Source organism: Diabrotica undecimpunctata, chromosome 5 (genome assembly GCF_040954645.1).
Source record: "Diabrotica undecimpunctata isolate CICGRU chromosome 5, icDiaUnde3, whole genome shotgun sequence".
Taxonomy (NCBI): Eukaryota; Metazoa; Arthropoda; class Insecta; order Coleoptera; family Chrysomelidae; genus Diabrotica; species Diabrotica undecimpunctata.
Genome location: NC_092807.1, coordinates 64823693 through 64895781, shown reverse-complemented (window position 1 = coordinate 64895781; position 72089 = coordinate 64823693).

Here is a 72089-nt window from a genome sequence, read left to right as displayed (position 1 = left end):
ATCATACACAATAAACTATTAGTAATGGTTTCCTTGTTTAAAAAATATACTTTTACACGGAAACTGACCTTGTTAACAAATTAAAAACATCCTTACTTTAATATATAAATTTTCTTTCAACATAAAAATGAAAGCAAACTCCCCGACGAGAACAGTCAATTTTTGACCTACCTATGCTAAAAAATAATTTTTTCCAATATTTTTTCGAAATCTATCGTAATGACAACCACAATCGTTTGTCTCCTTCAAACCAAATCATAAAATTCTCGAGCCACGTTAAAAAAAGGAAAGCAAATAACTTACAGTGTATCTCGGGTTTGGCTATCTTCACTTATATTCAGCACTTGTACGCACAACTCTTTGTTTGTAAAATTTTAAATTAACTTTTGCAAAAATTTACTGCTTCTAAACTTTGACAATTAAGTTCTTCAAACATTCATTCTAAGATGCTGTCCTTTCTTGGTTTTCTGATTTCTTTTTTGGCATCTCATCTTTAAAAATACTTCCTAACCAATTTGCTTCTTCAATTCTCTTTCCGTCAGACTTTTTTATCATACCAAAATTGAAAACAAAACCACCTCTTCATAATCATGCGTTACTCTGTCTTCCAAAAAATTTCCATGTAAGAAAGTTATAGAAACTCAACAAATGCGCTTCTAAGATATTATGGGAAAAACCATTGGTGATGTTCATTTTACAAACGAATTTAAAATTCCCAATTTGTTATTACAACACCTATTTACATCTATTCTAAACCAAAAATTTTGATTTTGTTTTCGCCCTTCGCTGTTATCTTTAATTTAGACATAACCAAAATATGACTTATAAAATAACAACCGGTGAAGCGATGAAAAAAAGGTTTTTGTGTTCTCTAGTGTAAGCCAATAAATTAATTTTTTTAACCCCTTAACAAACTATCCCGAGATAATTCGTCTTGCACTTGTATCTAAAACAACCAACCCGAGATATCTCGTTTTGAGCTATTTAGTGGGAATTTGAGAGATTTATTTTGTTCTGTTGAGTTAGGCTTTTGAAATTTGAACGAACTTAGACGAAGAAGTTGTTACAAGTACTGGCTGCGTAATATTAGACAATGGACAGGTTGAACGGTCGAGAATGTGTTTGATATAGCTGCCGACCGAGAAACACTTTATCACCTCAAGGTTGTATAGCGTCAATAAAACGATGGCAGGAGGAAGAGGGCTTGTACACGACCTCAGTGTGTAAACAACTCCAGCTGTGTCCGGTTGGATATACGTAAAGACATTTTATGAAATTGAGTCGTTATTTAGTCAATATGAATTCTAGCCAGGGTAGTAGAGATTTAGATAACAGTTTTGAGCTAGATGTATACGGGACATCAGAAAGCCCGGCTCCACCTAGGTTTCCTTTTACTGGGAAATCGAAGTGTCATTTCGATATACAGGATGTTGAAAATAATATTGATTTTTTCAATATGTTCTTCGATGATGGACTAGTGGACAAAATTATTTAAAAAACAAATCGTTTTGCGAATCAGAAAAGGCGATTAGGCTTTCGCAAAGTTATAAAAGAGAACAAATGGACAGAGATAGGGATGAAATGCACCAACGGATAGGGATGAAATGCGAATATTTTTTGCAATTATATTACTGCTGGTCTTTGCAAAGAAACCAGTGGACTGGTTTTATTGGTCCAAAAAACCAATAATGAAAACGCCTTTTTTCTTTAATATTATGAAATATAAAGTGGTTCTTCAAAATAAAGCTATACCTGTATTTCTCTAATAATGAATCTTTCAGCAAAGTCCGAAACTGTGTAAGATCTGGAAATTTATGAATACCTAAATGCTAAGTACAAATCTCTGCATGATTTAAAAAAAGATGTATGTAACAATTGACGAGAGCTTACTTCTCTATAAAGGCAGACTCGGATAGATTTAATACATTCCAAACAAAAGGGCACAATTTGGTATAAATAACTACATGCTGTGTGAATCGTCCTCCGGATATATTTTGGCATAAAATAATTTATACGGGAAAGGATACAAAGTTTGACAAACAATATCTTCCAGAGTCAACACGTAATGTTATGACGCTAATGAAACCTCTACTGTCGAAAGGTCACTGTTTGACTAAAGACAATTCGCACAGATACGTACGGTACTATTAGAATGCGAAAAAAGGGGTCTACTACAACAAATGAAAAACAAACTTAAAAAAAATTAAGGTATCGCGTTTCAAATTGGAAAGGTAATAGTAATGAAGTAGATGGACAAACGGGCGGTTTGTGAGCTGTTATTGCCAACGCTGCATATTGCCAAAATGATTACTAAAGACGGGCAAGTAACAGAGATAAAAACCTAAAATTATTCAAAACTACAACAATATTATTGACAGAGTAGACCAACATCTTGCTGATTACCCTGTAACCAGGAAGCGTGGAAAAAAGTATTACAAAAGAATATTCTTATTAAGTTATTATATATAATTTTCTTTATATTATTCTTAATAAGTTGTCGAACATGCTGAGTGGAATGCTTTTGTGCTGTACACGAAAAGCGAAGGGCTAGCAACGCATCTAGAATTTCGAATGCGTTTGATAACGCAACTGATAGAGGTTTGCTACAAAGATAGAGGTGTGTCAAGAGGAAGACCTTTAACGCTTCCAAACCCACTTAAACTTATCGGTCGACATTTCCCAGAAGTTGTTCCTATCACAGGGAAAAAAGTTCATCCAACTAGAGTGTGTGTTGTGTGCAGTAAGGCAAAGAATGTATCCGGGAAAAAGTTGAGGCGCGTATCAAGGTACTACTGTCCTGATGGGACTTTGTGTGACACCCTAGTTTAAAGACGTATCATACGGTAACTAACTTTTAGTTTCTCTTGTTTGTGTTCATTATTATAAAAAAATATAAATACATATATGTATGTCTTGTTCTTTATGCTACACAGCAACTGTAAGCTCTTCTCAATAAATACTTTTTGATCATCATCCACAGCGTGCATAAAAACTTTTGTTGTCTAGTTTACTGGGAATGGCTTTTAGATAAAAAAACAAACATACAATGCTCTAGGCATGCTAGACAAAAAAACCTTTTTTTTTCTCAGGTTTTATTTATTCAACCAAAAACCCGTCAACGAGATATCTTGGTATAGTTATTATACATATCTTTAACCGTTAAAAAAAATAAAAAAACAAAGCCAAAAACAACATTGTATATGTATAACAATTTTAAATTCTGCAAGAAGTGAAAAATCAAGTGCATAATAAAAAAATTGGTTTTTTGAGACTGTTTTTGGAAAAATAAATGGTTCGTTAAGGGGTTAACTAAGGCCAAAAAAAGAGAAACAGAAAATCGAGCTTGTTTGCTTGGTATTTTTTGACCATTCAAAGGGTAGCAATAATATTTTTGACACAACATGGTCTTCCCATTCTATAAGCATAAAAAGAAAGATTGTGAGGAAAAATTTTTACATGCCAAATTCAAACAAAAAAAAAAAACAATACAAAAACCAAAATTTCTCATTTCAATCACATACGAGCAAATAAGTACCATTCAATTAGTTTATAACTTTATTTTAGCCAACACCAGCTGTTGCTCTATGTAGGTCAATTAAAAAACATTATGAAGTATTCTGAAGTAGTGCCAGATAGGAAAACGCCCCTTTCATTATCTATAAACAAAATAAACGCAATTAAAGTAATGTCCGTTAAAAAATTGGGTTTATTCATGGGCGTATTTACCGTGAATGGCGGAGGTGCCGTTGCACCGACACGTGGTCCAGAAGGGGCGCTGAAGTAAGGTAAAGGGTGTTTTTTAGAGGTATAGAACTTGAAAATGGAATAAAATATACATAAATAATTTTTATAAATTGACATGCAATTGACTTTATTCGGAAGATAATCTTTTGGCAATATAATTTAAATATGATTTCTGGCATTTGGCTGTCATGGTTGGTTTTGACGTAGTCTAATCTGGAGGTACAATTTTCAAACACTTTTCCCAATATTTGTAGCCCTATATCGGCAATAATCCTCGAATGTTGTCATTCAAGTGGTCAATCGTTTCATGCTTATACTGGCACATTCACATATCCCTACATAAAATAGTCTAGCAGTATTAAATCGCACAATTTTGTAGGCCAATTCACGGTTCGAAATGTGAAACTTCATCATCTTGGTGCTACAGCCCTTAGAGGGCCTCGACCTTCTCAAGCTTTCTACGCCATTTTATTCTGTCCCTCTCTTGCATTTTCCAGTTGCCCCGTCCATCCACCTCAGCTTTGGTCTACCCCGTCTTCTCATTCCCACGGGTTGCGCTGTTAGAATCTTTTTTATCATGTTTGACTCAGGGTCCCGGGCTACAGGTCCTGCCCACTGCAGGCGGTTTCGCTTAATTATAGTGGTAATATCTTTACCACCAAACGTATGCTTGTAAATATTCTGCAGTTCAAAGTTATATCTACGCCTCCATATTCCGTTCTCACAGACCGCTCCAAATATCTTGCGTAGCACCTTTCTTTCAAAAATGGATACAGCGGATTCATCTGTTTTCGTTAGCGTCCATGCCTCTGATCCATATGTGAGAACGGGGACTATCGGTGTTCTATACAGCCTTATACGAGTTTTTTGAGACAGACGTTTGTTAGCTAAGTACTTTGATAGACGAAATGTGAAACTATGGGGTTAAAAAACATTGTGTCACAAACTCCTGCAGATCATGGTTGGTTGTTTAATTGGGGAATGAAAAATCAGTAATCATGGCTCTATATTGTTCACCATTGACTGTACCATTCTGGCCAGCATCATTTTTGTAAAAGTATGGTTCATTAATTCCACCAGACCATAAAGCCCACCAAACAGTCAGTTTTTCTGAATGTAATGGTTTCTCAACATAATTTTGAGGATCATCCTAACTTTAAAGAGGGCAGTTTTGTTTGTTGACGAAGCCATTTAACCAAAAATGAACTTTATCGCTAAACAAAATTATCGGAATCAACAGCAATTTCGTTTTGGACTCACTCACCGAATCTACGATTCTACGCCTTGCTAAGTGATGATGTATCTAAAACTCTTACATGAGTTGGATTTTGTAAGCAAGCTAAACGAGATTTTTTCACAAAATCTTCCATAAAGTAGATAGACACGTATCCATCTGCTGTATACAATGGCAGATAGACTGATTCGGGTCTTCCTGTACGCTACGCTCTACAGCAGTAACAACTTCTTCTGTACGCACTGTACGACGTGTCTGTGGATGCATATTATCATTTAAAGTAAACATGGTAGAAAAACGTTCCATATTTAATCGAATTACTTGCTCTGATGGACTATTATGTTGACGATATAAAGGACGTAATGCGCGATACGTATTTCTATAACAGAACCACAAATTTAAATTTACCACCACAAAATAAATTTGTACAATTTGGAAGCGTTGTTCAGGCGTCAAGTCCATTCATGCTAAAATGTCAAACACACCTTAACATAAATCACTTGACAGCTGTTAAAATGACTAACACCTAAAAGTGTTACTTACTTAAATTTCTATACCTCTAAAAATATCACCCTTTATTAGGTACTAAAAATATCAAAAATAATCGACTAAATTACTTCCCATGAACGGTTACTTCACAAGTCTCACTCACAATAGTCTAGTCGGTATCTCTTTTTAGTTTGCTGTGAAGCATACAAAGGCAGTTTTTTGCACAAATCGCTCTAAAATATCACTATAAATCATAATTTTACATGCGTGAGTTGTAAAATATGGACTTATCTTTTTATTAAACAAAATATGAAAAAAATTTGATATTTTTCCTTGTTTTTTCGCATATGTCTTAAGCACTTAGTTTAAAAAGAAATGTAAAAAAAGTTTTGTAAGTTAATTTTGCATAAGATAATGATAGTTTCAAATCTTAAAAGTTAATATATTTATTGAAAAAATAATACTTAAAAACAAAGAAAACTTATTTCCCATATTAACTCAAACATAGGATCTTTATATTTAAAACAAAAACCAGATTATAGGAAATGTGTAAAAGGTTCAATCAGCAAAAGCTGCTATCGCTTTGCTGAATTAAATGGTCAAATATATGGCCTAGGAGGATAAATTCGTTAAACTTCCCGTGCTCGAATCGGTATCAATAGAGTGTTATGACGCATTTCAGCATATCCCTGCCTCATCAAACAGACATCAGAGGACAGAAAACGATATTATTAAATCGTTTTCCTTCATGACCACCAAAACAGGTGGCACCTCTGCACGCTAACCGCTGCAGTGGTCAAGTTTTAGGAGACATTCCGAGTTTAAATTTTTATCAGTCCGAGTGTATGATCAGCCAGGAATATGCTGAAATGAGTCATAACACTCTATTGATACCAATTCGGGCACGAGAAGTTTAACGAATTTGTCCTCCATATATTTGGCCATTTAATATATATACTTATATGAAGGGTAAGGTGTAAAAACAAACGATGTCCACTTTATAAGAATTTCAAGTAATGAACTTATTATGTTGACAATATCCGGTCCCAAAGACGTGCTAAATTGTACGGAAATAACACCAACGATGTCCAAATAACAAAGCATTAGAAAATACCCATACTGGTTAAAAACAAACATTTTCCACGCGGTACTGGCAAACAACCGATGTAGTTCAACTAGTTGCCTAGCAACGACGGTTAAAGGGCGTGACAATCTTCCATGTTTGGTTTTTTTCGCAGCAGTTTATTTTAAGTTGAGTTCGAGTCAAGAGTATTTGTGTGACGATCTGTTAAAAAAAACCACAAAACGAAAGAAATTTGGCCGAACTGTAGATGTAATGAAAAAGTTGTGGTTGCAGTCTCACCAGTTAGGAGATGATTGTAAGTGTAGAAGATTGAAGTGTTTTTAAAACACTACTACGTAAGAGAGGCAAAACATACTTAACGCATTTAATCAACTAGGATCAATAGATGTTCAAAACATTTATTTAGCTGGCTGGATTGTTGTATTGCCAGATGTAAGACGAAGATCACGACAGATCGATGGAGAACAACATCATGATGCTACCTATCGCTACAGAGTACGAGTACTTCCGAAACTACTCCTGTCGATAAAAGAAGAACGCATTCTTCGATACATCCTCAATTAACTTCTGATTTAAGTACCCAGATTTAGCAATATATTGCTTCATTTCGGGGTAGGTTGAGTTTTTCTAGCTTTCATGAATACAAAAAATTGTATTTAAGTAATAGAGTGGAATAATATGAAAATGTTTTAAGTTTCCTACTGCATACGTTTCATATGACAACTACCGAAATATTTTTAATAGCAAGTTTAACATTTCATTTGGATACCCTAAGGCAGATACCTATAGCAAGTGTGATGAATTTAATGCAAAAACCAAGACTCTTTATTCTGTTGACGATGCAGCACAGATAAAAGCTCTATTTATGAAAAATAAATTGCACAAAATTCGTGACCAGGTTTTTTATGATATAAAACGAGCTACACATGGACTACCAGAAAAACTTACCAGCTAGCTACCCAACATCAGCACTAACGAGGTTTATTATAGAAGACAACTTTCTATGTTTTCGTTTAACATTTACGTACTGTACATATTTTTTTACATATCCTGAATATGTGTCAAGGAAAGGATCGGACAAGGTACCATCGTTTCTGTTCATCTTTATTTTCAATGAACTACCAACAGAAGTCCGTCATCTTCACATTTTATGCGACTCAGCTGGCGAAGAAAATAAAAATTGTACGGTTGTTCGGCTACTTCATTCCATTTTGCACGATATAAAGCATCTAGAACTATTCATCAGAGGACATTCGTATCTAGAATGTGATAAAAACATGGGTTTAATAAATTTGAAGACTAGAATGGAACTACCCGTAGATTGGATAAATGTGTTACAAGATGCAAGAAAAATGCCGAAACCGTTTAAAGTTATAGACGTGGACCAGAAATTAACGAACCAGTGGACTACTTTTCTGCAAGAAAAATTTATTTCTAAGTGTCTATTAATAATTTAGCGTAATAGCTCTGCAGCAAGTAAGAAAATTTCGAGTGATGAAAGAAAAACGCAGATAGGAATTTCTGAAAAAAAGCATAATGATTTAAAAAAGTATTAAAACTTTTGTCTTCTAAATGCTAAAGAATTGTATGCAACATTGCTTTACAAATGAAAAATCTCTATGTAAGCTTATGTCGAAAATGAATATCGTTGGTTTTTAACAAGTTATTTGCGACGTTAACGTGTTTTTATTTTTTATCAACTAGAATCTAATAATCTTAAGTTCAAATTCTTTTGTTTAGATATTAACAAAATAGTAACAAGATCGTAACAAGCGGTTTGGTAACATTAATTAACATTTCTCTGTAAGTTACTTTTGTGACATCGTTTTATTTTTTCTCCTTATCCTTCATAGATATATATATATATATATATATATATATATATATATATATATATATATATATATATATATATATATAAGAATAAGAAAAAAGAAGTACTTGTGACTCGTTTGGAACAAATATATAACTCTTTTGGATGGGTTGGAGTCAATAAAAGGGCTATTGGTTAACTATTTTTTTAATCTCGAGCTTTCAATTGTGTTTACAATTATTATCAAGAGATAAAAAAGACAAAATATCTTACAAGGTTAAACTAGAAAGAAAAAACAATTTTTGTTAACTTACCAAATAAAAATTAGTTTAGTAAGTAAAAATTGCTGCTAATACATCTTAAAAATAATTAATACAAAAATGTCTTAATCTAATGAATGCTTCTCTGAAAAATTTTTATAATTTTGAAAACATTTTTTTAATACAAAAATAATTGAATTTATAAATAAGTTAAAATAGCAACCAATTACAAATAAGCCTCAATGTCATAAATGCCAACATAAAATTTTTATTTTTGACAATTATATTGCCAAAAGTAAAATTTCGTTTAAACATTCTTTTTTGTTTAGTAACAAAAAAGAAGAAGATTTATTCACCGTTGACAGATGTCTGAAAAAATGTAACAGATATATGCAGAATTAAATATGACATTTTACAAGTTTTATATATAAATCATAAAGAAAGAATATAATTAGAAATTTTGCTTAGATTTTGAATTTCTGATCTTTTGTTTAAATTATTATCACTTTTGCTAATACAAACCATTTCCAAAAAAGTCCTTTTAAATTTGTTACTTTCACTACATAAAATTTTAATGTTATCAAAATCCATAATATGGTCTTTATCGATTACATGCTCTGCCAAAGCACAAGATGGTTTTTTAATTCTGCAATCACTTTTGTCAGAAATAATGCGATTTGAAAGATATCTTCCGGTCTCACCAACATATTCAACCTTACACTGAACATATATACAACATTAGTTGTACTCAGTGTGAGGCTGAATATGTTGGTGAGACCGGAAGAAATCTTTCAAATCGCATTATTTCTCACAAAATGATTGCAGAATTAAAAAACCATCTTGTGCTTTGGCAGAGCATGTAATCGATAAAGACCATATTATGGATTTAAACATGGAACATTAAAATTTTATGTAGTGAAAGTAATAAATTTAAAAGGACTTTTTTAGAAATGGTTTGTATTAGCAAAAGTGATAATAATTTAAACAAAAGATCAGAAATTCAAAATCTAAGCAAAATTTATAATTATATTCTTTCTTTATGATTTATATATAAAACTTGTAAAATGTCATATTTAATTCTCCATATATCTGTTACATTTTTTCAGACATCTGTCAACGGTGAATAAATCTTCTTCTTTTTTGTTACTAAACAAAAAAGAATGTTTAAACGAAATTTTACTTTTGGCAATATAATTGTCAAAAATAAAAATTTTATGTTGGCATTTATGACATTGAGGCTTATTTGTAATTGGTTGCTATTTTAACTTATTTATAAATTCAATTATTTTTGTATTAAAAAAATGTTTTCAAAATTATAAAAAATTTTCAGAGAAGCATTCATTAGATTAAGACATGTTTGTATTAATTATTTTTAAGATGTATTAGCAGCAATTTTTACTTACTAAACTAATTTTTATTTGGTAAGTTAACAAAAATTGTTTTTTCTTTCTAGTTCAACCTTGTAAGATATTTTGTCTTTTTTAGCTCTTGATAATAATTGTAAACACAATTGAAAGTTCGAGATTAAAAAAATAGTTAACCAATAGCCCTTTTATTGACTCCAACCCATCCAAAAGAGTTATATATTTATATATATATATATATATATATATATATATATATATATATATATATATATATATATATATATATTATTGAGATATTTAAAGTCTTGGTGCGCCAAGCAATAATTAGCTAATTAATTTTTTTGATTAATTAAAATTATTTAAATGATATGATTATGACTCTATCACAATTCTTTAATTCTTTTATCTCAGGGTTAAATTCGTGCTTCAATATCTATGCTATTACATGTGAAAGGTAAGGTCCAAAGAATACCGGAATAATAAAAAACACATATGATCTAACACTATATATTGAAATAAAATAATGAAATAATTCACACTCAAAAGTTTTCAATAAACAAATCTCATATAATGATTCTCAAAATTTTGTTCTACGTACGTGAACAATCAAATTTAATGGTACAAACAATATTAATTAAAATCTCAAAATCCCAAACTATTCTAACTCTCCTAATCAAAATATTTATATCCTTTCTAAATTAAGTGTAAAAATTGTGTTATCAATAAAAGAAAAAACTGCAGAAAACAAAAATAGCTCTCTCTGATGATGAGTGGTCCAAATCCTTGTTCCTTGTAGACTATATTATCTCCTCTCAACCGCTCCCTATGTAATCAGCAATCGTACAACAGATTGTTGCAAGTATATCGTCCTTAATGATCTCTTTCAAAAGCACAAATCATTCAAATTATGATAGCCTTTCTCCTCTCGATAAACTGAATCTCTCGTTGGCCCGAGTTAAAAATGACTCTTGGAATATCTTCTCTTTACGATATACTGAATCTCTCGTTGGCCTGAACAGTGACTCTTGGAATATAGGTAGAAAAATATGACTTACAATATTTTGCTGCTTCAGCTTCTGTCAGATACACTAACTCCACAAAAACTCACTAACATTCAACACTACTGCTTGCTACATCTCGGGAACCGCCAGAGAACAATCACTGTTCGTCTTACAGACTTGGAAAACCAACTGATTATCTTTTCTCCCTCCTAAATCTAGCTAAACTTTCATTCCTACATACCTATCCCACCTTTTTCAATCTCCGCCAATCAAAACTCGTCACAATTCCCCCATTTTTTCATTTCGATAACAAACAAATTTTTACCTATAATTATAAAATTTCCTAAAACTTATTTACAAATAATATTTTTCTATAATTCTTAAAAACTAACAAAAACCTCTTTCTAAAATCTCTTCTATTGTCTCTAATCACTGCATTAATGTTTTTGGAAAACCCGTTCAATTGTCTTTGGATTTCACTTAAAATTATGCGGGTCACTCAAGTATAACAAAGAAATAATTTATGTATAGCTTATATTTTGTTTAGTACAGGTAATCCAAGAATTTAATAACTTTCCTTCTTCGAAATGTTTGTTGGTTGTTATCTTACTTATCTGAATTATTTTAATGTTTTTGAACTTTGAAATATTTTTAAACAAACCAATATTTTTCTCGATTTTGCATATCATAACAATATATATATATATATATATATATATATATATATATATATATATATATATATATATATATATATATATATATAAAATATACATATATATATATATATATATATATATATATATATATATATATATATATATATATATATATATATATATATATATATATATACAGATTGAACGAATTTAAAACGGAACATACGAAATCAATGTATTTCGGCTCAAGTCCGCTCTAGGTGGTTGGGCAACAAAAGGTTGTCAAATAATTATATTATAAAAATCCAATACTTCAGCGGGCTGCTGGATTCTGAATTCATTCAAGAACAAGTTAAAACTCCACCCAAATAGGTTGCCTAGAATCACTGAAAACTAGACTACACAAGCAGTTATTATGCTGTCAAACCACTTATCGCTTCTTTATAGTCCAAGAGATAGAGCCGAAATTTTGAACTGATCAGTAATATGACATTTCTCTATTGGAATATATTCATTGTAACATTTTTTTCTTAAATATAAATATTTTACGAATTAATTTTTAATTGAATAAATGTTTGATATTTGATATTTTATTAAATTAAAGTAATGTTATAATGTTAACTATTAAATATTTTTGGTATAACAAATAGTAATTTTACTTACTTTTTATTACAATAAAAAGGTTTTTAAATTTATATTGCATAAATAATGGTTGTTCAGATGTAAGAAAAATTTGATTTATTATTACATTAATAATCAAATACAAAATATATTATTTCTATTTATCAATAGGTAAAATTCAGTTTGTAGAATTCCTTTAACATTTTACAAATAATTATTAATAAAAATCAATTTAATAGTGGAATTATCAATTTTTTAAGTTTTGAAATTTATTTTGTAGATATTTTCAATATTTTTTTTAACTTTCAAATTGATTGAATTTTTTTTTCATTAGTTAATTATAATTTAACAAATTCTGTTTGGACATTAATTTTGCATCATTATTATTTTAAAATATTAAAATAATAATGATGCGCGTTCCATTTAGATCAGTAATTCTAGACGCATGCGCTAAATGTAATAAGTATCAAGATGCTTTTATCCAACTTGGTGAAACTGACTTCGATTGTAATGAAGTTTTTGAAACCTTAGAAACTTTCATATGTCACTTATATGGAACACGACTGACGAGAACAATTCCAAAAAGAAAAGTAAACGATGTCAGATTTTCACTATTCAACCGGCAGTATAAGTTGCATGATGTGAACGAGCCTTTTAAAAAAAAACTAAAAAATTTCGATGCTTCAAGCTTACCACCATGTCAAGATGAATTACACCAACATCTACTGCGAGCCCATTATATTTCAAATATTTGGACAAATGCTCATAAAAAAGTACCAACAGAATTGATTGTTGAAGAACATGATTGGGAGTTTGAAGATGAAACATATAAATTCAAATGGTTTAGTCGACCTCAGATGCCAGAATCAGTTCGAGAAGTAGTGATTGAAAATGAAGCAGATAATGAATGTGATATTATTGAAAGTGAAAGTGACGAAGATGATGAATGTGATGACATCAATGAGAGTGAGAAAAATGACGAAGTTTTTCTAATTTTTTTTCTTATCGGAAAAATCGTTTGAAAATTTTTGGAAAAAAATCATGGTAAAACTGACAGAAAATCGAAAGGATTCTACAAATTAGATTTTACCTCAAAAAATTACGAAAATTTTCATTTACGGAAATTTTTTTGGAAAATTTTGAGAAAAACTCTACTTGACGCTTTTCAGAATAGTAATAGAAGTGAGCATACAAATTTTCAAATCAATCGGTATAAAAATATCATAATAAAATCAGTTTGAAAATTGTTACCGAAACCTAAAATGCGCAGGCAAGTGGTACATTTGACCCCGTTTCATGGCTCTCTGTACCAACCCAGCTGTCCGCTCTTTTGGATTTACAGTTTTTAGGGGCTAAATAATGAGCCATGAAAATGGCGGACATATTACTTTATTGTTAATTTTTCCCCAAAAAATTGCAATTTCACCCCTGTCCGCCACTCCTTATGTATCCACTCTCGCGCCCGCCCTTTGAGATTTCGTCTAGTTATACCAAGATCTTACTCTGGGCAAATTTTCAGCCATATTATCGATCGTTAATTTTTCCGAAAAAAATTACAACTTCATCCCTGTATAGCCACCCCCTGTACCACGAGGGGCATCCGCCTGCAAGGCAAAGTCTTAACCCAGTTACAATGAATATATTCCAATAGAGAAATGTCATATTTTTGATCAGTTCAAAATTTCGGCTCTATCTCTCCGACTATTAGGCAAGCTCCTCTTTCCTTTAAAGGAGACAGATAGTTGAACGATATTTTATACAATGTCTATCACCGGGTATGGATTTATTTTTGTCCAAGTTTTATATTGGTCCACTATTTCAAATGCAGTTCAAACAGACATATATTAAATTGTATGTTCCGTTTTAAATTCGTTCAATCTGTATATAAAATAATATACATATATATATATATATATATATATATATAATATATATATAATATATATATATATATATATATATATATATATATATATATATATATATATATATATATTAAAAATAGAGCTAAGATTAATATTATTACAGGAATTAATATTATACTTAACAGTCTTCCGGGTAGATCCGATCGACATAATGTCGATTACCCGGAAGACTGTTGAGGGGACTAGGCCCAGAGATATAATCGAATTAAAAGCTCTCTTTGGTTTGTTATATCTAGCAGGAACATTAAAAAGTGCTAAAGATGTATGGGGCAATAGCAGTGTTGAAATTGAACGGTTCTTGCTTCGTAATTGCTTAAGACATATTTATTTTTTTGGAAAAACTTGGAAGCGAGAGAAGAGAGACGACTATTTGACAAATTAGCGCCAAAAAAATTTTTATTTGATATGTTTATTAGCAACTGTAAGTAGGCTTATACAGTATGAGTGTACAAAAAGGGTGTACATATGTGAAATTATGAATATAATTTCAGTTAATGAGGACTGTATTACATAGGGCTGGTTCAAATAAATTAGGATATGTGGTAAAAGGTTATACAGATTATAGCAAATTAAGTTTATACAAAGTCTTACCAATTCTTCTGCTGCACTTACACACACTCGTGGTATTTAGAGGCTTTTAGTCGCGGTTGTTCTTCATACGGGGAAACTGTCCGGTTACCGGTTTCTGAACACGTGTTTCGCGTATTAACACTTAGATCACGATGTAGAGCACATTTGCGTCTGTACACGATTTAAAATAGTACTTGCGGTATTTTTCGCGTAACTATAAGCGAGAGAGATAATTAGAGTGGAGAAAAAGCTTGGTAAGTCTGTACCAAGCGATAGGTAGCGATAGAGAGATTATACGTCTGCCTAGTCGGACTCAGCAGACGAAAGAGAGGACGACTGTTTCTAGCAACAGTCAGCAGTCAAGAGAGAGTGTCCGTTATCATCGAGAGACAACAGGCCAGAGAGTGTCTTTCTTCTTTGCTATCTTACAACGGAGTGGGGTTAAAATGTGAGTAGGAAGGGTTGGAGAACGGGAAATAATTGTAAAATTGTGGTAGAATGGTAGCTAGTAATACAGCGAAAAATTTACATGATTTTTCGCATGTGAAAAAATTGAACAATGAGTTAACAACAATTGACGAGAAACTGGAGGCTTTAAGAGAAAGATGTGCTTTGAAACAATATATTCTCAACAAGCCGTATAAGTATAGATTAAAATAATTTGCATTTGTTGATTTGGTAACATTATGTTTCAAATTTAGAGGTGTATGTTGGAAAACAACTACCAGGTCTGTAAGACCTACCTAAGATCAAAAAAGTCAATTACTAAACTATGGTAGGTGCGCTCACTAACAGCCTGGACGCCTATACGAAAAAATTCTAAACACGCACACATGGGTTTATTGTTCTAAACCAAAAGTAATTAAAAAAAAATAAAAAAAATATACATACCATAAGCAATAAATCAAAATTAATTTGTCCTAATGGTAATGCCTCCAACTGAAGCGTGATATTGCTGCTCATCAAAATTAATAAAATATCTTTTCTGGTTTTAACATCTGTCATATACCATAACGAGTTGTAGACTGCATCAGTTATGTCTCCGTTCTTAAAAAAATATACAGCAATAATCATTTTTATCTACTATATTTAACATCGTTAAGATACGTTTTATTTGACGTTTCAGATTGACACCTAAACATCAAATATAAAGTATTTCCCCAAATTCCCTAAGAAAAAGTCCCTTTTACGAAAAAGAAGAACAATAAAATTCTAGGATATTAGAGATGGCATCCAAAAATCCAGAAATGTCTGGAATTTCAGAAAATGTATATAAGCAGATGTTGTTGATAGTTTGATAGTAGTATTTTTAAGTTAGTAGTTATCATTATATTAAAGTATTATAAACAAGTTGGTGTTGAATAAAATTGATTTCAAAGAAGTGTAACAATAATTGTCTTCTTCTTCTTCTGCTTCCTTTATTGGGTAATATTCAAGGGGATAATTTGTCGAGCTAATTCAGGGGGGATATTCTCAACTTGCTCTAGACAATCGAATATCTCCATATAACACTAAATTAAAATTATTTTATTTTGAACGAACACTGTGTTGAAACTTCTAGTGCCAAACAGTTAGTATAGAAATAGGAAAGACAATACAATACAGGATAAAACGTTTCTCGCTTGACCAGAAATGCTACCATGGATGATACTCAGAGAACCCCGGTCTAAAAAAAGAGAGGAATTTGTAAGGTTATCTTATAGTAAAATATAATAAAGGAATATATATAATAGCTTGATTTTGGCTAGATTAAGAAAAGTAATCAACAAATTTTGTCTCTGAGGATTAAGGTTGGATAGAAGAGAGCAAATCTCTATTTTGTAGTTTTGTTTTAACCAATTCTTTGTAAAGGTCAAAATTTGGAGAAACGTTTATTGGACACTCTAGGGAAATATAATTCAGAGATCCAATTTGACCACACTCACAGTATGGGTTGTCCAGAGTGAATATGCAAATGAACTAAAGTGGAACAATGTCCTGTTCTCATTTTAATTATCATGGTGATATGCCTTCTGTCTTTATAAGGAAGTTGAGTAAACCATGGTGATTTGTTCCATTTATTGATTATGTTACTATAAAACGACCCCTTTCATGTGTTTGAATTTTATTCTTGTGCCCATCGAGTTAAAATTATTAGCTTTTATGAAATAAGTAATTTAATAATGCAATTTAACTTTGGCTGGCATTTTAGTGATCTTTACTAAAACGGGACACTGACATTAATGAATTAACTGAAGTAAAAATTGATATTTGGTATCTCATGGTTTACTGCTATTAGTATATAATTACTTTATATAGGGCATATTGTTGGTATTTTTGAAACAGATAAAATAGAGATATGTTATGACTTTATGAGTTTTTTATGGTAATATCATCATCATCATCATTCTCAGCATATTCTACCGATTATGGTGTAGCCTTCCTTACATATTCGTTCTTCATATCTCCCCACGATTGTCTAAAATTCGCTTTTCTGTGCCATGTTCTACCGGCTTGTTTCCTTATGTCATAGTCCCATCTTAAATTTGGACGTCTTCTTGGTTTCTTGACGCCTCTTGGATACCACAGTGTAATTCTACTGGACCATCCATTGTTAGTTCTTCTCGCTAAATGTCACGCTCACAGCCATTTTAAAGATTTAATTCTATGGATTACATCAATAAACTTGGTGTTATATTTATTATTATTGACATCAGATTGAAATATATTTTATTTAGGTTCTGTGTATCTTTTTTGTTATTGATTGCGTTGGTATTTCTTTTTATTTCTATTGATTCGTATATCTTCCTTTTCTTTTTGCTTTGTTCGGTTATTAAAATTTTGATGTTTTCGAAGTCAAATTTATGCTTCTCATTTTCATGTTTTGTGAGCGCAGTGATGTTCTTCTTGTCATATTTGTGAGAACGAATTCTAAATTGAAGCAGTTGACTGGTTTGCCTGATATAGACACCTTCACAGTTAATACATGGTATCTCGTAATGTGATTTTTTGAGTTTTGGATTCTGTGTTTCTAGATTAGTGAAATATTTATTTAAAAGGTTCTTGCTTTCTGAGCCACTGTTATGTTATGTTTGGCTAAAAGATTTGTTAGTTGTTCGGATAAACCTTTTAAATAGGGAAGTTGTATATCTAGTCTTGATACTGATATATATATATATATATATATATATATATATATATATATATATATATATATATATATATATATATATATATATATATATATATATATATATATATACCAAGACCTACAGGAGTCAAAGCGTATTCAGGCAACTTATTACCATGCTTTTCACGAAAATTTGTCATATTAGTAGCAGTAAGCACTCAAATCTTAATTTTATAATTTTTTCTTTACGTTTTTATTTAATATTTTTGTTACAAACATAGATTGTAATATTTATGTAAATAAATTTTAGTTTTTTAAAAAGAGCAAAAGATATTGATTTATTTGTACATTTTAAGCTTTTGATTATTTATTATTTTTAATTAAAACACTAAATATTGTTATAATCTTTTGAATATTTCTTCTAAATTTAATAAGAGTGTAGTACTTTTTAACAAATTTCGGCCAAATAATCTAAATGACTGATGCCGACGATATATATATATATATATATATATATATATATATATATATATATATATATATATATATATATATATATATATATATACATCTATCGGTTAATGTAAGCTCCGTTCTAAAACGGTATTATACTAACTCCAGTAGAATATACACCGTGTATATTATTATCTGCGTAGCGCTTTATGTAGACTCCGAGCAACACGTAGGATTAAGTGAACTCTGTAATAGGTTAAAACACTTTTGGGATCCGTATGTATACCTTCGCGTACACAACTAAACTCTTGCGATGTTGCCAATAATTTGATTAGTCGTAGACTTTCAAATTTTACAGCAGGTACATTTTGGAACTTCAAATTTATTTAAATATCAATCAATTTAGTCATTGAGAAATTTCACAAATACTTGGTTAATGCAGTTAAATATTTTAGAGTGGTAATTTATATTACTTGCTTTAATTATTTTTAAACTTAAGTAGTGTCTATTATAAACTTGGAAAAGGCAAGAGTTCATTTTTATTTATTAGTATTTTTTTTAAATGCGTTGGCACTGAAATATTTATTATATAAATGAACGTTCCGATGTTTCGATTGCTACAGTTTGTAACGTATAAAATATTTGTTTCATGAAGTAGTAAAATTTAAATGATAACAATTTATAAATCATTCTTAAAATTCCAATTTTTTACCGTCTAATTTCAATATTTCGATTTTTAAATGTAGGGAATTCAATATCCTATATACTATATTTTAGATACACATAAACACATGGATACGCTTATGGCAGATACTAAAAGAAGAAATATTTGGGTTCCTTAGGGTATCTTGATTCTCGGCAACATATCTATTACAATTACATATAATATGTTCGGTCTTATTGTTTTAAATGCTTTGTCGCTTGTACAAGCTATTATTTTCAACTTTATATAATTGTGTTTTTGTATCTTTCGTTGTCAGGCATATCAAAATTTAATTTTTAATTTAGAAGTAAATGTATATATAATATTCTTTTTTCTGTCACTTAGTTTAAATATAGATCACTTATATTCTTCTTGCTTATTTATTTTTATTCGTAATACTTATTAACGTACGTAATAATGTACCCGTTTTTTGTAAAAAGCAACAACGAGTACGAAAGATATCGGGTATCAGGGGTGGTATTTGTCAATCTAAATGCCACTTACGACATATTAAATAAGAGAACATTTCTCCAAAGCTGCACGACATCGCCTTGGATAAAAACATTACTTGTTTTATCCGCGTATATCTACAGAATAGAAGATTTTTCGAATCATTCAATGGTAAGATAAAAAACGCAGATGAATGGTCTCGCTTGGGGTAGCGTAATGGCACCTACACTGTATTACATTTACACAAATGATTAACCGATAACAGTAGATACTAGGACTTTCATGTAGACGATACATTGCACAACCAAAACTTTTGTTGCTGAAGTTAAAAAAAATCTAAATGATTGCCTTAAATATAATAAAATAAACTACGAATTAATTTTAAGCCAAACTCCGAAAAATCTTAGGAGCGCTCCTTCAATTTGTCTAAGACAGGCGCTTTCACAAAACTGAATATCTAATCTAATATAAATCTAATATAATCTATAGTCTAATATAAATACCTTTTTTTTAAACGCATCTACCACGTAGAAGCATTAGCGTATTTAGATTAATGTTACAGTTGATACAAATAGTGTATATACATTAGTTCACAATTAATAATAATAATATGTATGTGTATTACAATGTATGTTTTAAATCTTATGAAGAAGTTGACAGTCTTTAAGATAAGAAATTATTCTTTTTGTATCTGTATTTTCTTCTAGGGCAGTTGGGTATGCTATATTTCGTTCACTGTTATATTTAGGACACTGTATTAAAAAATGTTTTAACGTTAGAGCACGGTTGCACACTTCACAAACTGGTTTATTTTTGCGCTGTAGTAAATAGCCATGAGTAAGTCGTGTATGGCCGATACGGAGACGGGTAAATATCATATGCTCTCTTCTGTCTTTTATTTTTGGTTTCCAAAGATGTGGATGTTTGTTGACTTCATATAGCCTTGATGGAGTGTTGTTCCAAGTTTGTTGCCATTTTTGAATTATTTTTTGTAGTATAAGTTTATAGTTTAAATGGTTTTGTACCAATATGTTACTTTCTTCGGACATTAAGTTAGTTGGTGCGATTTTAGCTAGTTTATCTACAACTTCGTTACCTTCAATTCTGACATGAGAGGGTACCCATAAAAAATGAACTTGGATTTTCTTATTTGAAATGTTTTTATGTTTTTTTTTACTAAGAAGTAGAAGGGGGTTGTCACAGTATAATTGAGTCAGTGAGGAAAATGAATTTAGAAAATCTGTGATTATTATACATATTTCTTGGTTTTTGTTTTGTATTAACGATAGTGCTTTTAGAATTGCAAATAATTCAGCCGAAAAGATGGTTGTAATTGACGACAATTGGAAACTAACTGAGATGTCTTCCGAATAAATTGCTGCTCCAACTCTGTCTTCATTTTTTAATGCATCGGTGTATACGCTGTAGGTATTGCCATATCTGTTTAATAGTGTACGAAACTTTTGTTTAATGACGGTTGACGATATCTCTGATTTCTTAGGTTTGTTTGATGTCGATAGCCGGAACAGATATTGTCCATGGCGCAGGGTTGTGGATTGAGGAGGTATCATAAGTTTTTGAAAATTGAAAATTTAATTTGGATAAGTATGATCGTATACGAAAGTAAAAAGGATGATCAATTTGATGTGTTTGTTAAAATTTATTTGTAAATCGATCAGCAAAAACGTTATGCACAACTGGATTATTTCGGTTTGATGACAGTGCTGCTGCTTATGTTAGGCTTAGTGGAAAATATGAATTTTACTATAACGAAATATAAACAAACCATGAAAATTTGATGATTTGAAGAAAGAAGATGTCAAATTAGGCTAGAGCAATAACTGAAACAAAAGAATCAAGTGGGAATAATGTCAGTCATCATATATTTACTCTAAAAATAACTAACAAAAGATAGACATTAAATGAGAAGTAAAAATTAAAAGAATAATATGTCACTAAAAGACTTGATTTGTAACGATTATCAAAATTTAATAAAAGTCACAAATGTCATCCGATTAATAACAACATTAAATCGTCTGTCAATAAAAAATGTGAAGAACAATTGGACAACACATAGTTTGGATTTAGAAGTGGATTGGGAATAAAAGAGGAATTGTGCGCAATGAAGGTACTATTACAAAAATGCAGAGATTATAATGAAAACGTATTCATATCTAATATAGATTTTCAAAATCATTTGACATAGTTCAACCTGGTAAGCCCATACATGCATTAAAATACATACACCTAGATACCAAGATATTAATTTACTAAAAAATCTACTAAAATCAAACAGCGGTCATGCGGGTGAAAGATAGAGAGACAAATCAAGCAGAAATTCAAAAAGGAGTCAGCCAGAGATGTGTGTTGTCAACTAATATTTTAGGAGACACTATGGGAAAGAAGTAAGGAATGGAGTGAGCATCATTAATAACATAAAATTTGCAGACTAAACCCCAATTATGACAGAAAATATAGAGGATTTACAAATTCTTATAGAAATCATTAACAGATAAAGCAAAAAGATAGGACTAAACTAAACAGATAAAAGTCAATGTTTACAAATAAAAAATTGAGTGTGGTTATTAGATTGAGATCGTCGAATGTTATGTATGGTCGCAACTGCTATATGGGGTAGAAGCTTGGACCCTGACAGCCAAATCTGTAAAAAAATTAAAGGCATTCGAAATGTGGCTATATAGGCGTATTCTTAAAATTCCTTGGACTGTAAAAGTCTCAAACGAAGAAGCGTTAGGACGAATTGTTTATCTGGACATCGTATCTGGGCTACAGTTCGAAACGATAAATACTCTCTTCTACGCGTCATCATGCAAGGAAGAGTAGAGGGAAGAAAAGTCTTGGGAAGAAAGACAAAATCTGGCAGAGAAATATCAGAGATTGGACTAACTTCAGTGTTGAAGAAATAATATATCTAAAAAATCTAAAAGAATATCTAATATATCTATACCGGATCCCGTTAAATTTTAAATACATTAAATTAAATCTCTCGTAAATTATAAAGCCTATTCTTAGATTAAAATAACAAATTTCTTAGTATTATATGTAGTATTGTGATAATGTGTAGGTGTCAGTATTCTTTTAAAAGAGATTTAGAGGTTGGTATATAAATTTCACGGTTATGTGTCATACGGTTTCATCTTTCATACAAACATTAAAAACCTTAAAAAGTTTCATTTTACATACAATTAGCACGTTGGCTCTGGAAATGAGCTATAAATATGCATTGTTAAAAATGGTATACATTTATATAGATTATTATATATTATATAGATTTTCCTTTGTCGTCTTCTGATTATGTATCTCAATTCGTTCCTAATTAAGCACATGTTGTCCACAAGGTACCTCTCTCATTTTTTAATTACTACTTTTTTTTACCTTTTTGCCATAGTTTTCCTCATTTTCTTTATTCATATCGATTTCACTCATAACGAATATTGGGTAGTTTATTGTTTCATGAAACTTTCTCCTTATATGTCCGTATCATACAAGTTGTCTAGTTATTATAGCGTATATAATGTCGTATGTTAATTCCATTTTATTTAACAACAAAATACTAAAAACTTTGTTTTCAAAACTTACACCAAATTAATTGTATCTTATCACTACAGCTGTTTCGGCAGAGTGCCTTTCTCAAGTCTCAAGTTTCTCGAATCCGTCAATCATCTATTGTATTTCTTATCATGATTTTGAAGCAGCTGTGCTCCATTAGTCCATTTTTGTTGCTTTTTGTCACTGTTTCCCTTTTTTCTTTATTGTCATTATTACGTAGCGCTACAACACTGGGTGAGTCTTCGCTAACTACAACTTTTTTCCAAGTTGATAGATTTTCCACGAATCTTCAATGAAATGTTAATTTTCTAAGATATGATTGGATGTTTTCTCTCTATTGTATACTGAGACACCCAAGTGGCATTCTTCTGTGCTAAATTTCTTCCATACCAGTTTTACAAGTTTGACATCTTGGCGGCTATGCATGTGTCCGATCTACCTTAAGCGATTTATTTTCCTGAATAATATCGTTATAAGAGCTTTCTTTATTCAGTATATGTTCTTATTCTATACGGATTTGTAGCGATATGATAATGAGGTTAAAACAATTTTCCTATTATTTTCCTTTCAAATATTCGTAGTTCTTCTTTATCTGTTTTAGTCATTGTCCATGATTCGCATCTATGTATTAAAATAGGTAAAAAGTTTAAATTATGATCTGTATTTCTTTAGTGGCATTATTATTAACCGTGATTATTTATCTAAAATATTTAAAGTGTTCCATATTAATGAAATTGTAGTTGTGAACTTTAATATTTTATCAAGATTTATTAAATTGGTCTCTTCAGTTGATTCGCTTTTATTTGGTTTTCATTTCGTTGATTTTAAGTAAAACGTTTTTCGTGCTCTCTTCACTTTATTGAAGATTTTTGCGGACGGGAGAGTTTCTTATGAGATCTATATCATTAGCACATGCTAGGAGTGCTTTGTACGTTGGCCCGTTAATGGATTACATCTTAAATAGGCCTCATTTCTATTTTAGTAAGATGTTCATTAATTTTTTGACTATTTGAATCGAGAATTTATATTTTATTCGACTGTTTTATAACTCACTGTTTCTTGGTGCATATTTTCATCTTTGGTTTTTTGTTTCCCGTATCATGAGTATAAGGATTTTGCTGGATATCCACATAGGGAACCCGGTGGTATGTACATGATATTTCCATAACCAACAATCGAAAATTTGTCTTATTGTAAAGTCATGATGATTTTACTAGGAAATATAGTGTTATTTAATAATGTGTTTAATTAAACACATATACCAAAACGCAATAGCCAGTGTTAGAGTGGGTGATCGTCAAACCCAGAAATTCACGATACAACGTGGAGTACGCCAGAGGGACACCATATTACCGAAACTGTTCACTACGCTTTTGGAATATATATGTAAAAGGGCAAAACTGACCGACAAGGGCATAAATATAAACGGAGAAAAGCTTAGCCATCTAAGGTTTGCAGATGATATTGTACTAATAGCTGATAGGATAGATGAGGCCAAAGAACTTTTAAATCAGCTCTACCTTTCCTCGCTAGAAGGGGGATTGAAAATAAAAATATATCTAAAACCCAGATGATGACAAATCTTGTAGTCAGCGAAGATATATGCGTAGAAACAAGATCCATAGAACAGGTAATGGCCTATAAATACCTAGGTCATGAGATTCGCATAGGAAAAGATAACCAAACCGTTAAGCTTCTCCGTCATATAAGACTGACTTGGGCAGCCTTCGGCAAGCTGAACCATATTTTCAAATCGTCTGATATACCAATATGCCTTAAAAGAAAAACGTTTAATCAGTGTGTTTTGCCAGTGTTAACTTACGGTGCGGAAACGTTGACCATAACAAGAAGAACAGTTCAAAAGATCCGTGTGTGTCAAAGGGCGATCGAGCGTGCTATGTTGGGCATTTCACTACGAGAAAAGATCCCAAATCGCCAGCTACGACAAAGAACCGGAGTGGCTGATGCAGTAGAGAAAGTAGCAACACTGAAATGGAACTGGGCAGGTCACGTGGCTCGAATGACAGATAATAGATGGACAAGCGGATACTGGAATGGAGACCAAGAGATGATGCCTACCGAAGCAGAGGTCGTCCACCAACACGTTGGACTGACGATCTAAAACGTTGTCATAGGAATTGGATGCAAGAGGCACAAAATCGAAATAGATGGAAAATTATGAGGGAGATCTATGTCCAGCAGTGGATAAGCGAAGATTAAATGATGTTAATAATAATAAAGTTCAAGCAACAATTCCTATATGTATTAACTTGGTAATGATATTTCTGCTCCCCGATACCTGGTGCAGTCCCGAAAGCAATAAAACTGCTAGACTCATGCTTCCTATTATCCAACAATTAGCCAGTCCAGGACTATACGCCTTATTTTGGTACTGATATTGCTGCCCCTCATAAGTGAACAGAATATGAAAGGAAGGTTTTGGCAATTTATTAATTTTGTGTGTTAACACTAATAAAAAAATCAAATAAATGTTCTTTAACATACAAAAGAGAGGATGTAGAGTGGGGCATAACGTAACGCCATACGATAAAGCCATATCATTTTGAAAGATTGCAGCGTTTTAGATATCGTAGATAACGTTGTCACATAAGAAATAAAAGGGAATATTCAGGTAGCTAATTAATGTATATATAACCCTTATAACACTTTTAAATCCAGAAGTCCAATACGAATCTCTAAAAGCAGGATATATAAAACAGTGATTAAACCAGTGCTAATGTGTGGATATGTGACAAGAACGTATTAATTAGATCAGGAATCAGGATTGCCAGAAAAGCCATCAGAGGTATTTTCCGACTTACAAAGGTCCGAGTACTAACCAATACGAACGGGACTAATGCCAATGTCAAACACATATATAAAGATAGCAATGTCGTACAAGAAACTCAATCTCAACTCCAACGTTCAGCTAGCTATATCCAAAGGCTCTCTCAATAACTGCATTACCAAGTTAAATTGGGAGAATGCCACGAGACGATGTCTACAAATGAAGGGTGGAGGTAACATATGATCAGATTTAGGAATAATGAGACTACTTACCGACCCATCATATTTATCAACACTTGCTATTCTACCTACAATCAATACTTCTCTGTTGGAAGCTATCAAATCAATTACTTGTAATCAAACGAACTAGGCTTAAAAAAATTATCCCAGGAAAGGCACTTCAGAAATATTGACATAAATTTTTAAAACGTCATTTACGTAGCTGAGTTTACAATAGAAATGAGGAGACAAAAAGAAGAAAAGGCAATAGAATCTTGCTGTGTTTTGACTATGCGATGACGATGATCTTTATATAACATAGAGGGAGATAGAGAGAAGAATGTCTATGTTTAATCTAGAAACCGCTGGTTTTCTCCCTTTCGAATTGGGTATGTATATGTATTACCATAGATAATAAAAGCAAGAGGACTATAATTATGAAACTTTATCTAAAAAGTAAAATCAATAAACAAATTATATATACAAAAAGATTATATAAGTAAATCCCTAATATTTACACAGACTGCTTTACAAAAAGTGAACAGATGAGCATAAAAACACAACTGTTTAAAAACATAATATTATTAGACGAATTGTGGATTCATTTCACGCAAACTAAACCGGTTTAGTTAACATACTACAAAATAAATCAGAAGACTATGCTAAAATACGATACGGCAAAAAAAAAGGCAATGACTTTTACAGCTGATTGTCGTATACATATCAATATAACGCAAATATGACGATTTGTCCACAGCATATGAATATTGTCTCGTAATTTTATATGGAAGGCGTAATTCATCACTTGACCAAGCGCCAAAATATGATTTTGAGATATTTGACTTTAAAGTTTTCACTCTATTAAAATTTACTATATGTTACAATTGTCGTAATTTTTTGTTTTCGAATACAGTTTTTTATGTTTCTTATAAGTGCGAAATAGTAACTTGTCCAATATTAAAGAAAAACAAAAAAAAAAGTCTTTTGGTCGACTTACGATTTTCGCCACATTGTGTAATTGTGTTATACATCAGTAGACCAAGCGACATGGAGGTCGTTTGGTCTAGTGATGAGTAACTAAAATATCACTTTTAGTGAATTATTGGTAGGCCACAAGCTATTATTTCTTTTTGGGTATGACAAAAATAGTCGTTGTTTTTGAATATTTTATATTACTTAAGAAATTAATCAAAAATATAAAATCTTTTAATGTCGTCTTCTATTGTATTGTTTCTAAAAAGAGAGCAATACAAAGGTTTTGCATCATTTGGTATTATTATAGGTGCGTTAAAGATTGTCGTTAAGCTTAGGCACAAAAAGTTTCTTGCCTGTGGGCAAAAGAGGAATCAAGTGGTTACTTACTGATTGCATTGCAACAGGCCGTCCTTTTTAAAAATCCTTGTAAAGATTTACTTCAACTTCACTAGTGTTAAGTTTTCATAAAAATAATGAGTGGTATATCCTTTCTTATTTAAATTTCTCTTGTTTTAAACCAGCCTTACTGTTTTCTATGTCTGACTTACGGTTTGTAATCATAGTTTCTAACTTCTTTGTTCCAACGAATTCTTTTTTTTTTCATTCTGTGAACTACTAGTGGTTTCTTTTTACGGGATTTTTTCATCACGTTTATTTAATCATCAACGATATATAAACGTTGTTGAAATTTTAGGGCATTTTCAAAATCTCCAAAATCACTACCATTGGGTAAAAACTATGACTAGGAAGGAAATAGCGTAATGTAATTTTTTCAATGGTAGGATGAGTTTCCAAAATCGTTTTCAGAATCAAAACTATTTTGATGTTGCGGTTTTGGCCGCCACAAGAGTCTGACCAAAATATTACATGTCTTGAAGAAGTAACATTTTCTTCAATATGTTTCTTAAGACAAATGCCTACGTCCTGGGCTCCCCGACCAGCTTCACCTTCTATCCAAATATAACAATGACCTTTGTTATCCTTGGCGCTATGGATACCAAGATTGTAAATACATAATTGACGCTTATAATATACAATATTTATTAGAATTCTCGGAAGGGGAAGAGTTTTTCTTTAAATCAAAACAAAAGGTTTCCACTTCTGGTTGATAGTTGCTTATCTTCATGTCTAGCTTTCTTCTAGATTGTGCATTTTCAGCTTCTTCTAAGTGCACATTTTTTCTTTTTTAACTTGCTTAATTGTTCGTTATCTGCGCAATTTTTAATTTCTAATTCGAAACAATCACATCTACTACAAGTAACTTTTTCTTTGAAGATTAAATCGTGTTAAAAACATTTTTTTGTAAAACGAAAATTTAACAAGGTCATTGTCTGCTTCTTTAATATACAATTCATACATTTTACTTAGTGTTATGTCTTTTGTTAGGTATTCTCTTTCTGTGTTAGCTCTTCTGTAATGTGACTATTATAGAAAAATTTAAGCAATAACTGCCACTGTTTCTTAATCTAAACGCCTCAACAAGTTGCCAACGTCACCATTGTTAACAACGTTTATGTACATATGTTGCCAAATATTCGATTTACAATCATTAAAACGCTCGCAAGAGGCGCTTGGTCTACTGATGCAAAACTAATACACAAAAATTCGTCGCTTGCTCTAGTTATGCAAAATTCAAAATCCAAAATAAAAAGAAAGGCACTTAATCTTTTTTAAATATATCTGATTATCCATTACTAACAGGTTAATGGGATTTATTACGTAGATAGTTTATGGTTTTTTCCACCTTCTTCTTTAAGTTCCATCTTCTATCGAAGGTTGGAAATCACCATGGCTATACGGACTCTGTTGACTGCCGCTCTAAAAAGTTCTGCACTATTGCTTTCAAACCATTCCCTTAGGTTTTTAAGCCAGGATATTTTTCGTCTATAACTATTCTAATTATGTGTATAAATATTAAGAGTATATCTAGAGATAAAGACACTCCACTTTACATATGCGCTTAACAAAATGCAGGAAGCACATAGATGGCCAATCCTATGGTATTTGGTATTAAGCTGATCGCTGAAAATTACATATTAAATGCAGGCAAAGAAGCAAAGAAAAACTTATAATGAAAGAAAACTAAACCAGTCAGCTGAGAGAACCTTTCAACGATGTTGAGCTTGGATCCGCTATCCACGTATATAATGAACAATATTACGGCTCCTGGCTGAGGATCTGAGCACAAAACTAACTCTAAAATTTGAACCAAAAATACAACAATGGCTAATATCCAAAGTCTTTAGACAAGCAAAGCAAAGACAAAGTTGTTGCCTTGCTTAAACCTGGCAAACACTCCAACGACCACAAAAGCTATCGGCCCATATATCTATTTATTTTGTCAGCTATACAAAATACTTCTGCACATGATCCTTAATATAAATCGATAATAGAAGAAAAACTCAAATTAAAAAAAAAGTGGCTATATATGACAGGTTAAATCATATATGTCACAAATACTAAATCTTGCCCAACACAGTAAAGAGAAGTACGAAAAATATCAGGTATGAGGAGTGGTATTTGTTAATCTTAATGCCGCTTACGACACCTTAAATTATAGGGTATTTCTCCAAAATCTATGTAATATCCCCTGAGGTAATAAACTCACTTGTATTATCCGCGTATGCCTACACAACAGAAAATTTTTCGTATCACTCAATGGTAAGAATAGCAGATGGAGAACGTAGAATAACTGTCTCTTTGGGGTCCTGTAATGGCACCTACTCTGTATAACATATAACTCATATAATATATAACTCATACCAGTAAATACTAGGACTTTTATTATGTAGACGATACATTATCTATTGTTGCACAGCCAAAAACTTTTGTTGGTGAAGTGGAGAAAAATCTAAATCATACCTTAAATACAACAAAAATAGATTATAACTCAATTTTAAGCCAAACCCCGAAAAAAGTCAGGTGTGCTCCTTCAATGTCCCTAACAGAGACACTTTCACAAATCTGAATATATACCTGAACCAATAGTGTCATGAAATCCTTAAACTCTGGACTTGCTATAAATAGCTTGAAGATAGTTTCTATCACACTTTGTCATTCACAGTACTTTTTTTTAAATCAAATGCCAAACTAGAACCAGAAAATAATATTCTGTGCAAACTTGTCAGCTAAAAATGTGAAGCACATCCTTCCACCCTTAAAACGTAGACGCTTGAACTCTATGCTTCTGCTGCCTAATATACCTTGATAGTATAAGTGACACCAACACATACTTAACACGTAGATTTAGTTATAAATTAGTCAGCCAAATTCAGCAAATATTAAGACTCACATCCATACATAAGCTCTACAATATCGTAGCTATCAATCCACCTAATATCCGAAGATAAGTAGCTAGAGAGCAAAAGAAACAAAGTCCAGATTCGTAACATCCACTCCACGAATATCAGCCCATTTTATGACTAAAATCAAGGAAAAAATGGCTATATCAACAAATCTGCAAGATATACAAACAAAAATAAGCTGCTCCTCGCCATCTGATCCCTCGAAAGGAACTTCCTTATGGTAGTTATCTTTCTTAAATCTGCCAGGAGGACTCTGGCCTGCAAACACCTTTTAACTTGTGTGCATGTGGGGTGGTACAAGACTTATTACACTTTCTTAGTAAACTTTACCATTCGAATCGCTCTTTTCTGAAGGGACAAGGTTTATTTATGTGAACCGGACATGTAAAGTACAGTCAGTAAGCTATTACTTATAAAGATCATTGCAAATTTGACACTAACTCCACTTATATTGATTACATATTACCCCTAAATAGGAGATAAAACATTCAGAAATATGTAATATTGGTGAAGTTGTATAATTCGTGTTAGATAAATTAATCAGTCTGCCCTTTTTTGTGCACTACTACCCATTTTAACAAAAAATATCTATTTTAGCACTTAAATATTTATTTTGAGATAACCTATCCAGAAATATATGTAGTACACAGATAAAAAAATAAAATAATAAAATAGAAGAAATAAAATAATAAAAAGCTGTATATAAGATATCATGAAACAATGGATGAAATAAAAGAAGTTCTTATTAAACGGATTCTTAAATAAACGGTATAAAGACATACTCACGTTAACAAAATACATTAGGAAATTTTCGCATATGAAAAAACACATCCAACCTGGTAATGAAATCCTTTTGTATCTATAAATCTATTTTTAGAAAAGCACGTACCTACCAAAAACAGGTATTTGGTAGTACACATATCTGTTACATACTGTAATGCGTATGAATGATAACAAAAGTAAGGAGTCTATATGAACCGTTTAGAATATACGCTGGAAATAAACGGCTTAATCCCATAGTTGCCAAATTATCAGAGCTTACTTAAACCGATATACGTATGGTTCCAATATACACGGAACAAGATCTGAACGACCCCTATAATATATACACGTGAACTAAGCGATATACATTCATGATACAGGGGTACTTAGGGGCTCCACAAAATTTTTAAAAATTATGAAACTATACATGTTGACGAATCGGCAGAGCCAATATTATGGAATGGTCAAGTGAGCTCCGTATATCGGTGGCCACTTGACCACGGAGCTCATTTGAACCTGAATTTTAACATGGGCGGAGTCCACTTTATGCCGTAGATATATATATATATATATATATATATATATATATATATATATATTGTGATGATTCATTTTATCAGCCAAAGATAAAATTAAAATTACTAAATAGACCATCTAAATAAATTTTCAAGATATCCTGGAGAGTTGTTATGCTATGTAAAATTAAAAATAATATTGGTTTGCTCTTAATATATTTCAAATTATAAAACATAATAATTCAAAATATTTCAACTGATAAACTATGAAAGATATTTCAAAGAAATGAAAGTCCATTATCTTTGGATTACCTGTAGTAAACAAAATTTAAGATATGCATAAATTATTTTCTTTTTTAAAATATATTTGAGTGAACGTAGTGAATTGAACAATACGACCGGGTTTTCCAAATGGACTTGTACAGTGAATAAAGACAATAGGGTAGAATTGAGAAATTATATTTCTCCGTTAGTTTTTAAGAATTTGTAGAAACGATTAACATGTTAATAGTTTTTAGGAAAGTTATAATTGTAGTTAAGGTTGTTGTTTGTTATCTAAATGGGGATAAATATGACGAACTTTGTTTGGCAAAGAGGGAAAAAAAGTGGGAGAGATAGATGAATGAGAGTTTAGCTAGATTTTAGAGGAAAAAAAGATCATCAGTTGTTTTCCAAGGGTGCAAGGCGAAGAGTCGTGTTTCTTTGGGGGTCCCAAGTGATAGTAGGCATTAGAAGTGAATGTTTGTGAGTTTTCGTGGACTAAGTGTATCCTGACGGAAGCTGATCCAGTAAAATATTGTAAGTCATACTTTTCTACTTATATATTCCAAGAGTCACTGTTCAGGCCGGAACGAGAGATTCAGTTTATCGAGAGGAGAAGAGGCTAACATCTTTTGAACGATACGTGCATCTGAAGGAGATCATTGAAGATGAGAGGCTCGCAATAATTTGTTGTAAGATTGCTGATTATCTAGGGAACTGCTAAGAATCGATAGTGTAGGCTACCAGGAACAAGGATTTGAGCCAACTCCATTCGTCAATTTTTCTTTATCAACAAAGTTTTTTTTATTGCTTCAGAAAAGATAGAAATATTTATCAGGAGATATAGAACAACAATTTTGATTTGAGATTTTAATTTATATAGTATATAACATTAATTTTTTGAAGGTTCACGTACGTAGAACAAAATTTTGATAATCATTATATGAGATATTTTTGTTTAAGATATTTGAGTGTGAATTTTATTTCAATATATAATTTTGTATCATATATGACTATTATTCCGATATCCCTTAAACTTTACCTATCATATGTAAAGCATAGGTATTGAAGCACGAATATAACCCTAAGATAAGAGAATTAAATAGTGTGATAAAATCATAATTGCATCATTTAAATAAGTTTAATTAATTAATTAATTAGCTAATTAATTGCTTGGCGCACCTCTGACTTTTAATATCACATTAATATCACATTAATATATATATTGTTATGTTTCTTCTTTCCCAAACAAAGAAAAATAGATAAAAATATCCATCGAAATAAAATTTCAAGAAATCATTATAAACAAAATGTATATATTAATTTAAGATAAGATTTAGTGTAGATAAGAATAGAAATTTGTTTGGCAAACGACCTGTTTCCGTTGCAAACAAAATTATCAGAAAACCTTTGTTTAGAATTCGAAGACATTTTACCTGAAGGTTAATCTCTTCATTGTTTGTAGAGTCGAGTATTAAATGACCATATTCTAATCTTTTGAAATATGTATAAATGATGTATTAAAAAAAAACCAATTTTAAAGTAAGCTATTTAGTTTTCTCTGAAACCGAAATTAGGCTTTTCCAATATCATAGTAAACACAATTTAAGCTTTTTGATTGGACGGTCGTTTTTAAATGGGAATTTGGTGAGTCGATCATAAGAGAGGAGAAGTTAGTCATATTTTGGTCATCGAAAGGAAACAGTCGTGTGTCTCAAGATAGGGTGTGGTTCGTGAGTTTGGATACCGGCGTTACGAAAAGAAGTGAATAGTTTGAAGAAGGAGATAACAAGTAGATTAAAAGAGGTCCTTGTATCTACCGTGGGCATTTTTATAAAGTATATGTGAAAGTATTCTTACGGCATCAAGTTGACAAAAGGAGGTCCTGGTGTCATAAATAAGTAGCGGAGTTTGGAGAAGTGAATCAGGTGTTTTTTGTGTAGTCTGCAGGAGGTTTGCAGAGACGTAAAGAAGGAGCCGAGGTGCCAAAAAGGGGAGATCACATCTTTGAGGAGACTGGACTTTTCTGGGTATGTTCCAACATACAACTCAAGAAGAAAATAAACTGTAAGTGTTTGTACAATTGAATTTAATATCTGTGAAGGATCGTTTCGACATCATGGTCATTAGCATTTAAATTTAAGAACTGAGGTTTTGTTAGGCTAATCAAAAGTTTAAAGTTTTGTGGTTTCTTTTTTCAAGTAAAGAAAATTTTAAGTAAAATTGGTTTTTCACGTAATATAAATGTATGTAGCTTTATAATCTTATTATCATAATAATTTGATTTATTTTCTTGTATGCTGATTTATAAGATAACGACAGAATTTTAATAATTGTTTTATTCGTTTATATAAAATAAAGAAACGTAAATCTTTGTAATATAATATATTTGTATTATTATCCTTTTCTTCTCCCTCCCGATAAAAGACAACTAGAAAATCTTTTGAATCAATCGAACACAGGTAATATAAGGATTATTTCACTTTTGATAACAGATAAGTTATAATTTTTTTATTGGCTCAATAAACTAAGTTTGAACTCAAAATAAACAATCATAATAATATATATATATATATATATATATATATATATATATATATATATATATATATATATATATATATATGTATATATATATATATATATTTATATATATATATATATTATATATATATATATAAATATATATATATATATATATATATATATTTATATATATATATATATATATATATATATATATATATATATATATATATATATATATATATATATATATATATATATATATATAGATCTAGCGGTTATTGGGGGCTCCGTACTAAAACGGTATTATACTAACTCCAGGCGAATATACATCGTGTATATTATTATCTGGGTAGCGCTTTATGTGGACTCCGACCAACACGTCGGATTAAGTGGACTCCGTAATAGGTTAAAACACTTTTGGGATCCGTATACATTTCTTTGCGTACACAACTAAACTCCTCCGATGTTGCCAATAATTTGATTAGTCGTAGATTTTTAAATTTTTCAGCAGGTACGTTTTGGAACTTCAAATTTATTTAAATATCAATCAATTTAGTCATCGAGAAATTTCACAAATAGGTACTTGGTTAATGTAGTTAAATATTTTATGGTGGTTATTTATATTACTTGCTTTAATTATTTTCAAAGTTAAAAAAGGATTTATTATAAACTTGGAAATGGCTAGTTTTCGTTTTATTTTTTATTATTTTTTGTTAAAATGTATATGCACTTAAACATTTAGTCTCTAAATATACTAACATCGAGTAGAGTAGTCGTGTTACAGTTTAAGAAAGTAGAAGCCCTTCGGTAGGATTATAATAAACTACATAAAATTGTAATTTTGTCTTTGTAATTTTTCAATTCCTGAAATTTATGACGTGCAATATTTGTTTCATAAAGTAGTTAAATTTAAACTATAATAATTTATGGGAAACGTTTAAAGAAGTAATCGCTAACCTTAATTAGAATACGGCACAATAAGAAGATATAACTTACTGTATTTTTACTTATTATATTCACAAAAAGAATATCCAACGTAAAATTTAACAAGTTTTAATGGAGTTGTAGTGAAATTTGACTTCTTATTACGATACCGGATCCTGTAAAATTTTAAATACATTAAATCTCCCGTAAATTATTAAACTTATTCTTAGAATAAAATAACAAACTTCTTAGTAATTAGGTACAATATACCGTTCACAATTATGTGATAATGTGTAGGTGTCAAGATTGCACGGTCATGTGCCATAAGGTTTCATCTTTCATATAAACATCGATAGTTTTTAACTTTGGGTGTATTTGATTCCACCGTGCTGTAATCGATCCAACTTGAAAAGTGTTATTTTACATAAAATTAGCACGTTGGCCCTAATAATGACCTATAAATATACATTGTTAAAAATTGTATACATTTATCAATTTAAAACGTTCTTTGTCGTCTTCTGATCTTCATCTCCATTCGTTCCTAATTAAGCACATGTTATCCACAGGATACCTCTCTCATTTTTAAAGCATTACTCTTTTTGCCTTTTGCCATGGTTTTCTTTATTTTGTTTATTCATATCGTTTTTACTCATAACAAATATTGGGTAGATTATTGTATCATTAAACTTTCTCCTTATATGTCCGTATCATATAAGTTGTCTAGTTATTTTAGCGTATATAATGTCGTATGTTAATTCCATTTTGTTTAACAATAAAACAGAAAAACTTCTACAAAATTATTTCTATCTTATCACTACAGCTGTTTCGGAGAGTGCCTTTCTCAAGTCTCAAGTTTCTCGAATCCATCAATCATCCATTGTATTTCTTATACTTTCATTTAAATCCTCTCCAATCAAAGATTTTGAAGCAGCTTTGCTCCATAGTCCATTTTTGTTGCTTTTTGTCACTGTTTCTCCTTTCTCTTTATCATTATCAATACGTAGCGCTACAACACTGGGTAGGTCTTCGCTGATTACAACTTATCTCCAAGTTGATCGATTTTCCACCAATCTGCAATCAAATGAAATGTTCATTTTTTGAGATATGATTGGATGTTTTCTCTCCATTGTATACTGACATGCCCAAGTGGCATTCTTCTGTGCTAACTTCCTTCCACACCAGTTCTACAAGTTTGACATCTTGGCGTCTATGCACGTGTCCGATATACCTTAAGGGATTTATTTTCCTGAACAATATCGTTATGCGAGCTTTCTTTATTCAGTATGTTTTCTTATTCTATACGGATTTGTAGCGATATGATAATGAGTTCTTAAGCTATTTTTTTGTGGCATTTTAAAGTAATTACTATTTAAATGGGAATAAGCCACAATTAAAGCTTAAAGTTAGTTTATTGACGTTTCAATTTCCACTTCGGAAATCGTTCTCAAAATACAAACATTAGTGAGAATGATTTCTGAAGTGGAAAATGAAACGTCAATAAACTAACTTTAACCTCTAATTGTTGCTTATTCCCATTTAAATAGTAGTTATGATAATGGGGTTAAATAAAAATTTCTGATTATTTTTCTTTCAAATATTCGGAGTGCTTCCTTATTTGTTTTAGTTATTCTCCATGACTCACATCCATGTATTAAAATAGGTCTGAAGTTTGAATTATGCTCTGTATTTCTTTAGTGGCATTATTATTAACCGTGATTAGTGATCTAAGATATTTAAAGTGTTCCATACTTTCGAAATTGTAGTTGTTGACTTTAATGTTTTTTCTAAATTTATTGAATTGGTTGATTGGTTTTCTGTTGATTCGCTTGTATTTGGTTTTCATTTCGTTGATTTTAAGTCAAACATTTTTTGTGCTCTCTTCACTTTATTGAAGTTTGTGGACGGAAGAGTTTCTCATTAGAGTTATGAGTTCTATATCATTGGCATATGCTAGGAGTGCTTTGTCCCTTGGGCCGTTAATGGATTACATCTTAAATAGGCGTTATTTCTATTTTAGTAAGCTGTTCATTAATTTTTTGATTATTGGAATCGAGAATCTGTATTTTATTCGACTGTTTTATAACACAGAGTTTCTTGGAGCATATTTTCATCTTTGGTTTCCAGTATCATTATTAAAAGGATTTTGCTGGATATGGACATAGTGAACCCGGTGGTATGTACATGATGTTTTCATAACCAACGTTCAAAAATTTTTCTTACTGTAAATTTATGATTATTTTACTAGGAAATATAGTGTTGTTTAATAATAATAAAGTTCAAGCAACAATTCCTATATGCATTAACTCGGTAATGATAATTCTGCTCCCCGATACCAGGTAGCAGTCCCGAAAACATTAAAACTGCTACACTCATGCTTCTCATTATCCAACAATTAGCCAGTCCAGAACTATAAGCCTTATTATGGTAATGATATTGCTGCTGCTCCTCATAAGTGAATAGAATATGTAAGGAAGGTTTTGACAATTTAATAGGATTTTGTGTGTTAGAATATTATTTCTCCGAGAAAGTGAAGAATATCTATTTGCTATCCGGATTTAATCCATAAATTAAATAATAGAGTGCTCTAAAATAATGCTAGTAGCAGCAAAAAAAGCGGTCTAATAGTCATCATCATCATCATCAATCAGGCCTGAGTTGTCCATTGTTGAACATAGGCCTCCTCTAGACTTTTCCATCTGCTTCTGTTCTGCGCCTCTGCTATCCAATTGGTCACGATTCTTTTGAGGTCGTCGGTCCATCGCTTTGGGGGTCTTCCTCGGCTTTGCTTGTCAGCCCGTGGTCTCCACTCAAGCAATTTTTTTGTCCAACTATTGTCTTTCATTCTTGCAACATGTCCTGCCCATCTCCATTTTTTTTTGTAATATGTTTGATAATGTCTTCCACTCCGGTTCGTCTACGAACTTCCCCGTTTCTTATTCTATTGCTTAAGTTTATTCCAAGCATTGATCTCTCCATCTTTCGTTGTGTCCTTCTCAATTTTTCGGCTGATGTTTTTGTGAGAGTTAAGGTTTCTGCTCCGTATGTGAGGACTGGTAGAACGCACTGGTTAAAAGCTTTTCTTTTTAAATGGATCGGTATATTTGTTTTAAATACGTCTCTCATTTTTCCGAATGCAGTCCAACCCAGACTTATTCTTCTGAGTAGCTCGCATGTTTGGTTATCTCGCGTTAACCTTATTTCGTGACCCAATTACACATATTTTTCCACAAGTTCTATGGGCGACTTTTCGATTTCTATTAGCTCATTGAGGACGACATTGGTCATCATTTTTGTTTTTCCATAGTTTATTTTTAAACCGACTTTCTGGGTTACTTGCTGTAGTTGTTGTAGCATAACTCTGGCTTCTCCTAAGTTGTGTGTTATGAGAACAATATCATCGGCATATCTGAGATGATTGAATATCTTTCCATCGATTCTAATACCCTTTGATTCAAACTCTAGCCTTTTAAATGCGTACTCCATAACTGTTATAAATAGTTTTGGCGACAAGGTATCTCCCTGCCGCACCCCTCTGCCAATTTTTATCTTCTCAGTGCAATGGAGGTTAACGGTTGTTGTCGCATTTTCGTATATATTTCGAATAATATTTGCATACCTGTGATCTATTCTGCATTCTGATAGTGCTTTTAAGATAGCAACTGTTTCGACTGTGTCAAATGCTTTGTGGAAGTCGACAAAGATAAGAGCAAGGGGTCTGTTATATTCGATATACTTTTCAACTAGAGTTTTAAGGCATTGCAAATGGTTGTTTGTTCCGTGTCCCGCTCGAAATCCTGCCTGTTCTTCTGATTGATAGAAATCGAGTTTTGCTTTTAATCTGTTTATCAGTATTCGAGTAAAGAGCTTGTATAGGTAGTTAAGCAAACTAATTGGCCTATAGTTTTCGAGATCTGATTTATCCCCTTTTTTGTGGAGGAGGATTGTAACCGAATTTTTCCATTTACTTGGAATGTTTTCACTATGCAGACATAGATTAAAAAGTGTTTGGATTCGGGACATCAAAAGTGGACCTCCTAGTTTAATTATCTCAATGACTACACCATCTTCCCCCGGAGCTCTATTATTTTTCATATTTTTGAGGGCATGTTGAACCTGACCTCAGCGACTCCAACAATGTCCCAATTGATTTTATCAAGTTCAGATTCCATTTCTATGAATTTTTCTTCTGATAGCAGGGTTCTTGCATTGAAAGTTGCAATTTTTAGAGATATATATCTGTTAGATGGTTTTCTAAAATATGTCAGAATTTTGCCCCCCCCCCCCAGAATCCGTGGGACTGACTGATAGTCTGACTGATAGTCTGACTGATGGTCTAATAGTCACTAATGAGAAAATCAAATAAATGTTCTTTAACATACAAAAGAGAGGATCGAGAGTAGGGCATAACGGAACAATAAAGCCATATAATTTTGAAAGATTGCAGCGTCTTAGATGCCGTAGGTAATGTTGTTACATAAAAAATAAAAGGGAATATTTAGGTAGCTAACTGATGCTTATGTATATATAACCCTCTTTTAAATCCAGAAGTGTAATTCGAATCTCTAAAATCAGGATATATAAAATAGTGATCAAACCAGTGCTAATGTGTGGATACGTGAAGAGAACGTATTAATTAGATCAGGGTTGCTAGAAAAGCCATCAGAAGTATTTTCCGACTTACAAAGGTCCGCGTACTAACCAATACCGAACGGAACTAATGCCAAGGCCAAACACATATATAAAGACAACAACGTCGTGTAAGAAGCTAAATCTCAATGCTAAAGTTGCGCTGGCTATATCCAAAGGCTCTATAATAACTACATTGCCAAGTTAAATTGGGAGGATGCCCAAGAGCCCAAGGATGCCAAAAATGCCTTTAGGACTTCCACAAATGAAGGGGGAAGGTAACATGAGGTCAGATTTAGGAATAATGAGACTATCTACCGACCCATCATATTTATCAACACATGCCTGTTCAACTACCTGCTATCCTACCTATAGTCAATACTCATCTGTTGGGGACTATCAAATCAATTACATGTAATCAAACAAACCAGGCTTAAAAAAAGTTATCTCAGGAAAGGCACTTTTAAAACGTTATTTACGTGACTTATTAAAATTTAAATTTTTAATGAAAAGTAAAAGATTAGCCATTTGTTATGGGGTTCAGAGAAGAACCTTCACGATGTTAATTTTTTGAGATATGATTGGATGTTTTCTCTTCATTGCATACTGAGACGCCCAAGTGGTATTCTTCTGTGCTAACTTCCTTCCATACCAGTTTTACAAGTTTGACATCTTGGCGTCTATGCATGTGTACGATCTACCTTAAGCAATTTATTTTCCTAAACAATATCGTTATAAGAGCTTTCTTTATTCAGTATGTGTTCTTCTTCTATATGGATTTGTAGCGATATGATAATGAGGTTAAAACAATTTTCCTATTATTTTCCTTTCAAATATTCGTAGTTCTTCCTTATCCGTTTTAGTCATTGTCCATGATTAGCATCTATGTATTAAAATAGGTAAAAAGTTTAAATTATGATCTGTATTTCTTTAATGGCATTATTATTGACCGTGATTATTTATCTAAGATATTTAAAGTGTTCCATATTTACGAAATTGTAGTTGTTAACTTTAATATTTTATCAAGATCTATTAAATTGGTCTCTTCTGTTGATTCGCTTGTATTTCTTCTTAGCTTGACGAATTCTTCTTTTTTCATTCTGTGAACTACTAGTGGGTTCTTTTTACGGAATTTTTTCATCACGTTTAGGTAATCATCAACGGTATATAAACGTTGTTGAAATTTTAGGGCATTTTCAAAATCTCCAAAATCACTACCATTGGGTAAAAGCTATGACTAGAAAAGTAATAGCGTAATGTAATTTTTTCAATGGTAGGATGAGTTTCCAAAATCATTTTCAGAATCAAAACTATTTTAATGCTGCGGTTTTGGCCGCCACAAGAGTCTGACCACAAAATTACATGTTTTGCAGAAGTAACATTTTCTTCAATGTGTTTCTTAAGACAAATGCCTACGTCCTGGGCTCCCCGACCAGCTTCACCTTCTATCCAAATATAACAATGACCTTTTTTATCCTTGGCGCTATGGAAACCAAGGTTGTAAATACATAATTGACGCTTATATTATACAATATTTATTAGAATTCTCGAAAGGGGAAGAGTTTTTCTTTAAATCAAAACAAAAGGTTTCCACTTCTGGTTGATCGTTTCTTATCTTCATGTCTAGCTTTCTTTCTTCTAAGTGCACATTTTTTCTTTTTTTAACGCTTAATTGTTCGTTATCTGCGCAATTTTTAATTTCTAATTCGAGACAATCACATCTACTACAAGTATCTTTTTTCAACTTTTTTCTTTGAAGATTAAATCGTGTTAAAAACATTTTTTTGTAAAACGAAAATTTAACAAGGTCATTGTCTGCTTCTTTAATATACAATTCATACATTTTACTTAATGTTATGTCTTTTGTTAAGTATTCTCTTTCTGTGTTAGCTCTTCTGTAATGTGACTATTATAGAAAAATTTAAGCAATAACTGAAACTACTTCTTAACCTAAACGCCTCAACAAGTTGCCAACGTCACCATTGTTAACCACGTTTATGTACATATGTTGCCAAATATTCGATTTACAATCATTAAAACGCTCGCAAGAGGCGCTTGGTCCAAAACTAATACACAAAAATTAGTCGCTTGCTCTAGTTATGCAAAATTCAAAATCCAAAATAAAAAGAAAGGTACTTAATCTTTTTAAATATATCTGGTTATCCGTTACTAACAGGTTAATGGGATTTATTACGTAGATAGTTTATGCTTTTTTCTATCTTCTTCTTTAAGTTCCATCTTCTATCGAAGGTTGGAAATCATCATGGCTATACGGACTCTGTTGACTGCCGCTCTATAAAGTTCTGCACTACTGCATTCAAACCATTCCCTTAAGTTTTTAAGCCAGAATATTCTTCGTCTTCCCACATTTCGCTTTCCTCGGATTTTGTCTTGCATAATAAGTTGTAATAATGCGTATTTTTGCCCTCTCATCACATGTCCTAAGTACTCAAGTTTTCGTCTTTTGATAGTTAATAATATTTCCGCCCCATTTCCTATCATTCTAGTTACTTCCACGTTTGACATTCTTTGAATCCATGATATTCGTAGGATTCTTCTGTAACACCAAAATTCAAAGGCGGCAACTTATTCAGATGGACTTGTTTTAGTGTTCACGCTTCCAAGACATAAAGAAAAGTAGAGAACACGTAACATCGAAGCATTCTCAGACTCTAACTTTATATCCCGAAAACAAAGAAACTTTTTAAGTTTAAAAAATAATGCACGTGCTATTTCAATGCGTGTCCTAATTTCTTTTGTTTGGTCTACATCTGATGTGATCCTGTTGTTCCTCTTTTCCAATAAGGAATTGGGGCTGGGTCTAGTGATGCATAACGCCGTTCATATAGCAATTTGTTGTCACATGTTTATAGTTTTTCAAAAAATGAACTCCGATTTAAAGATTAAAACGTAAAACAAAATATAAAAACCTATTGAACCTTATTCAGAAAATTTCAGAAAAGAATAACTTTTGTGAAAGATTGTGGGACACAGTCATATTTTAAGATAAAAACTTCAATTCAGAGAGTGGACATTCTTAATAAATGTATAATCTAATATGGAAGCATATTTATGTTTTACAGACTTAGAAAGCACTGAGCACACAAGTATTTATTTTTTTATGTACTAGGTCGTAAAATAAGTATACTCAAAACAAATAAATATTATCTACCAAGTATTCTACTCCACTTTATTATCAATGCATCAGATATATTATAAAGATTTCGTCGTAGTTGTAAATTAATAGGAGATAAAACCAAATGTAGAGCATATAGTGAAATCTGAATATCTTAGAATAACTATATCGAGCGGGAACATTATTGATGAGCAAAAGGGAGACCCATCGCTGAGAAAGTGACAAAGCAATTGGCAAAAGCAAAGGGTACTTTGTACTAAAGTACCCATACTCTAAAGCATAAGCAGGTCTTTTCGTACTCTTTTAGTAAGTGATAGATTCGACCGTTACTTGATGGAAATTCATTTTATCTAATAATTAAACAGGTATGCGTTTACACGTCATATTTTGTAACTGAATAAGTTGAGGAGGGGATAACTGTTTGTCTCAAGTTGGTCATTCAGAATTATGTCTGTATTTTTTAATTTGCTAATTTCCATAGATTCTAATATTCATGGAATCTACAGATAGCTTAAGGCCTTTATTATAAATACACTTTTTTAGTAATAAAAATATATAAATAGAACCTAGAATACGCCTGTAAAAGTATGTAACCTTTGATCTCTGGGATAAACCCATCTCCTGAACAATGGTACCGATATATGTAGGTAAAATTTTCTACACCTATTTTAACCTGTTTATTTCCTCATTATCAATATATATGAGTTGTAACCGATACCACAAACTCATTTACTTATAGAGACTATATATTGACTATAGTTATTACTATACAAATCTGACTCGAAATATCGTCTTAAAATAACAGTAACAGAAAAGTGATAGATTAGTCATTTTTTATGAAGTTTAAAGTAGAAGCGTTCACGAAAATTGAAGTACTAATAAGACCACCGCAATCGGGCGTACCCTGGGTAATGAATAATTAAGTAATCGTTAATTCTTAAATCACCCGTTCAATATGTTTTTTGTCAAATCGGTCCTTTTTAGGACCAACTATTCTAATTAGGTGTAAAAATATTAAGAGTATATCTAGAGATAAAGACACTCCACTTTACATATGCGCTTAACAAAATGCAGGAAGCACATAGATGGCCAATCCTATGGTATTTGGTAATAAGCTAATCGCTGAAAATTACATATTAAATGCAGGCAAAGAAGCAAAGAAAAACTTATAATGAGAGAAAACAAAACCAGTCAGCTGAGAGAACCTTTCAACGATGTTGAGCTTGGATCCGCTATCCACGTATATAATGAACAATATACGGCTCCTGGCTGAGGATCTGAGCACAAAACTAACTATAAAATTTAAACTAAAAATACAACAATGGCTAATATCTAAAGTCTTTAGACAAGCAAAGCAAAGACAAAGTTGTTGCCTTGCTTAAACCTAGCAAAAACTCCAACGACCACAAAAGCTATCGGCCAATATATCTATTTATTTGGCAGCTATACAGAATACTTCTGTACATTATCCTTAATATAAATCGATAATAGAAGAAAAACTCAAATTAAAGGACAAAAGTGGCTATATATGACAGGTTAGATCATATATGTCACAAATACTAAATCTTGCCCATCACAGCGAAGAGAAGTACGAAAAATATCAGGTATGAGGAGTGGTATTTGTTAATCTAAATGCCGCTTATAAATAGTTATTTAAATAACTTATAAAATATTTAGTTATAAGTTAGTCAGCCAAATTCAGGGAATATTAAGACTCACATCCATACATAAGCTCTACAATATCGTAGCTATCAATCCACCTAATATCCGAAGATAAGTAGCTAGAGAGCAAAAAAAACAAAGTCCAGATTCGTGACATCCACTTCACGAATACCAGCCCATTTTATGACTAGAATCAAGAAAAAACTGGCTATATCAACACATCTGCAAGATATACAAACAAAAATAAGCTGCTCCTCGCCATCTGATCCCTCGAACGGAACTTCCTTATGGTAGTTATCTTCCTTAAATCTACCAGGAGGACTCTTGCCTGCAAACACCGGTTAACTTGTGTGCATGTGGGGTGGTACAAGACTTATCACACTTTCTTAGTTAACTTTACCGTTCAAATCGCTCTTTTTGAAGGGACAAGGTTTATTTATGTGAACTGAACACGTAAAGTACAGTCAGTAAGCTATTAATTATAAAGATCATTGCAAATTTGACACTAACTCCACTTATATTGATTACATATTACCCATAAATACGAGATAAAACATTCAGAAATATGTAATATTGGTGAAGTGGTATAATTCATGTTAGAAAAATTAATCATTCTTCCCTTTTTTGTGCACTACTAACCATTTTAACAAAAAAATATCTACTCGTATTTTAGCACTTAAATATTTATTTTGAGATAACCTTCTATCCAGAATTAAAAAATAGAATAATAAGAAATAGAATCCAGAAAAATATAAAATAATAAAATAGAAGAAATAAAATAATAAAAAAGCTGTATATAAGATATCATGAAACAATGGATGAAATAAAAGAAGTTCTTATTAACCGGATTCTTAAATAAAACGTATAAAGACATATTCACGTTAACAAAATACATTAGGAAATTTTCGCATATGAAAAAACACATCCAACTTGGTAATGAAATCCTTTTGTATCTATAAATCTATTTTTAGAAAAGCACGTACCTACCAAAAACAGGTATTTGGTAGAACACATATCTGTTACATACTGTAATGCGTATGAATGATAACAAAAGTAAGGAGTCTATATGAACCGTTTAGAATATACGCTGGAAATAAACGGCTTAATCCCATAGTTGCCAAACTATCAGAGCTTACTTAAACCGATATACGTATGGTTCCAATATACACGGAACAAGATCTGAACGACCCCTATAATATATATACGTGAACTAAGCGATATACATTCATGATACAGGGGTACTTAGGGGCTCCACAAAATTTTTAAAAATTGTGAAACTATACATGTTGACGAATCGACAGAGCCAATATTATGGAATGGTCAAGTGAGCTCCGTATATCGGTGGCCACTTGACCACGGAGCTCACTTGAACCTGAATTTTAACATGGGCGGAGTCCACTTTATGCCGTAGAAATATATATAATATATATATATATATATGTCTATATATATATATATATATATATATATATATATATATATATATATATATATATATATATATATATATATATATATATAGATATATACAGGGTGTCCCATAATTAATTGGACATTAGCTAATGGGTGATAGCTGACATCAAAATAAAGCGTTTGAGCTCAATTTGCTTAGGAAAAATGTTGCTAGTTTTCGTTCTACAGGGAGATTCATTAATATTTTTTTATATTATTTTTATGGATATATTGAAAACTATTCAACCGATTTAAGTGAAATTTGGTATCTTGCTATTAATTAGTATGCTTAATAAGAAAATGATATTAGTTTTACCATTGACACTAGGTGGCGCTACCTACTGTAACATTGGTTCATTAATGGGGCCATAATTTTTTTGTTAGCCCTGTATAAACATTCTAGGAAAAAAACATGAAATAACATTCAATTCTACACAAAAAAGGTATTCTTGTTTTAAATCAAAAAAGTACACCGTTTTCGAAATAAACGTATTTTGTTTTTCGCAAAACAAGCAGGTACCTAGGTATGCTATGAACTTAATGGCAAAGTCAAGGCGTAGTACGAATTTGTTTACTGTTTGTTGTCAAAGTGCAGTGCGAGTCTATTATTAAAAAAATCGGTTGCCTGTAAAGTCGGTTTTACGGGCGAAGATTTTACGTGACAACGTCTTTTTCTCGGTAGAATATTTATTGATATGAATATTATTAAATTGCACAATAGGAACAAGGAATTGAATGAAAATAAGAATTGCACAAATTTTAACTATAGAAATATATTTTGTTTACTAAAACATTGTACATGTAAACTTAAACTTACTCACTGTAACAGACGTGAGCGGGCGTTACACTTTTTTATGAATGACTCCGAGCCACAACCTAATTTAAGACGTTGTCACGTCAAAAAGAATATGTGTGTACTTTGTACGCAGGTAAGAAGTTATACTTCTATTATATGACTTCAACGAAATTAATATATTTTAAACAGTTTATTTGTGTTTTATTTAAATATTAAACTAATTTTAATACTTACAAGTTTCCTAAAAATTTTCTTAAATAATACCGAAAATAAAAAAAAGTAAGCAAGGCAATAACATGACATGTTATGTTCCTAAGCGGTCACCCATCCAAAGTATGACCCCGGTAGACACTGCTTGACTCCCGTTTTCGAGCGACAACTGGTGTAGCCAGTGTGCTATGGCCATAAAATTCATACTAAAGTGAATTATTTTGACAGATTATCTACAAATAATATTAAGATTGCCTTTTAATCTTCTTATCATCATTATCTATTATCCTATATCCGACGAAGACAAATTCAAAGACACAAAAATTATAAAATATATTTTTTTCACACTTTATTTGCACTGATACATACGTAAATTCAAAGATTTAGCAACTAGCACATTTTTATAAATTTCACTCTCAACATTTTTCCCAATTGCACCTAAAGAAGTATAACTTCAAAAACATGAACTAACATTCAATTCTACACAAAAAAGGTACCTAGTCTTCTTTCACATAAAAAAAGTACACCGTTTTCGAAATAAACGTATTTTGTTAATTATGCATGTCTCTATTAAATTTTTTGCAAAACAAGTATGATTTGAACTTAATGACAACGTCAAGACGTAACTACGAATTTATTTATTATTAGTTGTCAAAGGTAACTACGAATTTATTTATTATTAGTTGTCAAAGTGCAGTGCGAGTCATTATTTGTCAAAGTGCTATTAAGTTTTTTATAAACCACTTAAGATAAAGGAAAAATGCCACGTCATAGTGAATTTTCTAATGTAGAAATGCGCGATATGATCTGTTTGTATGCCCAGGAAAATTTTTGTTCTCGTAAAGTAGCTGAACTCTATTTCGAACTTTATCCCAATAGAAGGCAACCAAACCATAAAACTATGAGATCATTGTTCGACAGATTAGGCGAAACAGGGTCATTTCATCCCAAAAACAGGAATGCTGGAAGACCAAGAGTAATTGATGCGGATATGGAGGATGAAATTGTTGTGCGTGTTGCAGAAGATCCAGAAACCAGTACAAGGCTTGTTTCTGCGGCCACTGGTATAAGCAAATCTACGGTGTCAAGAATAATACGGACAGAAAATCTGTATCCGTATCGTTTTACTCCAGTACAGAATCTTTTACCACAGGATTTTCCAGCAAGGCTCCGATTTAGTCAGTTTATGATGGGGCGGCATTTAGACGATCCAATGTTTTATAATAAAATTTTATTTACCGATGAAGCCACATTTACTAGAAGGCGTGTATTTAACTGGCGCAATAACATACCTACGCGACAGAAAATCCTCATGCATTTCAAGAACATCATTTTCAACACGAGTTTTCCATAAATATCTGGTGTGGCATATTTGGGGATTGTATTGTAGGACCATTCGAATTACCAACTAGGTTTGACGGAGTAACGTATCTAAATTTTTTGAGAAAAGATTTACCAACTCTTTTAGAAGACATACCTCTAAATTTGAGACGGAACTCTTGGTACATGCATGATGGTGCACCACCACATTATAGCCTAGAAGTTAGAAATTATCTAGATAAAATTTATCCTCAAAGGTGGATTGGTAGAGGTAGTGTATACCCATGGCCAGCACGCAGTCTCGAACTAAATCCCCTAGACTTTCACTTGTGAGGCTACCTAAAGTCACTTGTTTAAAATAAGTCACATAAAAAAAAAATAAATAACCGTCAAGAGTTATGGCAAAATATTGTGGAGGCAGTTAACGTAATTAGGGCCCAAAGAAACTCATTATTTAAAATAAGACAAAACTTACACAAAAGATTTAGATTATGTAGTTTATCTAATGGTGCACATTTTGAACACTTATTGTAATTTTTTTTCGTTTCGTTTTGAATTATTCACTTTGTTAATTGTTTTATATTCACTTCATTGTTTAATTTAATTTCTGATTTTTTTAAAATTTGTTACTGAGTCAAAGGTTTAATAAAAATAATTGTTTCAATCATATTATGCATTTTGTTTGCAAAAATTATCTACTACTAATACATTTAATATTCACTTTTATTTAAGACCTTTTGAATAATGTTTGAATTTACATAAGTTTTTGTAAAATTTTTTTATTTTATGCACGTCTCTAAAAAATACGTTTATTTCGAAAACGGTGTACTTTTTTGATTTGAAACAAGAATACCTTTTTTGTGTAGAATTGAATGTTATTTCATGTTTTTTTCCTAGAATGTTTATACAGGGCGGGAAAAAAAATTATGGCCCCATTAATGAACCAATGTTATAGTAGGTGGCGCCACCTAGTGTCATCGATAAAACTAATATCATTTTCATATTAAGCATACTAAATAATAGCAAGATACCAAATTTTACTTAAATCGGTTGAATAGTTTGCAATATATCCCTAAAAATAATATAAAAAAATATTAATGAATCACCCTGTAGAACGAAAACTAGCAACAGTTTGCCTAAGCAATTTGAGCTCAAACGCTTTATTTTGATGTCAGCTATCACCCATTAGCTAATGTCCAATTAATTATGGGACACCCTGTATATATATATATATATATATATATATATATATATATATATAAATATATATATATATATATATATAAATATATATATATATATATATATATATATATATATATATATATATATATATATATATATCTTCTAAATTTAATAAGAGTGTAGTACTTTTTAACAAATTTCGGCCAAATAATCTAAATGACTGATGCCGACGATATATATATATATACATATATATATATATATATATATATATATATATTCATATTCCTTAAAGATGTCTATACATATATATATATATATATATATATATATATATATATATATATATATATATATATATATATATATATATATCTACGGCATAAAGTGGACTCCGCCCATGTTAAAATTCAGGTTCAAGTGAGCTCCGTGGTCAAGTCGACACCGATATACGGAGCTCACTTGACCATTCCATAATATTGGCTCTGTCGATTCGTCAACATGTATAGTTTCATAATTTTTAAAAATTTTGTGGAGCCCTTAAGTACCCCTGTATCATTAATGTATATTGCTTAGTTCACGTGTATATCTTATAGGGGTCGTTCAGATCTTTTTCATTGTATATTGGAACCATAGGTATATCGGTTTAAGTAAGCTCTGATAGTTTGGCAACTCTGCCATTAAGCTGTATACTTCTCGCGTATAGTCTGAACGGTTTATATGGACTCCTTATTTTTGTTATCATTCAAACGCATTACATTGTGTAACAGATATGAATACTATTAACTACCTGTTTTTGGTAGGTACGTGCTTTTCTAAAAATAGCTTTATAGATACAAAAGGATTTTGTTACCAAATTGGATTTTTTTCACATGCGGAAATTTCCTAATGTATTTTGTTAACGTGAGTATGTCTTCATACGTTTTATTTAAGAATTCGATAGATAAGAACTTCTTTTATTTTATCCATTGTTTTATGATATCTTTTATACAGATTTTTTATTATTTTATTTCTTGTTTTATCTGTGTACTACAGATAGTAGTGCACAAAAAAAAAGAAGAATGCTTAATTTACCTAACAACAATTATACCACTTCACCCATATTACATACTTACACCCATATTACATACTGAATGTTTTATCTCCTATTTAGGGGTAATATGTAGTCAATATAAGTGTAGTTAGTGTCAAATTTGCAATTATCAATATAAGTAATAGCTTACTGACTGTACTTTACATGTTTAATTCAAATAAATAAACCTTGTCCCTTCAGAAAAGAGCGATTGGAATGGCAAAGTCAACTAAGAAAGTGTAATGAATCTTGTATCACCCCAGATTCACACAGGTTAACCGGTGTTTGAAGGCAAGAGTCCTCATTGCAGATTTAAGGAAGATAACTACCATAAGGAAGTTCCTTTCGAGAGTTCAGATGGCGAGAAGCAGCTTATTTTTTTTGTATGTCTTGCAGATGTGTTGGTCTAGCTAGTTATTCCTCGATTCTAGTCATAAAATGGGTTGTTATTCGTGGAGTGGATGTTACGAATCTAGACTTTGTTTCTTTTGTTCTCTAGCTACTTATCTTCGGATATTATGTGGATTGATAACTACGATATTGTAGAGCTTATGTATGGATGTGAGTCTTTATATCCGCTGAATTTGGCTGACTAATTTATAGCTAAATCTACGTGTTAAGTATGTATTGATATCACCCATACAAGCAAGGTATATTCGGCAGCAGAAGCATAGAGTTCAAGCGTCTACGTTTTAAGAGTGGAAGGATGTGCTTCCCATTTTTAGCTGACAAGTTCGCGAAGAATATTATTTTTCTGGATCTAGTTTTCCATTTAGTTTTAAACAAAGTTCTGTGAATTACAAAGTGTGTTTAAGGATTTCATGACACTATTGGTTCAGGTATATGTTCAAATTTGTGAAAGCGTCTCTGTTAGGGACATTGAAGGAGCCTGCCTGACTTTTTCCAGGGTTTGGCTTAAAATTAATTTATAATCTATTTTTATTGTGTTTAAGATATGATATTTAGATTTTTCTCCACTTCAGCAACAAAATTTTTTGGTTGTGCAACAATAGATGTATCGTCTACAAAATAAAAGTCCTAGTATTTACTGGTATGGGTTGTGTAAATATTATACAGTGTAGGTGCCATTACGGTACCCCAAAGGAGACCGTTCTACTACGTTCTCCATCTTCATCTTCTATTCTTATCATTGAGTGATACGGAAAATCTTCTGTTGTGTAGGCATACGCGGATAATACAAGTGAGTTTATTACCTAAGGGGATATCACATAGATTTTGGAGAAATGTGCTTTAATTTAAGGTGTCGTAAGCAGAATTTAGATTGACAAATACCACTCCTCATGTCTGATATTTTTCATATGCGTCTTTGCTGTGTTGGGCAAGATTTAGTATGTGTAACGAACATGATCTATCCTGTCATATATAGCCACTTTTATCTTTAAATTGAAGTTTTTCTTCTAATATCGGTTTATATTAAGGATCATATGCAGAAGTATTTTGTATAGCTGAAAAAATAAATAGATATATTGGCCGATAGCTTTTGTGGTCGTTGGGGTTTTTGTCAGGTTTAAGCAAGGCCACAACTTTGTCTTTGCTTTGCTTGTCTACACACTTTGTATATTAGCCATTGTTGTATTTTTTTGTCCAAATTTTATAATTAGTTTTGTGCTTAGATCCTCAGTCAGGAGCCGTAATATTGTTCATAATATACGTGGATAGTGGATCCAAATTCAACATCGTTGAAAGGTTTCCTCAGCTGACTTGTTTGTCCTCTCTCATTTTATGTTTTTCTTTGCCGGCATTTATTATGTTTATTTCGTTATTTTCAGCGATCAGCTTAATACCAAATACCCTAGGTTTAGCCCTCTATTTGCTTCCTGCAGTAGAAATACGTCACATTTGTGTTAAGCACATATGTCTCATAAGCTTAAGTAAAGTAGAGTGTCTTTATCTGTAGATATGTCCTTAATATTTATAGACATAATTAGAATAGTTGGTCCTAAAAAGGACCGAATTGATAAAAATCATATTGAACGGGTGATTGAAGAATTAACCGATTTAACAATTATTCATTACCCAGAGTACGCTCGATTGCGGTGGTCTTATTGTTACTTCAAATTTCGTGAAGGCTTCCACGATGAACTTCATAAAATGACTAATCTTTTACTTTTCAATAAAAATTTAAATTTTACATACTGTTACTTTTAGACGATATTTCGAGTCAGATTTGTTTAGTAATAACTGTACTTAATATATAGTCTCTTTGTGAAATGAGCTTGTAATATCGGTTTACAACTCATATATGGATAATAAGAAAATAAACAGGTTAAAATGTGACAACAAACTGCTATATAACAGTACGAGACAATATTCATAAGCTATCAGCTGTAAAAGTCATTGCCTTTTTTCCTGTCGTATCATATTTTAGCATATCATATTTTGAGTGAAATTGATCCTAAATTCGTCTAATAATATTAAGTTTTTAAAACAGCTGTGTTTTTATGCTCATTCGTTCACCTTTTGTAAAGCAGTCTGTGTAAATATAAGGGATTTATATAATCTTTTCATTTCGTACTCTTTTCGTTTCATAATTATAGTTTTCTTGCTTTTATTTTCTATGGTAATACATATACATAACCAATTCAAAAGGGTGAAAATCAGCGAGTTCTAAATTGAACATAAACATTATTCTCTCTTTCTCCCTATACCTTATATAAAGATCATCGTCATCGTATAGTCCGAACGCAACAAGATTCTATTGCCTTTTCTTGTTTTTTTTTCTCCTCATTCCTATTGAAAATAAAGCCACGTAAATTCCGTTTATAAAAGTTATGTCAATATTTCTGAAGTGCCTTTCCTAAAATAATTATTTAAGCCTAGTTCGTTTGATTACATGTAATTGATTTGATAGTCCACAACAGATAAGTATTGATTGTAGGTAGGATAGCAGGTGTTGATAAATATGATGGGTCGATAGATAGTCCCGTTATTCCTAAATCTGACCGTATGTTACCTCCCCCTTCATTTGTGGAAGTCCTAAGGGCATTTTTTCTCTTGGGGCATCCTCCCAATTTAACTTGGCAATGCAGTTATTATAGAGTCTTTGGATAAAGCCAGCGCAACTTTAGCATTGAGATTTAGTTTCTTGTACGACGTTGCTATCTTTATATATGTGTTTGACCTTGTAAGTCGGAAAATACCTCTGCTGGCTTTTCCAGCAATCCTGGTCTAATTAATACGTTCTCGTCACGTATCCACACATTAGCACTGGTTTGATCACTATTTTATATAAAATATCCTGATTTTAGAGATTCGAATTACACTTCTGGATTTAAATTGCCAAACTTAAATGGAGCTTCGCGGGGTCAGACTGCTAGACAAAAAGACCAACGTTGGAATACTACAATACAACATTGGAGACCTTACGAAAGTAAACGACCAAGAGGAAGACCACAGATGAGATGGGTTGATGATATTAAAAGAATAGCTGGAACAAATTGGAAATATGTTGCTCAGGATAGAGACCGATGGAAGGAGTTAAGAGAGGCCTATGTCCAAACGTGAACGACACAAGGCTAAGAAGAAGAAGAAGATGCTTTTTAGCAAGTTGGTACTTGCTCTTACTTCTAAATTGACAGATCAGCTGTTTAACTGCCTGTACTGAACTTTCTTCTTTATTTTGCAAATATATATATGAAAACTAATAAAACTCTGGCATGCCGTTGATTAAAATATTGGATACCCTATACTATTGAATCAACGGAAATACTAAGATCACACGGGGAGAATATTATGGGTTATTTCCGGTTTCGTCATAATTTACACTGAAATTACTAACAAGAGAGTGCTCTCACTTCCACATGTCCAAATTGATATATAGTACCAACAGATGCTAGTTATATACCATCAGTACTAATAAAATGGAAACTATCAAATTAATGTCAATTTCTTTGAATAATCAAAACAATCGAAAATATATAGTACCAAAACAACACAATAAAAGTAAAAGTAGAAGAAGAACTAACCGACCCTATTGAAGCTGGCAATATTTAGCTTCAACTAGCAATTTAAATTAAAGGACCAATTTGACAAAAATCATATTAAAGGGGTGACTGAAGAATTAGCCGATTAATTAATTAATCATTACCCTGGATATGCCCGATTGTGGTGGTCTTCTTAGTACTTAAATTTTCGTAAAGGCTCGTTCTTTCAACCCCATAAGTAATGCCTAATGTTTTACTTTTTATTAAAAATTTAAATTTTACATGCCGTGTATTACTTTTTGACGATATTTCGAATTAGATTTGTATAGTAATAATTTAAGGTATTAAAGAGCCTCTTTGTGGAAAATAAATAAGTTTGTGATATGGTTCGCAACTCATAGGTATATAGATAATAAAAAAATAAACAGTTAAAATAAGTGTAAAAAATTTCAACTCTATACATCGGCGCCATTGTTCAGGTGATGGGTTTATCACAGATATCAAAGGTTACATTTTAATTCAAGGTTCTATTTGCGTATTTTCAATATTAAAAGAGTAGGAAAAGACATGTTTATGCTTTTATTATTTTTTTAAATCTATTCTATTTCCTTTCTAGAGTTCCGTCTTTTTTGAACGACCTGTGTTCTTTTTTCAATTGGGCACTTGTCCAAGGCTATGACAAATACTCTCTCCTCTGCTATTCTACATTAATATGACTGATTCATTATTTTCTCTAAACACTCTGTCCTCTGCTATTCTACAATAATATGACTGATTCATTTTCTCTTTCTTGCAGCTATTTTAATGTTTATCCTGTGTATCTTTTTCTTCTTCTTCTTTTTATATAGACATGACTCTGTCTGTTTTTCAATGTGCCTCCAGTAAGTTGCCGTTCCATGGTTTTCGTGGTCTTCCTACTGATCGTCTTCCTATTGGGTAACCTTCTCTTGCCGTCTCTAATACTCTATTTGTTGTCATTCGACTTATATGATCGTTTCATTCTACTCTTCTATTTCTTAACCAGTTCTTGATGTTCTCCACCTTGCATCTACGTCGTATATCTGTACTTCTAGCTCTGTCCCATGGTGTCTTACCATCAATTTTTCTAAGTGTTTTATCTCTGCTGCTTCTATGTGTTCTATGACCTGTCAGGTCTTGTTTCTGCTGCGTATGTCATTATTGGTCTGATAACTGTTTTGTAAATTCTGCCTTTGGTTTGTTTCCCGATATTTTTATTTCTTCATATTTTTCATTTAGGTAGCCCGCGTCTCTGTTTGCTCTATTCAGTGGATCTTCCACATCAGTTTCGAGCTTTCCGTAGCTAGATAATGTGATACCTAGATATTTAAACTCCATCACTTGTTCTATTAGCTGACCTTCCAGCTCCAATTAAGATCTTAGTAAACTTGCTGTTATAACCATGCATGTTGTCTCTTTTGGAGAAATTAACATGTTAAATTTTCTGGCGGTTATATGAAATTGGTGTAGCATACGTTGTAAATCATCTTCACTTTGAATGAATAGTATTGCGTCGTCTGCATAGCAGATTATTTTAATTTGTTTTTCTCCCATTTGGTATCCTCTTTTATTTCTTACTTTTTTATTATTTCATCCATAATTTGGTTGAACAATAGCGGACTCAGGGAATCTCCCTGTCTTATCTCATTGCCAGCTTCAATAGGGTCGGTTAGTTCTTCTTCTTCTTTTACTTTTATTGTGTTGTTTTGGTATATATTTTCGATTGTTTTGATTATTCAATAAAATTGACATTAATTTGATAGTTTTTATTTTATTAGTACTGATGGTATATAACTAGCATATGTTGGTACTATATATCAATTTGAACATGTGGAAGTGAGAGCACTCTCTTGTTAGTAATTTCAGTGTAAATTATTACGAAACCAGAAATAACCCATAATATTCTCCCCGTGTGATCTTAGTATTTCTGTTGATTCAATAGTATAGGGTATCCAATATTTTAATCAACGGTAAGCCAGAGTTTTATTAGTTTTCATATATATATTTGCAAAATGAAGAAGAAAGTTCAGTACAGGCAGTTAAACAGCTGCTCTGTCAATTTAGAAGTAAGAGCAAGTGCCAACTTGCTGAAAAGCATCTTCTTCTTCTTAGCCTTGTGTCGTCCACGTTTGGACATAGGCCTCTCCCAACTCCTTCCATCGGTCTCTATCCTGAGCAACATATTTCCAATTTGTTCCGGCTATTCTTTTAATATCATCAACCCATCTCATCTGTGGTCTTCCTCTTGGTCGTTTACTTTCGTAAGGTCTCCAATGCTGTATTGTAGTATTCCAACGTTGTTCTTTTTGTCTAGCAGTCTGGCCCGCGAAGCTCCATTTAAGTTTGGCAATTTTTGTTGCTATGTTTTCGGCTTTTGTTTTTGATCTTACCCAGTCGCTCCTCTTTTTATCTGACAGTCGTATACCTAACATTGCTCTTTCCATTGTTCTTTCTGTTGTGGCTAGTTTATTCATGTTTGCCTTGGTTAGGGTCTAGGTTTGCATTCCATATGTCATGATGGGAAGGATGTATTGGTTGAGCACTTTGCTCCTCAAGTATTGGGGTATTTTGCGGTTCTTAAGCATCCAACTAAGTTTTCCAAATCCTGCCCATGCTAGTCTTGCTCTTCTAGTAATTTCCGCACTTTGGTTCTCTTTGTCAAGTCTCAGGATTTGGCCTAGGTAGATTTACCTTTTGGCCTGAAAAGCATACCAAACACAAAAGGGATAATAAAATGTACTGCACAAACTATTGCGATATAAGATATATATATATAAGCTATATATCTGTTAATTATTAGGATATACAGTATTTTTTCTAATACACCTGGAACGATTGAGTGAATAGGTGAACTATCAAATAGGAGGCTATTAGTGTAGAATTAGAAAAACTAATAAATCGTTGATCAATTATTTACTATTAGGCAGTTAATGAGAATTGTTGGGAATACAAAAAAAACATTAAACTAGTTATTTATAGATTTTAAACAAACACATGATATAATCATAAGAATAAAACTATGAAATACCATTGCAGAACTAGGCTTACCTAAGAAACTAATTAATTTAACAAGGAGTAATCTCCAAGTAAAGACTTCAAGGAAAACTGTCGACTTATTTTCAAATGTACTGCAAAGTGCTTTAAAAAATTTAAACAAATTAGCGTAACATCTGTTTTGAAAACTAAATATTATGAGACGAATTGGGGATATTATATTACACAAACTAAACCGCTTGCCTACAAAAAATATCAGGAAAATATGATACGGCGAAAACGACTAATGACTTTACAGCTAATTGCCACATAAGTATCAATGTAACTATAGCTCACAAAATGGGTTCAATTACATTGCAATTTTTAAATTTTTCGTGATAAAATGAAGTGATTGATTGTTGTTTTAAAAAGGTAAGTTGTTTTTTATTTTTGTATTCCTATCATCTGATATTGTAATATCAACAACATTTTTCATAATATATTCTGAAATGCGCTTTCTATTACTGATAACGAACAAAAGTTTTTTTAACTTCTCGTTAATATAATTATGTAGGAATTTAGATTTTTATCTTGTTCTTACTATAGTGCTAAAGCACAAATGAATTTATAGTCTACCGTATTTTTTCCTAGTGGTCATAGTTTTTAATTGTAGTATAGCTTATGTGTTTATAATAACTAGCACATAGAAAATAATAAAATTTTGTAGCCTGTGCTTTATGTTTATTATCCTTTATTGTATTGGAACATCTAGAAGTATAGTAATACATTTTAATTGTTGAACAAAAGAGAAAATAAAAACACTTTTTGTGGTGTGCCACTTAACCATACACAAAATCGTACACAAATAGTCAAATGGTAGTAAAAGTTTCCGATATAGGCCTCCAGACGGTAAAGGCATCGCCGCGCTCGATGTCTATACTATGAAATGTTTTTCATATAGTCTTCGGATCAGATTTTTTCAAAACATTAAATTACATCTTTTTGTCTTTCTTTATTTAGGCTAACCGCTACTGTTTTTTTCTTCAGCGTTTCTTCTTAATCTACATTAATGTTATATTTACAATTTTTTCTGGAACGAGCTATAATTTTTCTCAAATAACCATTTTGTGTGGTTTAGTCGCCTTACGGTTTAGCGTGCTTTGGCTCTTTAAAGTCCCTTTTAATATTAATATCGTTTGAGAAATTTTTCCCAGATGACTAAATAAATTTCTTTAACATACAAGAGAGAGGACGTAGAGTAGGGCATAACGTAACTTAGATGTTGAATGAAAACTGCAAATTGCTGCTTAGATTGACAAATACCACTCCTCATACCTAATATCTTTTGTACCCATCTTTGCTGTGTTGGGCAAGATTTAGTATTGGTGACGTACATGATCTTTCCTGTCTATAGCAACTTTTGTCTTTTAATTTGAGTTTTTCTTCTGTTTTACCTCTTGAGCAGTATTTTGTAAAGCTGACAAAATAAATATATTGACCGATAGCTTTTGTGGTTGTTGGAGTTTTTGCCAGGTTTAAGCAAGGCAACAACTTTGTCTTTGCTTTGTTTGTCTGAAGACTTTGGATATCAGTAACTGTTGTATTTTTGGTCCAAATTTTATAATAAGCTTTGTGCTCAGATCTTCTGTCAGTGCCGTACTATTCTTCATTATATACGTAGATCGTGGATCCAAGCTCAACATCGTTAAAAGGTTCCTTCAGCTGACTGGTTTTGTCCTCTCTCATTTTAAGTTTTTCTTTGCTTCTTTGCCGGCAGAGATAGCACTTTTACATTTATTATGTGATTTTCAGCAATCAGCTTAATACCAAATACACTATTTTTTGCCCTCTATGTATTTTCTGCACTAGAAATACGTCACATTTGTGCTAAGCGCATATGTCTGATAAGGTTAAGTAAAGTAAAGTGTCTTTATCTCTAGATATGCCCTTAATATTTATAGACATTATTAGAATAATTGATCCTAAAAAGGACCGATTTGACAAAAATCATATTAACCGGGTGATTCTGATTAGCCGATTAATTAATTATTCATTACCCAGGGTACAACTGATTACGGTGGTCTTATTTGTACTCAAATTTTCGTAAAGGCTTTTCTTTTGAACCCCATAAGAAATGGCTAATTAACTTTTCATTAAAAATAATTTTACACACTGTTACTTTTCGACGATATTTCGAATCAGATTTGTATAGTAATAAGTATAGTTAATATGGAGTCTCTTTGTGAAAAGTAAATGAGTTTGTAATATCGGTCACAACTCATATATGAATGATAAGGACATAAACGGTTAAAATAAGTGCACAGAATTTTAACTAAATATATCGGCGCCATTGTTTAGGAGATGGATTTATCCCAGAGATTAAAGGTTAAATGTATATTCCAGGTTCTATCTACGTATTTTCATTACTAAAAAAGTATATTTAAAATAAAGGCCTTAAGATATATTTAGATTCTATGGAAATTAGAATCTATGGAAATTAGCAAATTAAAAAATACAGACATAATTATTCTGAATGACAAAATTGAGACAAACAATTGCCCCAAGTATTGTTTATATTGTAAAGGTTATCGTTATAGTATAGTCAGAACGCAACAAGGTTCTATTGGATTTTCTGCTTTTTGTCTCCTCATTCCTATTGAAAACTTAGCCACGTAAATAACGTTTTAAAAATATATATCAATATTTCTGTAGTGCCTTTCCTAAGATAACTTTTTTTAAGCCTACTTCGTTTGACTACATGTAATGGATTTGATAGTTCCCAACAGATAAGTATTGATTGTAGGTTGGATAGCAGTTGGTTGTACAGGCATGTGTTGATAAATATGATGGGGCGGTAGGTAGTCCCATTATTCCTAAATCTGACCATATGTTACCTCCCCTGTTGATTCGTGGACGTCCTAAGGGCATTTTTTCTCTCGGGGCATTCTCCCAGTTTAACTTGGCAATGCAGTTATTAGAAAGCCTTTGGATGTAGCCAGCGTAACTTTGGCGTTCAGATTTAGTCTCTTGTATGACGTTGCTATCTTTATATATCTGTTAGACCTTGGCATTAGTTCCGGTTCGGTATTGGTTAGTATTCGGACCTTTGTAAGTTGGAAAATAATTCTGATGGCTTTTCTAGTAATCCTGATCTAATTAATACCTAAGTTTTACTTACATTGTTTTGTCAGCGTTCTCGTCACATTTTCAGTCAATAGCACTGGTTTAATCACTGTTTTATATATCCTGATTTTAGGGATTTGTATTAGACTTCTGGATTTAAAAGTGTTATGTGGGTTATATTTACATCAGTTAGCTACCTGAATATATACCCTAATTTAATAATAAATATCTGGGAGCTTACATCAACAAAGAATTAGATTCAGACTAGGACTAAATGGCAAGGGCAGCGTTCTTAAAATTCAAGCAATTGTTCTGTGACAAAAATCTTAATACTGCGCTGAGACTGAGGTTTGTTGAATGTTACGTCTGGTCTCAACTATTGTACGGAGTAGAAATATGGACAGTAAAAGCGCAAATAGTTAGGAAGCTTCAAGCCTTTGAATTTTAGATATACCGGAGAATGTTGAGAATTCCATGGACTGCCAGGGTCACCAATGAGGAAGTGCTGAGAAGGATGGGTCGAGACAAAAAATTGTTGAGAACAATAAAAGTACGCAGGACTGCATACCTGGAACACATACTAAGGAATATAAAGTCTTCTGCAGGCCATCATGCAGGGTAGAGTCGATAGCAAAAAGGGAATAGGTAGAAAGAGGAAGTCATGGCTGCGAAATATTCGTGACTGGACAAACATGACTGTAGACGAATTATTCCACGTTGCAAAAGACAGAGATACTTTTAGAAATGTGGTCGCCAACCTCCGTTAATGGGGACGGCATAGGAAGAAAAATAATGATACGCTAAACAAAAAAAAACAGAGATGAAGATAGGCGCCAAGAAACTCTGTGTTATAAAACAGTTGAATAAAATACAGATTCTCGATTCAAATATTCAAAAATTTAATGAACAGCTTACTAAAATAGAAATAACGTCTATTTAAAATGCAATTCATTAATGGCTCAAGGTACAAAGCAGTCCTAGCATCTGCTAATGATATTGATCTTATAAGAAACTCTCTCCGCAAACGACATCTTCAACAAAGTGAAGAGAGCACGAAAAATGTTTTACTTAAAATCAACAAAATAAAAACCAAATACAAGCGAATCAACAGAAGAAAGCAATTCAATACAGAGCATAATTCACTTAAGACCTATTTTAATACATGAATGCGAATCATGGACAATGACTAAAACAAATAAGGAAGAACTCCGAATATTTGAAAGAAAAATAATAAGAAAACTTTTTTAACCTCATTATCATATTGCTACAAATCCGTATAGAATAAGAACACATACTAAATAAAGAAAGCTCTTATAAATATATTGTTTAGGAAAATAAATCGCTTAAGGTAGATCAGACACATGCATAGACGCCAAGATGTCAAACTTGGTTAAAAAGCGTAAACTAATTTTTGAAACCAAATTCAGTATTTTGCTTTAATCTGTGCCTTCTAAGAATGGCAAGGAAAAACAGACGTTGATAAAACTGTTATTAGAGACATGGGGAATCTAAAAATTGCATTCCACAACATATCTCCTCAACTAAGCAAAAATCCTTAACGAATTGGTTTCTAGTACTCGTACAGAGTATATCGGAATAAAAGGAAAAAGACAGTTAAGCAAGAAGAAAAGTGCAAGCATTTACGTTTTAAGGGTGAAAGGATGTGCGCCCCATTTTTAGCTGACAAGATGCGGAGCATACTATTTCTGGTCCTTAGTTTGCCTTTTAGTTTTAAACAAGATTCTGTGATTGACAACGTGCGATATAAACTATCTACAAGGTATTTATAGGAAATTCAGAGTTCAAGGATTTCATCACACTATTGGATGTTCAGTTTTGTGAAAGTGCCTGTGTTGGGAAAATTGAAGGAGCGTTCCTAAGATTTTCGGGGTTTGGCTTAAAATTAAATCGTAGTTCATTTTTATTATATTTAAGGCATCTATTAGATTTTTTTCCACTCCAGCAACAAAAGTTTTTGGTTGTGCAATGTATGGTCTACATGAAAATCCTAGTATCTACTGGTATCTGTTGATCATTTGTGTAAATGTAATACAGTGTAGGTGCCATTACGCTACCCCAAGCGAGACCGTTTGTCTGCGTTCTCCATATTACCATTGAATGATACGAAAAATCTTCTGTTCTGTAGATATACGCGGATAAAACGATGTTTACAGTTTGTCATACAGTTTTTGGAGAAATGTCCTCTAATTTAATGTGTCGTAGGCAGCATTTAGATTGACAAATACCACCCCTGATACCTGATATCTTTCGTACCCGTTGTTGCTTTTTGCAACAACGGGTACGTTATTACGTACGTTATAAGTATTACGAATAAAAATAAATAAGCAAGAAGAATATAAGTGAACCATATTTAAAATAAGTGACAGAAAAAAGAATATTATATATACATTTACTTCTAATTAAAAATAAAATACTCGTATGCCTGATAACGAAAGATACAAAATTTACAAGCGACAAAGTATTTTTTAAAACAACCGAACATATTATATGTAATAATTGTAATAGATATGTTGGCTATAATCAAATTACCATAAAGTCACCGAAATATTTTATCTGAGTAATGACTCACTACTGATTGCTACGTTACGTTATACGATACATTTATAAAAGTATTATAGTAAGATATTGAATTCCCTACATTTAAAAATTGAAATATTGAAATTAGACAGTAAAAAATTATAATTTTAAGATTGATTTACAAATTATTATAATTTAAATTTTACTACTTTATGAAACAAATATTGTACATCATAAAACGTAGCAATCGAAACATCGGAACGTACATTTATATAATAAATTTTTCAGTGTCAATGCATTAAAAAAATACTAATACATAAAAATTGCCTTTTCCAAGCTTATAACAGACACTAACTTAAGTTTAAAAATAATTAAAGCAAGTAATATAAATTACCACCATAAAATATTTAACTACATTAACCAAGTATTTGTGAAATTTCGGGATGACTAAATTGATTGATATTTAAATAAATTTCAAGTTCCAAAACGTACCTGCTGTAAAATTTAAAAATCTACGACTAATCAAATTATTGGCAACATCGGAGGAGTTTAGTTGTGTACGGGGAAGAATACATACGGATCCCAAAAGTGTTTTACCCTATTACGGAGTTCATTTAATCCTACGTGATGGTCGGAGTCTACATAAAGCGCTACCCAGATAATAATATACACGGTGTATATTCTCCTGGAGTTAGTATAATACCGTTTTAGTACGGGGCCCACATTAACCGCTAGATCTATATATATATATATATATATATATATATATATATATATATATATCGTCCGGCATCAGTCATTTAGATTATTTGCCGAAATTTGTTAAAAAGTACTACACTCTTATTAAATTTAGAAGAAATATTCAGAAGGTTATAACAATATATAGTATTTTAATTAAAAATAATAAATAATCAAAAGCTTAAAATGGACAAATATATCAATATCTTTTGCTCTTTTTAAAAACTAAAATTTATTTACATAAATATTGCAATCTATGTTTGTAACAAAAATATTACATAAAAACGTAAAGAAAAAATTATAAAATTAAGATTGAGTGCTTACTGCTACTGATATGACAAATTTTCGTGAAAAGCATGGTAATAAGTTGCCTGAATACGCTTTGACTCCTGTAGGTCTTGGTATTTCTCCTTCTTCATTTTTCTACTTTCTGAATAGAGAAAATTCGGCATATATTTCTGAATTGTGCCTATTCTTTTAGGCAGCAATTGCTACTCTTCAGAAATTTGTAACATAGAATATTTGTTATTGTGGTGTATTTTTAGGGCCCTAATATCGGTAACCAGTTTGTCGTCAGACAAACACCCTGGCCGAATGCTCGAGACTGAATTGAGTATAGAATACTCCCTAAAGAACCTGTGATCTACGACGTACTTCACTTCATGTGGTCGTGGTTTTTACGTGCAATATATATATATATATATATATATATATATATATATATTATATATATATATATATAATATATATATATATATATATATATATATATATATATATATATATATATATATATATATATATATATATATATATCTACGGCATAAAGTGAACTCCGCCCATGTTAAAATTCAGGTTCAAAAGAGCTCCGTGGTCAAGTGGACACCGATATACGGAGCTCACTTGACTATTCCATAATATTGACTCTTTCGATTCGTTAACATGTATAGTTTCATAATTTTTAAAAATTTTGTGGAGCTCATAAGTAGCCCTGTATCATGAATGTATATCGCTTAGTTCACGTGTATACAGGTATGGAAATAATTTTTCGGAACATAGGTATATCAATGCAATAAGTAGATTTCTTGATTTGCAATTAACCAGTGTAAATTTCAAGATAACGTCGCGATGTGCCGTGTCTAATTCAATTGTTCGACTGGATATGCTGTACCTACTGAGTTCTCTGATTTGCAATTAACCAGTGTAAATTTCAAATATCAAGTCGGGATGTTTTAAAATGAATTTATTTGTTCGACTATAATCGACTTGTAATAAGGATTACAATGGAACAAATGAATTAATTTTAAAACATGGCGACGTTATATTTTAATTTACACTGGTTAATTACAAATCAGAGAACTCAGTGGGTACAGCATATCCAGTCGAACAATTGAATTAGACACGGCACATCGCGACGTTATCTTGAAATTTACACTGGTTAATTGCAAATCAAGAAATCTACTTATTGTATTGATATTCGTATGTTCCGAAAAATTATTTCCATACCTGTATATTATAGGGGTCGTTCAGATCTTTTTCACTGTATATTGAAACCATAAGTATATCGGTCTAAGTAAGCTCCGATAGTTTGGCAACTAGGCGATTAAGATGTATATTTCCAGCGTATGTTCTAAACGGTTCATTCGGACTCCTTATTTTTGTTATCATTCATACGCATTGCAGTATGTAATAGATATGTATACTATCAAATACCTGTTTTTGGTAGGTACTTGCTTTTCTAAAAATAGATTTATGGATTCAAAAGGATTTCATTACCAAATTGGATGTATTTTTTCATATGCGGAAATTTCCTAATTTCCTAATGTATTTTGTTAACGTCAGTATGTCTTTATACGTTTCGTTTAAGAATCTGATTAATAAGAACTTTTATTTCATCCATTCTTTTACGATATCTTGTATGCAGCTTCTTTATTATTTTAATTCTGGTTTTGTCTGTGTACTATATATAATTCTAGATAGTTTATCTTAGAATAAATATTTAAGTGCTAAGATAGATATTTTTGTGTAAAAATTGGTAGTAATGCGCAAAAAAGGGAGGAATGCGTAATTTATCTAACAAGAATATACACTTCACCAATATTACACACTTGTGAATGTTTTATCTCCTATTTAGGGGTAATATGTAATCAATATAAGTGGAGTTAGTGTCAAATTTGCAATGATTTTTAAAAGCAATAGCTTACTGATTGTATTTTATATGTTCAGTTCAAATAATTAAACCTTGTCACTTCAGAAAAGAGCGATTTGAAGGGCAAATGAGTGGGATGAATCTTGTACCACCCCACATTCACACAGGTTAACCGGTGTTTGTAGGCAAGAGCCGTCCTGGAAGATTTTAGGAAGATAGCTACCATAAGGAAATTCCTCTCGAGGGTTCAGATGGCGAGGAGCTTATTGAGCTTATTCTTTTGCGGATGTTGCGAATCTAGACTTGGTTTCTTTCGTTCTTTAGCTACTTATCTTTGGATATTAGGTGGATTGATAGCTACGATATTCTAGAGCTTATGTATGGATGTGAGTCTTAATATCCGCTGAATTTGACTGACTAATTTATAGCAAAATCTACGTATTAAGTAGGTGTTCTTGTCATCCATACTGGCAAGGTATATTCGACAGCAAAAGCGTAGAGTGCAAGCGTCTACGTCTACGTCTACGTTTTAAGGGTTGAAGGATGTGCTTTCCATTTTTAGCTGAAAAGTTTGCGAAGAATATTATTTTACTGGTTGTAGTTTGCCATTTAGTTTTAAACAAATTTCTGTAAATGACAAGGTGTGATACAAATTATCTTCAAGGTATTTATAGCAAGTCCAGAGTTTAAGAATTTCATGACACTATTGGATGTTCAGATTTGTGAAAGCGTTTCTGTTAGGGACATTGAAGGAGCACACCTGACTCTTTCCGGGGTTTGGCTTAAAATTGATTCATAGTCTATTTTTATTGTACTTTGATAAAATAAAGGCAGATATCGAGCACAGTTTTATTAACTAAATTTTGCCCAAGTACTTTAGCTCCCTAGAGAATCTTCAGGGGCATCTAAAATAAGCCAAGAAACGTTTTTTTTAATGAAAAAATTGATTAACCTTGATAAAAACTCGAAGTTAATGGATGATAAAAGTTTTTTGTGATTAACGTTTTAGACTTACTTTGTCAATTTTGGGCTATCCAACAATAATTGCAGAATGTCATAAACACAAAATTAAACATAAAGTTAAACATAACACTACACTAGACAAGGACAAACAGTTTAAAATTATTTAAAAAAGTCGGAGCTACTCTGGTCGGCAACAGGACTACATAGTAGTGTCAGTTGGACCTTTGGTCAATGCTTAGTTACATAGAATTTTAAAATGTGCAGATCACATTTACATGATTGTGACTGCCCATCCAAGGTGTCATATGGCACATGTCACCTTAACATTTCCGTTAATAATATAATAGTCTCCCGTTTTATACCGCTGTCGCGGCTTTGGGAGTATAGCAGGGTAGTCTGCTATATCTAGGGCCTACGGTATACAAGGAAGGTAACATGGCCAGTGCTACGCTTCAACCGTCTATTATTACCCCGGGTTTTACCCAAGGTACTCATTTTTATTCAGGCTGAGTCGACCTGGGGCCTATAGACATTTTTAAAATGTCTAGATGTTCTTGCCGGCGGTGGGATTCGAACCCCGGACCACCAGCTTGCGAGTCAAGCATTCTACCGCTTGCGCTATGCCGGCCCTATTTCCGTTAATACCTGGAGCTATTCTCTCTCCTGTTGTCGACCAGAATGCATCTTCGACTTTTTTAAATAATTTTAAGCTGTTTGTCATTGTCTAGTGTAGTGTTATGTTCAACTTTATGTTTAATTTTATGTTTATGATATTCTGCAATTATTGTTGGATAGCCCAAAATTGACGTCCAAATTTCGTCTAGACGAAAGTCTAAAACGTTAATCACCAAAAACTTTTATTATCCAATAACTTCGAGTCTTTATCGAGGTTAATCACTTTCTTCCTTTAAAAAAACGTTTCTTGTCTTATTTCAGATACCCCTGAAGATGCTCTAGGGAGCGAAAGTACTTGGGCAAGATTTAATTAATAAAACTGTGCTCGATATCTGCCTTTATTTTATCAAAGTTCATTTATTCGAGCATTCAACCTTGTATCTATTTTTTTATTGTGTTTAAGATATGATTTAGATTTTTTTCCACTTCAGAAACAAAAGTTTTTGGTTCTGCAACAGGAGATGTATCGTCTACGTAATAAAAGTCCTAATATTTACTGGTATGGGTTGTGTAAATGTTCTATTATCGGTAAAATTATATTAAGAATTATGTGCAGAAGTATTTTATATAGCTGACAAAATAAATATATTGACCGATAGCTTTTGTGTTCGTTGGAGTTTTTGCCAGGTTTAAGCCAGGTAACAACTTTGTCTTTGCTTTGCTTGTCTGCAGACTTTGGATACCAGTAATTGTTGTGTTTTTGGTACAAATTTTATAATGAGCTTTTTGCTCAGACCCTCAGTCAGGAACCGTAATATTGTTCATTATATACGTAGATAGTGGATCCAAGCTCAACATAATTGAAAGGTTCCCTCAGCTGACTGATTTTGTCCTCTCTCATTTAAGTTTTTCTTTACTTCTTTGCCGGCAGAGATAGCACTTTTATTGACATTAGGTTTGGCCCTCTATATGTTTCCTGCACTAGAAATACGTCACATTAGATAAGCGCACATGTCTGATAAAGTTAAGTAAAGTAAAAAAGTGTTTTTATCTCTAGATATGCCCTTAATATTTATAGACATAATTAGAATAGTTGGTCCTAAAAAGGACCGATTTGACAAAAATCATATTGAACGGGTGATTAGCCGATTAATTAATTATTCATTACCCAGGGTACGTCCGATTGCGGTGGTCTTATTAGTACTTAAATTTTCGTAAAGGCTTCTCTTTTGAATCCCATAAGAAATGGCTAATCTTTAATTTTTCATTAAAAATTTAAATTTTACATACTGTTACTTTTCGACGATATTTCGAATCAGATATGTATAGTAATCACCGTAATCACCGCTATTGTTCAGGAGATGGGTTTATCCCAGAGATCAAAGGTTACATGTATATTAAAGGTTCTGTTTACGTATTTTCATTACTAAAAAAGTATATTTAAAATAAAAGCCTTAAGGTATTTTTAGATTCTATGAAAATTAGAATTTAGGGAAATCAGCAAATTAAAAAATACAGTCATAATTCTGAATGACCAACTTGAGACAAACAGTTGTCCCCTCTTCAACTTATTCAGTTACAGGCTATAACATGTAAACGCATACCTGTTTTATTGTCAGATAAAATAAATTTCCATCAAGTAACGGTCGAATCCATCACTTACTTAATGAGTAGTAAAAGACATGCTTATGCTTTAGAGTACGGGTACTTTATTACAAAGTACCCTTTGCTTTTGGAAATTAGTTTCTCACTTTCTCAGCGATGGATCTCCCTTTCCTCATCAATAATGTTCTCGCTCGATACTGTCTGAATATCTTATTCTACGATATTTAGATTTCACTATATGCTCTACATTTCTTGGGAATACTTCTGATGGCTTTTCTAGTAATCCTGATCTAATTAATACCTGAGTTTTACTTACATTGTTTTGTCAGCGTTCTCGTCATGTATCCAGTCAATAGAATTGGTTTAATCACTATTTTATATATCCTGATTTTAGGGATTCGTATTAGACTTCTGGATTTAAAAGTGTTATGAGGGTTATATATACATCAGTTAGTTACCTGAATATTCCATTTTATATCTTATGTGACAACGTACCCGATAATGATATCCAAAATGCTGCAATCTTTCAAAATTATATGGGTTTATTGTTACTTTATGCCCTACTCTACATCCCTTCTTTTGTATGTTAAAGAACATTTATTTAGTTTTCTGATTACTGACTATTAGACCATTTTTTGCTGCTTGTAGCATTATTCTATAGCATTCTAATATTTAATCTATGGATTAAACCGGATAACAAATAGATATTCTTCACTTTCTCAGAGAAATAATATTCTACATACAAAATCCTATTAAATTTCCAAAACCTTCCTTGAATATTATATTCACTTATGAGGGGCAGAAGCAATATCAGTACTATAATAAGGCGTATAGTCCTGGACTGGCTAATCGTTGGATAATAGGAAGCATGAGTGTAGCAGTTTCAATGTTTTCCTGACTGCTACCTGGGATCGGGGAGCAGAGATATCAGTACCAAGTTAATGCATATAGGAATTGTTGCTTGAAGTTTATTATTATTAAATAGCACTATATTTCCTAGTAAAATTGTGATGACTTTATAGTAAGACAAATTTTCGAACGTTGGTTATGGAAACGTTAAGGACATACCACCGAGTTCCCTATGTCGATATCCCGCAAAATAGTTGTAATAATGATAACCGAACCAAAAAAACCGAGATTAAAATAGGCGCCAAGAAACTGTGTTATAAAACAGTCGAATAAATACAGATTCTCGATTTAAATATTCAAAAAATTAATGAACAGCTTACTAAAATAGAAATAACGGATATTTAAGATGCAATCCATTAATGGACCAAGGTACAAAGCACTCCTAACATATGCTAATGATATTGATCTCATAAGAAACTCTCTCCCGTCCGAAAACGACATCTTTAACAAAGTGAAGAGAGTACAACAAATGTTTCACTTAAAATCAACAAAATGAAAACCAAATACAAGCGAATCAAGAGAAGAGAGCAATTCAATACATCTAGATAAAATTATAAAGTCAACAACTACAATTTCGAAAGGATGGAATACTTTAAATATCGTAGATCCATAATCACGGTTAATAATAATGTCACTAAAGAAATACAGAGCATAATTCTTCTAAAAATTTTTAACCTCATTATTATATCACTACAAATCCGTATAGAATAAGAACATATACTGAATAAAGAAAGCTCTTATAACGATATTGTTTAGGAAAATAAATCGCCTAAGGTAGATCGGACACATGCATAGACGCCAAGATATCAAACTTGTAAAACTGGTATGGAAGAAACTTAGCACAGAAGAAAGCCACTTGGGTGTCTCAGTATATGATGGAGAGAAAACATCCAATCATATCTTAGAAAATTAACATTTCATTGAAGATTCGTGGAAAATCGATCAACTTGGAAAAAAGTTGTAGTTAGCGAAGACCCACCCAGTGTTGTAGCTCTACGTAATGATGACAATAAAGAAAAAAGAGAAACAGTGACAAAAACCAACAAAAATGGACTAATGGAGCACAGCTGCTTCAAAATCTTGATAAGAAATACAATAGATGATTGATGGCTTCGAGAAACTTGAGACTTGAGAAAGGCACTCTGTCGAAACAGCTGTAGTGATAAGATACAATTAATTTGGTGTAAGTTTTGAAAAGAAAGTTTTTAGTATTTTGTTGTTAAATAAAATGGAATTAGCATACGACATTATATACGCTATAATAACTAGACAACTTGTATGATACGGACATATAAGGAGAAAGTTTCATGAAAAAATAAACTACACAATATTCGTTATGAGTGAAATCGATATGAATAAAGAAAATGAGGAAAACTATGGCAAAAGGTAAAAAAAAGTAGTGATTAAAAAATGAGAGAGAACAACATGTGCTTAATTAGGAACAAATTGAGATAAATAATCAGAAGACGACAAAGAACATTTTAAATTGATAAATCTATGAAAATTTTAACAATGCATATTTATAGGTCATTTTCAGAGCCAACGTGCTAATTGTATGTAAAATGAAACTTTTTAATGTTTGTATGAAAGATGAAACCGTATGACACATAACCGTGAAATTTATATACCAACCTATAAATCTCTTTTAAAAGAATACTGACACCTACACATTATCACAATACTACATATCATAATACTAAGAAGTTTGTTATTTTATTCTAAGAAT